We start from the raw sequence: 64564 nt of genomic DNA, 5'->3' as shown, positions 1-64564 counted from the left end.
GTAACCCGATTTTTAAGTAACAGCTCTGTCGTCCCTGTATACAATAAGAAACTCAAACACTTACCAACCAATTGTTGGGAAATCCTTAAAACGAATGTGAGGTTATTTTGAGATTGAAACGTATATTCCCATTTCCTTCCGAGTATAACGGCTGACCACAGACAGTTCTCTGGCAGGATTTCTCAGGTATGAGTTCAGCGCAAACAGGAGAGTTCATCCAATGCACTTTCATTCTTTGCCTTTGTACAACCAGTTTGCCAACCTTTGCCTGCTTGACTGAACATGCAGCAGGACTCCTCAGCATTCAAGACTAACCAGCTTACTTAACATTTCCTCTGAGTCACTTCACTTCCCTTTATGTCCATGTCTAAGTGAGATTACTGCTCAAAATAAAGTACACTTGAGTAATGAATACCAGAGAAACAGATACTGTGGCCCCTTACATTCTTTTCTAAAAGAAAAGCAATGGGCCCTCTTCATTTTAAAAATAGTGCACACAAAATGTCTTTGTGTGGTGAAAATGCTTAAGTTGATACAGATGGGGGTCTTTGGCTTTTAGCTTAATCTAATTCCTTATATCCATCTGATGTACTTGTTGTGCAATTGTGTTGTTTTTTTTTCTTTTCACTTTTCCAAACAAACTATCTTTAACTGTAGTTGGGCTCAATTAAAGTGTGATGACTTTTGTAATGTTCCAACTTTGTTGTTCAGCTTACATTATTCAACGTTTAGTAAGTACTAAAAGACGTTTTGTGTGAAATGCAACTCATACTGAATACCAAAGTAAGCAGTGTATAATTATCTTAATTAATCTTTATGCATATTGCCTTTTGTTGTGATTCTGCGTAATTTGCTCATAACCAAGCCAATGTAAACACTCATCTACGATTAGCTTATTAACCAATATTGCCACTGTATGATATTCCAAATTTCCCAGTGAAATTAAAGCTCACATGTTTTACTCCTTTTAAATACGTCTCAGAGCTCTATTAAAACATGTTCGTTAAGTTTGTTACCAAAAATCCACTCTGATCCTGTATTTGATCATGCCAAAAACCCTTTATTTCAGCCCTGCTCAGAACAGGTTGTTTCTTTGTCTGTAGCTTTAAATACAACCGAGTTGTGTCCGACCATGCCCCTCTGGAATGGCGTTTTTTCTTGCCCCAATCCAATCCAATCCAACTTTATTTAAGCACTTTAAAACAACCACAGCTGACCAAAGTGCTGGACAATAAAACAATAAGTTAAAAAAAGGCATAATACACAACACAGAATAATTTAAAAGATATGAAAACATGGCTCATGGTATGCTGTAAAATAAGTAAAAATACTTCAAATAAATTAAATCATCTTACTCGGTGTCAAAGGCCAGGGAGAAGAGATGGGTTTTAAGACATGATTTAAAAACAGACAGAGATGTTTAAGGGGCTGCGGTAGTTCGTTCCATAGTTTAGGACCCGCTACAAAAAACGCACGATCCCCTCTGAGCTTCCGTTTGGTTTTGGGCACCCTCAGGAGCAGCTGATCAGCTGACCTGAGGGTGCGGGTCGGTGTATAAGAGTGTAGAAGCTCAGAGAGGTAGGGCGGGGCAAGACCATTGAGGGATTTAAAAACAAATAAAATAATTTTAAAATGGATCCTAAGATGCACAGGCAACCAGTGGAGGGAGGCTAAAATGGGGGTAATGTGGTCATATTTACGAGTGCCAGTTAAAAGACGTGCAGCCGCATTTTGTACCATCTGGAGACGGGCAATGGAGGACCCACTAACCCCCACATACAATGCATTACAGTAATCCAGCCGAGTGGTTACAAAGGCGTGGATTACCGTCTCGAAGTGCTGCCTCGGAAGAATTGGCGAGTGTCGTTGGTTCACATACAGTACATTTCAGATCAGTGTACACGTTTATGGCTGTATTCCAGTGCTGAATGAATGAAGCGAACGAAACGGTCAACAAAAACTACGGCAACCCCCGGCCCCCTCTCTCTCCTACAACTTTTTCCCATTCACAAAAAAGGAGGTGAGCCTTATATAAACTCCGCCCGTGAACACGTGATCTCGAACCCTGCATGTTACCACCCAGTCGTGAGTGACAGGCCCCATTACCTCATTTATGGCTCCTACACAACCAGCCCCTTAATTATTACAAAATAATTACCAATAACACTTCGACTAGTAGGAGACATGAATAATTTCCACAAATAATCAATCCTTAAATTTCCATAATAGTCCAATCTTCTTGAGTGATAGATTCAAAAGATATTGAGTCACATCCAAATGACCAAAAAATGGTTTGAAAATGCAGACTGTCAGAGTCACACACACAAAAAAGTAATCCACAAGAAAAATCGAGTAGAACAAAAAAAAATAATCCACAAGAAAAATCGAGTAGAACAAAAAAAAACAAAAAAAAAAGTAATCCACAAAGTGCCCAAAAAAGTGCCCGAGTCCACACTGAGACCTAGCTCTTTCTGCACCTAATCTGCCTCTGCCTCCTGCAGCAGACAGACTTTGGTTATTGGTCGATCCAGGCAGCTCGTCCGTGTTTTGATCTTCACCTGGCGAACAAATCCTCTTCGGTCTGGGAAGGTTTGTATAACTCGTCCAACCAGCCATGAGTTCCGTGGAGCTGTATTATCCATAATGAGGACAAGATCTCCCTCTGTGAGATTCCTCTTTGTTCCTGTCCATCTTTGACGCTCCTGAAGCTGAGGTAAATACTCCTTAACCCATCTCTTCCAAAACAAATCGGACATGTATTGTACCTGTTTCCACCTCCTTTTCACATACATGTCTGTGGGCTGGAACACTCCTGGCGGCAGCGATGGAGAGTTCTTCAGAAGCAGCAGGTGATTAGGAGTTAATGCTTCCAGATCATTAACATCCATCGAGGCTTTAGTGATCGGCCGACTATTTATGATTGCTTCAGCCTCACACAGTAAAGTTTGTAGTCCTTCATCATCCAGGTTTTGAGTTTTCAATGTGGAATTCAGAACTTTGCGCACCGATCTTATGAGCCGCTCCCATGCACCTCCATGATGGGAGCCGGTGGGTGGATTGAAATTCCATTTTATTCTTCTCTGCAGCAAGACATGATTGATCTGCTCCTTATTCCATTGTTCCATAGCACTTCTCAGCTCACGCTCTGCTCCTATAAAATTGGTGCCGTTGTCTGAACGGAGCTCCCGAACTTGGCCTCTTCTTGCCAGAAAGCGCCTGAGTGCGTTTATAAAAGAGTCAGTGTCTAGCGATGGAGCGACTTCAATGTGGATGGCTCTGATGGCCAGGCAGGTAAAAATGACACCATACCTCTTCACCATGCTCCTTCTGCTCTTTACTTCGAAAGGCCCAAAGTAATCTACACCAACACGAGTGAAGGGTGGCTCATCAGGAACAACTCGTTCATGAGGTAAGTCTGCCATCTGCTGGTGAACTGGCCGGGCATTCAGGCGGCAACAGGTGATACATTTTGACAGCACCTTTCTTATTGCAGTACTGGCACCCGTTACCCAGTATCGCTCTCTCAGCTTAGACAGCATGTGGTTACGGCCTGCATGTCCCACTTGACGATGTACATGCTGTAGCAGAAGCTCTGTTATATGGAGACCTTTGGCCAGTATAATTGGATGCTTCACCTCTGCAGGCATAGAAAGTTTGCTAAGACGACCACCAACTCTCAGGACTCCATCGAGGAACTGCGGGCAGAGCTTACGAAGGTGACTAGTTGCTTTCACTGGCTGCCTCTTCTCCAGACTTGCCAGTTCCTCTGGAAACGTTCTTTGCTGGCAGTACCTTATAATAGCCAGTTCAGCCTTCTCCAAATCCTCTACCGACAGTGTGTACCTGCCGGTGGTCCTCTTGAATTTCTCCATTTCCTTATCTTCAGATGATTTCTGCTGCTCTTTCGTGAGGACAGATTGTGACAGTGTCTGATGTAATTGTCTCCTCTTCCTCACGCAGGACAGAAGCCATGTTTTAATTCTCAGTATCCACGCCACTGATGCTTTTAGGCGTGTCCAGGAGGAGAAGTACTGGATCAGATATGAAACAGGATCTTCTTCTGTCTGCACAGCATTCACCACAGCAATTATCTTCAGCTCAGGATCTTCAGGAGGGAGCTGTCCAAGGTCCTGAGGACTGACAGGCCACTCACTCTCTGGACGTAAAAGAAAGTGAGGTCCTGACAGCCACGTAGCGTGTTTGACAAACGCCTCGACCTTTACCCCTCTGGACGCTATGTCTGCTGGGTTGCTAGCCGTATCCACATACCTCCATTGAACAGCTCTGGAAGCTTTCAATATCTGGGAGACCCGGTTAGCCACGAACACTTTGTACCGTGAAGTCTCATTTCGAATGTATTTAAGGACGGATTCACTGTCTGTCCAAAATACTGATTCGACAAGTTCCATCTGTAGCTCCTTCCTCCAGAGTACATCCATTCGGCTTGCCATGGTTGCTGCTATGAGTTCCATCCTGGGAATAGTCACTGTTTTAAGAGGAGCCACACGAGATTTCCCCATCACAAAAGCGGAGTGCAGTTCTGAATCTGGATTTCTTGATACCAGGTAAGTGACTGTTCCGTATCCGTTTTCACTTGCATCACAAAAATGGTGCAACTGTGCTGTACAGACGTCTCCAAAGTGTGGTGGTTTCAGGCACCGGTCCACTTCAAATTTCTCCAGCAGAGGAAGCTGTTGTACTAGCTTTAACCATTGCTTTGCGAGGGATTCAGGAACATGATCATCCCATCCTATTTCTCTCCTGCACAGATCTCTCATTATCCTCTTGGCAGTTAGAATCACAGGACTGAGCATGCCGAGGGGATCGTATATGGAGGCAATGGTCGAGAGCATTCCTCTTCTGGTGAGTGGTCTTTCCTTGATCTGGACTCTGAACTTAAACTTATCTGATTTAATTGACCATTCAACTCCCAGCACTCTCTCCACTTGCACAGAATCGAATTCCATATTCAACATCTCCATACCTTTTGCTCTGTGATTTTCAGGGATGACATCCAAGACTGCTGCTCTATTACTCATCCACTTTGTGAGCGTAAATCCTCCTCTAGAACACAGTGAGACCAACTCCTGGTATAGTAACACAGCTTCCTGCTCTGTGTCCACAGACACGAGGCAATCGTCTACATAAAAACTATGATGGAGCCTTTGTGCAGATTCTTCTCTGTAGAGATGCCCGTAGTCCTCTGCACACCTTCTGAGGGCATAGTTTGCACAGCTGGGCGATGATGTGGCGCCAAACAAATGCACTCTCATCCGGTACTCAGCAGGTGCTTTCTCCATATCGCCATCTTGCCACCAGAGGAACCTGAGCAGATCTCTGTCATTGGGGGTGACCAACACCTGGTGGAACATTGACTCTACATCACCCATTATCACCACTGGTTCCTTCCTGAAACGGGTGACCACGCCAATCAAGGAGCTGGTGAGGTCTGGGCCTTGTAGGAGGTGAGCATTTAACGATGTACCTTGACAGCTCGCTCCGCAATCAAACACCACTCTGAGCTTCTTTTTTGTCGGATGATAAACTCCATGGTGTGGGATATACCATACCTTGCCACTGCCACAGTCCAGCTCCTCCTCGGGTACCTTCTCCGCATAGTCTTTAGCCACAAGCTCATTAATAAAGGTGATATACTCTGTGAAAAAGGTTGGATCCTTCTGCAGCCTCCTCTTTAATTGTAATAAGCGCTGCACAACCATTTTTTGATTATTAGGCATCTTGATGTTTATTTGTTTCAATGGCAAGCTGATCTGATAATGCCCATCCACTTGTTTCACTGTGTTCGTCACCCTTTCCAGGAACTTTTGATCATCTCGTGACAGAGCAGGCATTTCATCCATGGTGCTTTCTGGGAAATCATTTTTGAATTGCTGCTGCCACAGCTCGTCCAGATTAACCACTGAAACTCTGTTAACAGTTAATTCTGGCTGACTGCAGGCAACCGTTTCTCTGCTGCTGGCACCAAGTGGTCCATTGACAGTCCATCCCAGCAGAGTCCTAGTTGCAAATGGTCCTCCATTTACACTGCACACAACTTCTAGTGGCTCCAGGGCCCTTGGCACGTTTGTCCCAATCAGGAGCTCTATACTAGCATTGATTTGTGGTAAGTGCAGGTGTTTCAGGTGAGGCCATTTTTTAATATCCTTTTTTGTAGGAATATTTCCTTTGTACACTGGCATGGATTCCTGTGTGTAAGCCTTTGGCAGCTCCAGAAACTCCTCACCATCCAGCGCAGCAACTTCGAGCCCGCTAACCATATTGCTTTTCACCACCTTCTCCTGCCCCATCGTCCGGAGAAGTATATTTCCTTTTCTTCCTGTCAAGTTGAGCTTGTTCATCAAAGACTCTGTACAAAACACTGCAGTGCTCCCTTGATCAAGAAATGCATATGTTGTGACTGTTTGGCTTCCTTTCTTTGATTTCACTTGAACAGGCACGATTGGCAGCTTGCAATCCTGGTCCCCAGCCCCTGTAAGGCCACTCGATACCAGAGTATTGTCGACAGAGACCTCATCACTCCTTTCAGTCTGCATTGCACTAAACGTAGGTTCTTTGTGGAGGACAGTAGGGTGTTTAAAGCTACACTTGTTACAGGAAATCCTTTTGCGGCAGTGCTTGCTCATGTGTCCTATACACAAACAACCAAAGCAAATGCCCTTTTCCTTTAGAAAACCAATTTTCTTCTCGTGTGCCATCATTCCCAACCGCATACACATGTCCAGTGCATGTCCAGCTCCACAATAGAGACACGTGTTTCGTTCTGGTGCCTTCACGTCCTTCTTTGCATACTGTGCCTTCTGCCCTGTGGGACCCACTGTAGTGGCAAAGCTGGCTCCCTTAGGGCGAGGCTGTGACTTTGGTTTGAAAGCGACTTTACTGGTTATTGTGGGGGGATCTTGAATACTGCCAAAAACTGGATCTGTTAATATTCTTATTTGTTTTTCAATGAAATCCACAATGTCACTGAACTTTGCTCTCCTTCTCTGATGTTCTTGCAGGTCACAAGCTCGGCTCCTCCATTTGTCTCCGAGTTTATAAGGAAGTTTTCTTATAACATTCAGCATATTGCAGGGCATGTCCAAATCATGTAGATATTGCACGTCCTCCATAGCATTGCAACAGCCCCGAAGAAACAGGCTGTAATCCTGTAATGCTCTCACATCTTCGCTCTTAATGTTGGTCCATGAGAGGGCTTTATCCATATAGGCTGCAGCCACTTTTTGTTCATTTCCAAAGTGCTCCTTCAATAAAGCTTTTGCTCTCCTGTATCCATTGTCAGGATTGATGTGTTGACAGCTCCTTGTTAGTTCTCTGGCATGGCCTTTAGTGTGCTGTTCCATGAAATATAGACGATCTGAATTATTCTCCGTATTTCTCTCGACTCCATTTTCAAATGCCTTTATGAAGGTGTGGTACATTAATGGGTCACCATCAAATGCAGGGATCTCTCGCTTTGGCAGAGCAGCGAGGCATTGTTGCTGAATTAAGAGAGTTGTTATTTCATTCTGCTTCTTCATGATTCCCAAAACTTCATTGTTACTTTCCACGTCATCTTCATTTACTTGTGTGTTTGAAATGGGTCCATGCACAAGCTGTATGTTGGCCAGGTCCAGAGAGCGCACTGAACTTTGTCCAGCAGGAGGAGCTGTTGAGTATTTGAGGGAGTATTTTTCGCCATTATTGGTTGCATTTTGTTTAACGTGCATTGCTGGTGTAAATTCTCCTGCATGAACAATTAAAGTTTGCTTTGGCATATTCCTTTCAAAATAAGAATCCATTCCATTTGAGACATGTGATGCTGCTTTTAAACCTTGCGATACCACTTTTGACGTTGCTTTTGTATTTGAAACCTTTGATGACTTTCCACTCATAGAACTTCTTGTTTTGAGAATGGTCAGTGTTGCCATTTTTTCAGCAATTTCCGTTTGTAATTGCAGTTTCTCTTTCCTTTTTCTTAATCTTTCTTCTTCTTCTTCCAGTGAGTGTCTTTCTTCCAATAACTTTTGCCGTGCACCCAAAGCAGCAAGCTCTGCTTCATCCTTTAAACGTGCAGAAGAAGTGGTAGAATATCTGGACTGTGAGACAATATTTGAAGCACTGTCTGAAGGTTTCAATTCTTGCAGTGGTTTCCTTTGTGTTCAAACAATGTTCATTTACTCCATTTGTTTCATTTGTTTGCTCCAAGGGTGGGTTTCCGTTTGTTTCAAATAAACCTTGTTCATTTGCATCAGGTTCACATTCATCGAGCCACTTTTGAACATCATTTTTAAATGTTTCACTGTATGTCATTATGCTCGAGAACCATTCCGTTTGTTGCGCAGTTTGATCCTTTGGAAATGAGGGCAACACTTCCTCGTGAGCAGTGATGGCCTTTTCACTCAATTCATTCAATGTTCCAAGAGATTCCTTTACTTTAGACATTTTCCTTTCCATGCATGAGCCTTTTCATTTCCGGTATTAAGGCTTTCATTTTATTCACAAACCCTTTGCGTTCATGTTGCAATTTTTCCACCTTTAGGAGAAACGCTTTTTCCGTGAGTTTAATTTGCCTTTTAGGCTCTGCATCAGGACACGAGGTTGCACTATTTGTTTCACTCATTTTCTTTGTTTCTTTCAGTGAACCATTTCGTTTATACATCCAGTGTGCAACGAATACATCATTTTCATTTCAACAAGGCAGCGCAATCAATTCCCATGAAATTCCATCTGAACATCGCATTATTTAATCCACATTGCATTGCATAAGCGTTGACAGCAGCGAACATCCTCCTTTACGCACGGGCATCCAACATAAATGCTTTCATCCACATGATTATTGCAACAAGTATTCCGCATCCACATACAAACTGCCACAGGTATGCTTACCTGGCCTCCACGCGTTTGATGTGGTGCTTTGCCCGAGCGTAACTCACTGCTGCACTTACTTTTCGTGTTCCCAGTGGGTTGATATTGCGAGCGATGGCTTTCGGCAGATGCCCTTTTTTGTTGACTAAATGTAGCGAGTCCAAGCCCTATTGTCGCTGGAGAGGAAAACCCTGGGTTCGGTTTATTTGTATGACGCGCTGCTCGGCTATCACAGAAGCACAGACTTCAACCAAATGCGTTTTTGTGGCATTTAATTAAAAGAGTGTCGTTGGTTCACATACAGTACATTTCAGATCAGTGTACACGCTTATGGCTGTATTCCAGTGCTGAATGAATGAAGCGAACGAAACGGTCAACAAAAACTACGGCAACCCCCGGCCCCCTCTCTCTCCTACAACTTTTTCCCATTCACAAAAAAGGAGGTGAGCCTTATATAAACTCCGCCCGTGAACACATGATCTCGAACCCTGCATGTCACCACCCAGTCGTGAGTGACAGGCCCCATTACCTCATTTATGGCTCCTACACCTAGGTTTGTGATGGACTGCTTGTTATACTGGGCCAAGGAACCCAGATCCACAGGAGGGGCCCCAGAGGTACCACCAAAAACCATCACTTCTGTTTTATTATCATTAAAATTTAAAAAATTAAGAGCCATCCATGCTTTTATGTCCTCAAGACACTCGAATAATACTCGAAGAGAGTATTCACTGTTCTTTTTAAGTGGAACATAAATCTGACTGTCATCTGCATAACAATGGAAAAAAATGCCATGTTTCCTGAGTATTGAACCAAGTGGGAGCAGATAGAGAGAGAAAAGGAGAGGGCCAAGAACTGAGCCCTGTGGGACTCCACATGTGAGAGGAGCAGAGGAGGAAGAAGAGTCACCAAGGCTGACACAGAAGGTTCGATCAGACAAGTATGACCTGAACCAATCCAGTGCTGTGCCCCTGATGCCCACCCAATTCTCCAAACGAGAGATCAGGATCTCATGATCCACAGTGTCAAAAGCAGCAGTCAAGTCTTAAAGAACAAGGATAACACAGTCACCGGAGTCTGTAGCTAAGAAGACATCATTAAAAACTCTGATAAGAGCTGATTCAGTGCTGTGCAGGGATTTAAAACCGGATTGGAAAACCTCTAAAATATTATTATGCTCCTCCAGAAATGCCATCAATTGAACGTGAACTACCTTTTCTAGGGTTTTAGAAAGAAAAGGCAGTTTGGAGATCGGCCTAAAGTTAACAAGAACTGCAGGATCCAGACCAGGTTTTTTAATCAGAGGTTGTACTACTGCATGTTTAAACGGTTCAGGGACAACACCTGAGGACAGACTGCTATTAATGACTGCGGTAACAGATGGTCCTACAGTGGGGAAAACTTCTTTAAGTAGCCGAGGAGGAAGAGCATCATTTGGGGAACCTGAGGGTTTCAACTGACCAACAATCTCCTGTAAGGAAGTCAAAGTCACAGGCTCAAACTGGTCAAAGACAGCAGAGCAAGGAACGGAGATTGAAGGGTCATAAGCAGGGACTGAGATTTGAGACCTAGTACAAGCGACCTTATCAATGAAAAAGTGAAGAAAGTTTTCACAGACAGCAGGAGAGGCTTCCATGCAAACAGTCTGTGGGGCATTAAGAATCCTGTCAATAGTGCTAAACAAAACACGAGGCTTGTGACAGTTTGACAGAATAATATCTGAGAAATGTTTTCTTTTTACATCTTTTACAGTTTTCTGATAGCGACACAAGCAGTCTTTTAATATTTGAAAAGACACCTGCAGTTTGTCTTTTTTCCATTTGCGCTCTGCTCTATGGCACTCACGTCTGACAGCATGAGTGGTGTCGTTCAGCCAGGGCTCAGATTTAATTCTGGGCTGCCTAGTTTTTAAAGGGGCCACAGTGTCTAAAACAGTTTGGCAGGTGGAGTGAAACCAAGAGCTAAGCTCTTCCGTATTACACAGAGACTCTGGCATGACACAGTTCTGATTAAATGCGGCCCAACTGTTTAGGCTGAGCATGCAAACAGAATAAACAGCTGTGGGAGTGTCACCCACCTATAGTCAGGGCAGACTGGGATCACTGGTCTGCCTGTTTGAGTACACATTTTCTAAAAAGTGGAGCAGGCAACAGACAAAGAAGATTGACTTATTTCATATTAGAGGGGTTTGTAGACAGGCTCGGTCTGAGGAACATTGGTCTAAAAACCAGTAAAATGCATTTTGCACAATATGCCCCTTTAAAATGTAAGTAGAGGCAGAGAAAAAAAAGGGAAATACAGTGAAAAGTAAATCCCACATGGTCTTTAGCAAACAGCGCTTTGTTGTGTGCAGTGGATCGTCTTCATGATGCCACTTACTTATTGTCCACTAGGGGGCAATGTTTTGTGGCAAATACTGATGGAAACGCTGCAGCGGCAACAATATAGGCTTCTTTTATTCATAAAGCACACTTCAGCAACACTGCAATTCAGCAATGCTTCAATTCAACGTGCTTTCCACAAAACATCGAAAGAATCATGTCAAAGACAAAAAGAAAGCTTAAATTTGAGAATTTAAAAAGATAGATAGATAGATAGATAGATAGATAGATAGATAGATAGATAGATAGATAGATAGATAGATAGATAGATAGATAGATAGATAGATAGATAGATAGATGGAAACAGGTTCTAGATGTGGTTTGTTCCTTCGGAAGTCCACCACCATCTCCTTGGTCTTGGAGGTGTTTAGCTGCAGATGGTTGGCACTGCACCACGTCACAAAGTCCTCGCTCAGGCTCCTGTACTCCTCCTCCTGTCCATCCCTGACACAACCAACTATCGCAGTGTCGTCCGAGTATTTCTGCATGTGGCAGAGCTCAGAGTTATACTGGAAGTCAGAGGTGTACAGGGTGAACAGGACGGGGGAGAACACAGTCCCCTGTGGTGCTCCGGTGCTGCTGACCACAGTGTCAGATGTGCAGTCCTTCAGTCTGATGTACTGTGGTCTCTCTGTGAGGTAGTCCGTGATCCACCTCACCAGATGCGAGTCCACCCTCATCTCGGTCAGCTTGTCTCTCAGTTGGAGGGGATGGATGGTGTCGAAAGCGCTTGAGAAATCAAAGAACATGATTCTCATCACGCTGCTCCCTTTGTCCAGATGAGAGTAAGCCCTGTGGAGAAGATAGAGGATGGCATCGTCCACGCCCACCTTTGCCTGGTATGCAAACTGCAGGGGATCCTGTGTGTGTTGGACCTGGGGTCTGAGGTGTTGGAGCAGCAGCCGCTCAAAGGTCTTCATAACGTGGGATGTCAGAGCGATAGGTCTGAAGTCGCCTGGCTCACTGGGGTTTTTCTTCTTGGGGACCGGGGTGAGGCACGAGGTCTTCCAGAGCACAGGAACCTTCCCGAGCCGCAGGCTCATGTTGAAGACATGCTGAAGTGGCTCCCCAAGCTCAGCAGAGCAGGCCTTTAGCATCCTGGGACACACCTTGTCCGGGCCTGCTGCCTTCCTGGGGCGGAGTCTCTTCAGCCCCTTGCTCACCTGGTCTCTGGTGATGGTGGGGGGGAGGGGGGATGGATTGTCTCTGGAGATTGTGTTTGTCCTGGTGGAGGTGTTGGGGGGAGTGAGAGGGAGGGAGGGGGTGTGTAGAGGGGTGCTGGGGGGACAGGCACTGGCTGCAGCGACGGGGCTGTCAAACCTGTTAAAAAACAAGTTGAGCTGGTTTGCTCTCTCAGGGTCCCCGTCTTCTGCGTTGTTGTTTTTCTTCTTGCAGCCTGTGATGGTTTTCATGCCCTCCCAGACCTCCCTCATGTTGTTCAGCTGCAGCTTCTGTTCTACCTTCCTTCTGTACTCCTCCTTTGCCTCTCGGAGTCTGACCTTGAGTTCCCCCTGCACACGCTTCAGCTCTGCCTGGTCTCCCTCCTTGAATGCCCTTTTCTTCCTGTTAAGGATCTCCTTGACATCGCTGGTGATCCAGGGCTTGTTGTTCGGGAAGCTGCGCACAGTTTTAGTGGGAACCACAACGTTCATACAGAAGTTCATGTAGTTAGTTGTGCAGTGTGTGACCCCCTCAATGTCATCACCATGAGTCTCTTGCAGGGCACTCCAGTCAGTGGTCTCAAAACAGTCTCTGAGAGCCTCCTCTGCCTCAGGAGACCACTTTCTGAAGGTGCGTGTTGTTACCGGTTGTCTCTGGATCTTAGTCTTGTACTGTGGCTTGAGTAGGACTAGGTTGTGATCGGACTTCCCCAGAGGTGGTAAAGTGGTGGCAGTGTAGGCGTCCTTCACATTTGCATACAGGAGGTCTATCGTCCTGTTCTTCCTGGTGGGACAGCTTACAAACTGGTGAAAGTCCGGTAGTGTGGAGATCAATGTAACATGGTTAAAGTCCCCTGAGATGGCAATGAAAGCATCAGGGTGCAGTGTTTGTAATCTCGAGATGTTCGAGTGGATGACGTCACACGCAGTCTCGACGTGTGCTCGCGGAGGAATGTAAACAACAACAACAATGGCGTGGGAGAACTCCCTGGGCATGTAGTAAGGACGGAGACCTAACGCCAGCAGCTCGATGTCTTTGCTGCACGTTGCCTCCTTCACAGTAACATGTCCATGGTGGCACCATCTGGTGTTAATAAACAGTGCGAGTCCTCCTCCTTTCTGTTTGCCGCTGCGTTTCATGTCTCTGTCCGCTCTCACTGTAGTGAATCCCGGTAGATCCACGTTAGCGTCCGGGGTGTTTTGAGTCAGCCAGGTTTCTGTGAGGCACATTAAACTGCACTCTCTAAATGTCCGGTTGTTCCTCACGAGAGCAGCCAGCTTGTCTGTCTTGTTGGTTAGACAGTTTACGTTCCCCATAACTATCACCGGAACCGAGGGCTTGTACTTCCATCGCTTAGCCGCTAGCCTAGCCTTTAGCCTAGCGCCGGCTCGACAGCCTCTGTACCGCCGCCTCAGCTCCTCAGGTATCGGGTGAACGATGCCGGCTTGTCCCGCTGTCCGGAGTGAGAGCAGCTTCTCCCTTGAATAAGCAAGTTTTCCGCTGCTATTTCCACGAAAACACGAAAAAGTATCCATAGGATACATAAAGTTATACACTGAAAGTGTACTATAAAAACTATAAAAGTAGAAGTTGGCACAGAGCCAAAACAAACGAATAACATATCAAGACGAGTACGACAGGGACAGAGCTACTGAATGTGCGGCCACTCGCGTCGGCGCACAGGCGAGAATTGACTAAATGACTAAAACAAACATTTACAGCTTGTTTGGAACATGGCCTGTATTAATTACATTACAAATTGTCACATGGCTTGGCTCATTATATAATGCTAGTATATATGATGATGCAACTGTGGAGAGTCAGAGCTGAAAGGCTTAGATTCGTATCGTAAGATTATTCAAGTATTCAATAAATTTGTGTGTGCCTAAAGTTAATATTTATGACATAATGGATAGACAAATTTAAAGATGTGTTTTTAAAACGTTTGAAACCTAAAGAATACGGAGTGAGGCTGAATCTTTAACTATCAAATATATTTACATTTTTGTGTGTTGCTAAATTTGAGTCTCTATCTCTGAGTCAGATGGAGGAAATTTCTGTCCAACTCACGAGTGAATAGACAGTGATAAGAAAAAGACTCAGATGTAGCAGCATAACACAAAAATAAATGTGTTTTTTAAATTGCAGGAACACACACCGAAAAATGAGGTAGAATTATGAAGTTAGAGACATGGGTTGTTCTTCTCTTTGTCAAGCCATGTCACTCAGGCAGATCAGCCTGTTTTTATGTTCTGATGACATAAGCCAGCCTCTATTGTTGTGATAAGAGGGTAAAAGCTTTTTATAATGCATAGTGGTTGCAGGTGCCTGTGGTTTCTGCTGTTTCCTCTCAACCAGCCTGATATAAATGCATGACTTTGTCTCATACTGAATGACCATTTAGAAGAGAGTTGCTTCAGGGTTTATGTTATGCATGCATAAGTCCAAAGAAAAGGCATTAAGGGCTGAAAGAAATGTGTCATAAATGCATCGATAGAGGTGGTCAAAGCTGTCCATTTTGCTACTTCAGATTTTGTATAAGCAGACACACTGAGAAAACAAATAATGTAAATATGCAGCATGGTAAAACATAAAAGCTTGATAATGAAGCTATAACAGCAAAAACACTACCATCAGATCAAAAAGGTCAAATGAAATGAATGCAGATTGAGATGTAAATGCTCAGTGTGAGAGTTTATTTGGGGAGAACATGAACCTGTGCAGATTTCCAGGTTCACTAGATCACACGAGTAAAGTTGTCCTGTACCGAGCTCAAGCACGATTGCCAAGTTACCTCTTGTACATAACATCTAAGGCTTTCTGGTATTATGAAGCCGTCCCAGTTTACGAGACAAGCAGACTCGAAGAAAAAAGAAAAAAAAGACAGGGACGCGTACGCACCTCAGGGAACAACAGGGGAGAACATAACAGCTTCTTTACTGACTTTTTTTTAAAAGTCATTTTAGTCAAATAAAGAGGCATTCATATTAATTTTAGTCTATTTGGTAACTAGCAAAAAGCACTAAACAGCTGCTTTTAGAGGCAGTCACCTCAGGGTGAATCATATTCAGTGATGCAAAAATGTAACAATAAATAATCAGAAAGCCTTTTAAAAGGTGCATCATTTAGACCTTATTTGCCTGTATAGTTTATGTCTTTCTTTATACAACCTGCCCTTTGGGTTATGTGGTTTCGATGGCAAATGGTGTGAAACATTAGCCCAGCACTGTTTGTTGTTCGGTTTGAATTAGACAGGTTGTATAATAAAACAAGTGAGTCATTGCTCTTAATGTGCCAACCCTTCTGCTATTTCTCTATCTGAGAAACATCAGGTGAGTTCAAGATATTCAACTTTCATTGTCAAGGAAAATCCTCTATGGCTAAATCAAAGACTAGAAGCTTTTGTTTAATAGAGAGAAGCTCTTTTTAAAATGTGCTACTCTGTTGTGACATGACGAGAGTCAGCCAGATTATATAGACATGTAGATTCATTTTGCACTAGATGTAGAAAAAAAGGGAAAGAAAAAATCAAGTAAAATCATACTTTAATAACCCCCAGAGGGAAAAATCTGGCTTTGCAGTAGCAAGTAGGTCATACAAAATGAAAATCGAAACACAATAGATAAGATAAATACAAATAAAATAGGTATATATAAGTAGAATACAGTGTAAATGGTGAGGTAAAATACACAGGAAAATGTAGACACTAAGATACAAGAGGATGTAATTCTTAACTTCCTGTATGTTATGAAGTCTGTCCATCAGAGTCGGTTGTTTCAAGTCTGTTCCTCATAGCAACAGTGTGCTGACCAATTAGAATTAAGGATTCAACACAGCCTTTTGATTACGTCTAATGTGTTGTCTCTTTGAGTTCAAAGTCAATCTATGTTTTTTCAGAACTTCATTGACAACCACATTCAATTAAAATGTCGAAATACAAACTTTTCACCTCAAACTTCTGGCATCTATCACCGTTCTATATTTTAATTTATTCAAGAACATTGTGTTTACTCATTCACACAGTGTTCTCTTTTCTGCAGTTTAATCATTTACAATTTTACCTTTAAAAAAGATATCAAGGACATATGTTTTCATCTGCAGCACATGGACAAGTGGCCTTTTTGGTCGCTGAATTTTGGATTCAGTTTTCATATAAAGTCACTTTGCATCTCCAAAATATATGGTAGGCTCTGTTTGTAGAGAGGCATTTTTCACGATAAAAGTAATTCATGAAATAAAATACAAATGAAATGCATTATGAAACGATGCACAACATTGGTACACACTGACCTCAAGCTGCTTTGCTATGGTCAAAATACTCTCCCTCGGTTTCCTTTGTTGTGGCTCGGCCTCTGAACAAAAGCGATGCTTTCATTGGCTTTTAGATAAACAATTTTCCATTGAAACCAGAACAAGGTGTGTGGCAGAGGCTCGAGTCAGACCCCTTTTAAGGTGGCATGGTAGCAGGATGAATGTGTGAGGAGACAAGCTTGAAATTTGTCTGCTGTTCAAATTGCACCAGGAAGCTGAAAAGAGTGATGTGAAATTAAGTGTTGTTGTCTTTAAAGTGGAAACTGAAACAATGAGCCTGACTGTTGTGCATCTGCTCGTCCTGATGACCCTCAGCTGCCTGACTTGTGCAGAAGATAAAAAGAAGGTGCATGTTTCTTGCCCAGAACACCAGAAGACCTTTGGAGGCTCCTGCTTTGAGTTTGTTGGTCTCCAGCGTACTTTTTATGGTGCTGAGACCTGGTGTGAGCAGCGTGGTGGACACCTTGCTTTTATTCCAAATGAAGAAACTCAATATTTCATTCAGACTCATCAGGACCCCGAGCAGGACGTGTGGATTGGAGTAGCACATTCTGCCACTTCAAACCTGCAACATTCTTCAACTTCAGAAGGTAGGAGGCTTCTAAATTCAGAAAGAGACAGGGTAAGAGTCTGGGATGACCAGACTCTTATGACTTTTTAAACGAAATGGAAACAATCAGGTCGATTGGGACCAGTAACTTATATTTCTCAAGTCTCTGGAGGAAACTCATTCCATGCTGTCTGATTTTTGCAGTGAAATGAGCATCAGTTTGGATTAGCTTTCAAGGACACATAATTATAAATCCAAGTTTCCACTAAATGGGGACTATTCATTTAAAGCCCCTTATATATTAAATTGATCCTTTAAATACTGCAGTTTATCTTACATCAAAATCCATAGACAAACATTTCTGATAAATAGTATAAAGCAAAATAGGTAAAAAAAATAAATACATGCAGTTGTATGTAATGTATTGTCATTTCAGTCACTTCCATGATTTCAAAAGAAAGTTTCAAACCATATGTTTTTGCAAAGGTTTACGCTTGATCAGATCAGGTTTGTTGGCAATCCCCTGATAATAAATGGATGTGCAACATTTGAGCAAAACTTACAGCAAAAGTTACAGAGGCAGGAATCTTGGACAACCGCACGCACATAACAAACAGCCATCTCCCAAAACTGGGCTGTGCTTCAAAATGGGATGTGGGAGATGGGATAAGAAGGATAGGAAGAAAGGGCCATGATAAAGCCATGTTTTAGCTGAAATGATGATTCTCTTTTAAGAAAGTGTAACTGAATGTGTTTTAAGCTCTTGTATCATTGTATGGTTTGGAAGCCTGAATTTGACCAATAAGAACATATTTGGGAGGCTTAAATAGCAATTAGGCCAGGTTGCTCTTGCATTTTTTTTTACCTTTGCACACCTCCATATTGCACTTTACATAACTAAGTCAGAATGTCCATTTTGTTATAAACTCTTATTCTGTTATCTGATTGTTCCACTCTGTTTTAGTCAAACCTGATTTTACTGTTGATGTTGTCTTTGCACATGATGTTGTCCGTGTGCTTCTGTAGCAAAACAAAAGTCTCCAAATAACATTTCCATCGCAACCTTTGGTGACATCATTGAGACTATGTCCAAATTTCATAAATTCTATGATTTAAATTGATGATCACAATTTAACTTCTTGTGACATCAAGAATTCACACACAGAGTACAATGTATTTGGAAAATAGAAATGATCTACAACACCCATGTTTGAAAGTGTTGAAAATGTTATAATACATTTTACCATTGTGGCTCACATCTGTCTTTTCAAAGACTACAACTGGTAGACGAAACAATTTTGGGGGGTTTGACTTCACACTCAATCAGAAGAAGAAAGTACTTTATTATTGATTTAGTCACTTCCAATTCTATTTTATTTCTCAGATATTTTTAATCCTATAGCCTACTGATGAAAAAACAGCATAATAACACTGTTAACTGTTTGTCAAATCGTATATGTTTTCCCTATACTGTATGTTGAGCACAAGTAATAGAGAAAGTTCAGTCAGAGGAGTATTTGTTCTGCCCTTGAAAATTGTAGTGAACAATGTTAATTCCTCTTAATAAACAGAATATTGATGTATAATAAGAATGAAACATCTTGAATCCTTAAAATTTCATGATTATTGTGGGCATTTAAGCTCTCATAACACACGTGTCTTCAGCAGTATTTCCATTCCCCAGGTCCTTTCTCTTGGCTGGATAATTCACCTGTCACATTTTCTAAATGGGAGGGCAGCCTGCAGCCAGGAGCCGCCTGTGGACACATACTGATGCACTCTGGTTTCCAATGGAAAGCCACAAAAGACTGTGACAGAAAACTGCATTTCATCTGCCAGTTTGGTATGTGTTAGACTCGGACTTTAAAAGCAAACTGGGTCAGTCATGTGTTGTATTAACAACTTTCTATCAATTTTGTGAACCTTTTTCAGAGTCTGGCAGATCCATTGTGTGTGCAGGTGGTAACACCTCTTTACAGTGTGGCTCCGGTCAAGTTTTAATGATAGATGGTGGCTTCTATGGACAAAAGAGCATGCATTACTGTCGATCTACTCTCGTCCCTCTGATGACACACACACAACAACAGTGCACTTGGCTGGATGTTCAGGAAACATTAAAAGGTAAAAGAAGGCCAAACAGTTCTCTTTTGTACAACAAACATTTATTTTGGCTTTATTATTTTGTTGCTCAGCCTCTTTTCATAACTGATGTTAAAGTGTTATTATCCAGAGCTATTTACTGATGTTTTAATCACAAAAGATACTCTTTTAGCCTGTAATATGTAGAACTGAAAAGGAAATAATCAGAATAGAAAAACAAACACTTGTGAAAAGGTTCTGGATGGAAGATCACTGTCATGAAATCCAATCTCTTATAACAATGAGCACAAAAGACGGAACAACAACAATGATAGCTTAATAGCCTTAATGATAAGTCATGTCATTATATATATCTATATATGGTTATATCTAACCATTTAAAGTAAATATTGACTTCTGCATTTAACTGACAACAAAAGCAGAGCATCCATCCATCCTTTTTGTCCTAACTTGCTCATCCTGTTTGGGCTAATATGCAGCCTTTTCCAGGATGCATTATGGAATAAGAGAGTGAATACATGCTGGACTAGTCAGAGAGCCAACAAACACAACATAAAATAAAGTCAAATATTGACCAATATATTCATACAATGTGTGTGCGTATGAAACACACTGTCTTTTTTTGGGTTTGCTTACAGCCATACCACCCTGAACATGCCTGATCATGTCCAATCTCGGAAGCTAATCTGGGTCAGGCCTGGTTAGTACTTAGATGGGGGAGACTGTAAATTTTGATCACCTGTAGCTCGGCCGTCTCTTAACAAGAAGTTCAATGGGTTCGATCCCCAGGTCCTGCAGTCTAAGGTTGAAGTGTCCCTGGGGAAGAGCACTGACCCTCGAGTGGTGTGTTGATGGCTTAGTCAATAATGATACTCACTTCCCCTGGCAGCTCACGTTATCAGTATGTGAACACTTACACCAGAAACCAATTTGTTTGGAATAGCAATAAATTATATCCCCAACAATCTTCCAGTTTTTCCTATCATACTGAGTTTTTTTTTCTTTGTCTGCACTCTTTAAATTCATTTTTCAGCTAAGAAATTACATTCTGCGTACCTATTAGTTTCTTCACACTGTCTGCCATCCAGAAAAACATCAGAGTGCCAGAATAAGAATATTGGAAGATGTTTTTAGAACCCAAACTGACAACAGTTTTAATCAAAACATCTAAACAAAGGAGTGTGCTCCATCATAAAAAAAAGAAAGCCTGAAGCACACAAAAATCCCACCACTGACAAGGCAGAAAACCATTTGACACAATCATATTTTAGAGTTTTAGAGACACAAGGGTTGGCTTATCAGATGTCAGATTTTGTCAGGGCTCTGTCCACCCCCTTTCTTTCCAGATTAAATAAATTAAACTTTTTTGTATTGGTTTATTTTGTAGCTATGATTAAGTGTTCACATGTCTTTGGGTCTTGAACATGAACTGTGAATGTGAAGTGTTCTGTTTTCTGCTTATTTTAAAAGCACATAGTGCTGTCTATGATTATGATGCTAAATGTTTGGTTCATTGTAGTTTTGGTGGTCGAGTAAAATGTTGTTCAAGTTGCAAAACATTTAAACTGAAACAGTTAGAATATTGACAGTATTGTAATACTATATTGTACTTTTTTGTGATTCCCATTAAGTCATTCCTACCTCTGTGTGTTATGAACACCTAAACGTGTTCTCCATGTGTCTCCCAGCTTACTGCCACGGCCATCAGGTATGTCAGGTACCAGAACTTGTGGACTCCTTTGGTGAACCCTGTGCGCAACATGGGAGCTACATGTCTGTGGACTACCACTGCAAAGAGGGTAGGTACCTGTTTCAACATAATATCTCCTGGCAGATGTCTAGTCCAAGGACACATTATTATAAACACCTCATACAGACCATTTAGGCATCAACGTGCCTTTTATCAAGTTAATGTTTTGCCACATGCTACATTGAAATGCCCCTGTTGTAGAATGGAAAAAGCATCACCTTAACTGATCTTGTTTTCTATAGTCCTCGCACTGTCTGTGAGCTCAGTGGCGTCTGTCTATGATGATGTCACCATTAGAGTGAAGTGGCTCTTAGACTTTCCCCAAGGAGACTTTAACTGCAAGCTGAGTACTGGAGATGGGCACCTTTTAGATCTGCGTGTTTCAGATGGGTGAGTAGAAATAGATTTTTTAAAAGTCTCAAATATTTGAAGTAACTTTCCACTGAAGTCTCACATGAAGGTTCACTCTTCTTGAAAAGCCCTAGCCTTGACAATGCAGAAGAAAAATGTCTGTTTCTCTAAAGGGCATATTACAGTTACTGGATTTACATTTTAGATTAAATTCAAATCATGTATTTTATTGTTTGTTGGTGATTATGTTGATAGTGTTTGTTGTGCCGATTCATTGAAAACCGCTTTAGCTACATTTAGCTACAGTATATCTCAGGAAACGCAGTCATATTTTATGGTCCAGCTGATTATTTTTTCATTTTAAACAACAGCAGAGGGGGGAGAGATCAGTATTAGGTTAGCTCGATTGATTTCATTAGAGAGAGAGCGACACAATGTGCTTTTAGTTTCTAAATCTGCCTCATTAAATAAGTCAGTAGCCAATCTTTCACACCAAAATAAAGTGCTGGTTATAGAAGAACATCTTTTCCAGTAAAACTTTAGTATGTCCTTGCTCCATACCAGGTGATGGTGCTTTTATGTCATGTTAAAAGACACAAAACATGTAATGGTAATAAAAGATGTGATTTGTTTTAATCTTGTGACTGAGGGAGGAAGGGAGTGTCTTTTGGTGAAGCCTTTAACATCCCTGGATTGTTACATTGCTTACCATCACATCTCCACGTTACATTGACATTCTTTCCAAAGTTCATGTCAACAGCAAGTTCACAAAAAAAATGGCGTATAATCAAATGCTTAATCTAAAACACATTACCAACACAACAGTATCCTGGTTCACATTTTGTTTTCACTTTGGAGGAATGGCTGGTGTTTGTGTGTGTGTCACATTTGTAATCTTGTGCTTTTTTCCAGGTTGGAGGACAGTGTGGTGTACAAATATAAACATCCAAATGCATTTGTTGTGGTAGCTGAATGCACCCACACTGACATACACATTACAGCTCAGAAAAGGATTACCATTCAAGAGTCCATCACAGAGTTGGGCGTCATCAGGTGCTTTTCTGGGAAATTGTCTTTTCATGCTACAGACTGCAAAGGACTTGACGGAGAGCCATTTCAAATTGAAATGGAAGTTAAAGCAGGTAGGTGCCCCGATGATCCCATGATTCATCCTGCCCAATTGCTTGAAAGCTTGAGGTCTTTTTTGTGTTGTAGCCTAATATTCTCTTTGTTTCATTCGTTAGCAGAGCAATTTAGATGTTGTGTTTTTCATACCTTTTCTTTCAGGTACAAATGTGATGTACCGAATCCAGAAAGATGAAATGTTGTTGTCCAGTTTATCTGTGATCAGAGAAAACCTTCCCCAGAACGTCACAGTGACTTCAGACATGATGCAGCAGCTCGGGCCTGGCTGCCATCAGCTGACTATTTATGCATCAAACATGGCCATGTTCCCAGAAACCTCCGCAGATCTGCAGGTAATTCTACACCTATTAAGTGGACGCATAATGTTCATCAATAAAGGAGTTTTAGCAGACATAATGCAACTTTATAATTTTTACATAATGAAATATAAAATATAAAAGTTTAAGAGTGACATTTAAATTATTTGAGAAGGAAGTTGATGAAGGAGTAAAATCCTCTCTCAATTACATTTAACCTTTAATTAGTGTATTATAATTAGTGTGACTATTAAAGCACAGTGGTTCCATCACCATCCTGTGATGTCAAGTCTGTGTTTAAAACTTTTATCTCACTTTCACTCTGATAAAATTATAATTACTAATCAACAAAGAACAGAGTTAGATTTCAGGTTTTTGAAATGTTGCAGTAATCACATTAAAACATCCTGTTTTCATTTTTACAAGGCTGTTCAGAAATGTTTTCAAATCAAAGCTTCTTTTGTCACTGCAACTTTCATCGTAGCTTTTGGTGTTAAGAAAGGTTAAGTAATTTCAATAACATAGACAGTTATGTGTCTCAAGTGAAAAAGGTTTAAAAAGATCTCTTCCTATGACTGTGTAAGATCCACTCTGAGGTATGTGTATATTTGAAAGCACTGTCACTTTCTCTTTGTCGCCCTCGCCTTCTGCCTCTTTGTCTTTTTGCTTTCTATTTTTTTGTATGAGGTATTTTTTCATACCAGAGTTTTTGGTTTTGAATTGTTAACTTTATCTTTCTATCATTTTTGTATTGGATTTATTTTGTGTCAGTGTGATAGCGGTACGTAATGTTGTCTTTAAATGTCTCTGAATAATCTCATAAGGAATGGGCAATGTTAGGCCAGAAACAAAAATACAAATGTATTCATTCAGTCGTTCATTCATTCATCACATAAATACTTGAGGTGTGTGTCTTACACCAATGCCTGAAGTTAACAAATGTACTATAGACCCATGCTGACCAAAAACTATGCTTTAAAAAGTCATTTAACAGTCCAGTATTTTAAGTTACCCATTTTAATATTTATTAAATCAAAAACTCTCTGCACATGTTTATACTTTTTTGATTTGACCTTTATTTTGACACTTAAAAAAAACAAGTATATCTTTTTTAAGAATTATTGAGTCATTCATTCATATCTAACCATAAATTAAATTGTTACATATGGACACATCTATTTCCCCACACCACAGTGCAAGATTTTTAAAAAAAAAAGTATTTTGTATTATTACATTTTGTCTTGAAGACCTTGACAGCTTATTACAAAATAAAAAACAGGATGGACAATTAAAAACTGCAAACCTGAGTGTATGAAAAACAAGCTATGTGTATGCAAAAGGAGCTTAACGTCAGCAGCTTTTACAGAGTTCATGTAGCTTTGATCCCGGAGTATCAATGCAAGATGCTTTCAGGCGCAGTACAAGAAGTTTAGGTCACATATGTTTGGAGTGCTGATCCCGTAACACAGTCAAAGCTGGTTGAGGCAGCATGAAGGAGCTGTTAGCACCTTTAAAAAGAGCCATTACACAGCAAGTTTTTGACAACTGGATGAAAATAAAAGTGTTTATCTATCAATCAGTGTATAATCTGTTTGACATGTAGTCGTTCCTACATGCATTACTGAGAAGATGTATTTCTCGTTTGTAATTCAGATGTGTGTGTTGGAGAAAGTAGCCGGGCTGAAGGCGACTGTGTTGACTAAGCAATCAAACTGTGGAGACACATCAAAAATAACCATGAATGTTTCACTTGGAAAAGGAGTGCCTGTGAAGCTCCTCTTCTTCCTGACTGGAGACAGCAATTCATTCACTGCCATCAGAGAAATGAATAAAACGAAGGACATGTTTCATATTGAGAACCCCCTTAAAGGTAAGAAAGACAAGTTCTAAAACAGGGACTGTTCATGAGGTCAAATACAACCCAAACAGAAGAAAACCAGACCAATACAACAGTTTCGGTATGGCACACATTATGTGGCATTTCTACTGACCAAAGCTGGGAAAGATTCCCAAATTACCGACCCATACCGTGTTGCTTTTTGGTACCCTTCTCTTGGGGTGCCAAGTATATTGATTCAACCCTCAAAGAGCCAAATGCTAATGACAAAGTAGATTGCTGGATGTCTTCCATCTTTGGTTTTGTTTTCTGTGTCGCGTTTTTCTCTTTTGTTAAATTTATAAGCGGGTTAGTTATTAGCTGCTATGATGTGACGCTATTACGTAGCTGACAAGGCTATCAGCATCCGGCTTACGCACCGCCTACCAAATAGGGCACGGTTGGCTGTGGAAAAGCAAACAGAATCAGACTTAACTAAACTAAACCGACCAATCTGTACTGATCCATACCGGACCGCTTGGTGGAAACGGGGCTTTTGGCTTACTCTGTCAGGACTTGGGTTGGGAACCGGAGGGTTCAAGTCCCTGTGCAGACCATGATTTGGAAGTTAGTCTGTTGCTGGAGAGGTGACAGGCCACTTTCCGTGTACTGCCGATGTGCCCTTGAATAAGGCACTGAACCCCCCACTGCTCTGGCGTGCTGCGTGTGTAGCAGTGCCACTCTGACATCTCTCCATTACTTTATATCCACAGATCCTGTGTGTGCATGTGCGTTATTTAGGTCTAAGTGTGTGAGAAGCATGTCTCTCAATGAGTGTAAACCAGAATTTCCCTCAGGGATTAAAAAAGAAGGTACAATTAAAACATATACATATAAGTATTGTAACATCCGTGGGGACATTGTAAGGACGAGAAGATAGTTTGTTTATCAGCTGTATTAACTGGTCATCGTCGGCCGTGACTATGCCACAAACAAAGCAGAGAGCAAACAACAACTTGCTGTAAAAGACCTCAACTAACTCTCTCTCGCGGTTGCTCTCACAGCAGCTTCACACATTTACCGTTCTGCCCCTCCAGCTCCACTCAACACTCTCCCTGATGCATTCACTGACTCCCCACAGAGTGGGAACTAGGAACACTTCTGATCAAACATGAACTATTACATTTCAAACATGAACCTTATATAATATATTCTATGACTGTGTTTCACAACAGGATCTGTGCAGGTCAAACTCAGAGCCTGGAATGTCTTCTCCTCTTTGGAAGTGGATGTGGATATGTTCACTCCCTGTGGAAATAAACTAAATGAAGATCTGTTTGGATTTTACAAGGTACTGGTCAACCCATTATCTGATAATGCGTAACAGTAATGATAATTAATATTCACTTTTCTATCTGTCTAACTTTTGTTTGTGGTTATGAATGATCTGGCTCATTCTTCTGCATTGTCTGTCCATTGCATCATTGTAAATCCTGTTTTTCATTTTCAGAGAAAGAAACACATTCGAGTTGTCAGAAGTCAACATAAAAAACTCTGTGCAACAACAACAGGAACCAAGCCTAACGTAGATCTAAAGATCAAACTCACAGTCAAAAGTGGCTTCAATCTAAACGCAGCGAACAGGCGTTACGAGTGGACATGCAGTGAGGATTGTGTTTTCTTACTCTTTTTTTTTTTCTTTTTCGTATAAAACATTTATTTTCTATATTTTCCATAAAGTACATAACTATGAGACCCTTTTTGGATTGTCTTAGCTAAATGTGGGGCTAGAGCAAGCAAATGGGTTCACTAAAGCCCAACATGCACAGCTTTCAAGTCTCACAAAAGACAAAGGAAAAAAATCTGATTTATGTGTTTAATTAGCTTTAATTTCAGACCAAGGTAAATAAAACATCACTTCATTTCGAGACACTTTGCCAGTTGAGAAGACATCTGTCAGATTTATCAGCTATAGCTAACTAGTAAAAGCATCTCATGTTTCTGTTGACTGATTAAAGGACCTGTATGTAACTGACACCGAGCGTTTTAAATGGGTATACTGCAGTTCACATTTTACAGTTTACATAGGAGAGAGCTGCCTCTCCAACGTACAGTACCATAAGGATTAATAATTAATGTTTTGTGTTTATTTACAGCAAATCCTTGTCAATGTCAAGGGAGTAGCCCTGGAGTAGAGCGCATCGTTCAAGGAAATTGTCTACCAGATCCATTTCAGTTTAATAAGTATCACTTTAATGTGATTGACAATCAAAATAAGGTGAAGGATACTGGCTCCATATGCATCACCTTTACCCCTCAGAAAGAAGCTCCAAGTTGGTTAAGGTACTTTATAGTTCTTAATAACATAAACTAAAACTTACACTGTCATTTGTGTCCTTCACACTTGATCGTCTAATTTATCTGTAACTGATATTTTCTTACATCATAAATCTACCAACTTAAATCAACATTACATTGTCATTGGTTTAAGAAAATAACTGAAACAAATGACAGAAGGACTGATGTTTGATTAAGTAGCTAGAAAAATATGATGAACAGTTGTTCATGTCATTGTAATGCTGACATTGAAAGATTCCCAGATCAAGCAGATAAATGAAATTCAATGATTGATTAGTCATTTGATACACTTTATCCTGATAAGATTGTCTTATTTTAAACCACTATAATGGTAGGGGTTGCATGACTAACACATTTTTTGTAAGTTTAAGTTTGTTTATGATAAAAGTTGAGATGATATCTGATGACATTGTGAAATCACAGAAGAATGAAATGCTTTGCCATAAGTATCCATAACGATTTGTAATAATGCATACACTGAAAGCGGACAATTTACACAAACTATTGAGAGGCAAGTAGAAACTACAAAAGGTGGCAACTCTGCTGATATAATGTATTTGCAACAACATTGCATGTGCTACAAAATAGGGGGAAAAAAGGACACTCGCGAAACAAAAACAAAAGGGAAACAAATTTAGTTGTTTACTCTCACAGTCTGAGATTAAAAATGTGGATGGGAAAAATGGGATTGCATATAACAAATAGGAATCAATATGAGCTGGATGAAAGCTTGGCTGCTATTGAGGTATTCCCAGTCAGAGAAAGAAAATCTCCCACTGGCAGGGATAGCAAAGTTAGCTTTGAATAGCAAGACAGGGAACTCTATCCTAGTTATGGGTCACCATTGAACCAGGTTCTACATGGTGGAAATATGAGGTGTGAGTGGATTACTTCCCCATTTATCTCCAACTTTTAAAGTGTTGACAAACAGCTGCAGAAATTCTTTCTTAAACCTTCATTTTCTTTCTAATGTTTGGGTTACCCCAATAATCATTTATGTGGTGGACACAAGGATCATTGAAAGCGATTGAGCTGGCTGTAAATACTTTGAAACGTTAATGTCAGTGTTTGGTCAACAAAGTGACTGCCATGAACAAACAACTGAAAGAATAGCTTATTTGTCAGTTAAAGGTTAAGATGATGTAAATTATGACAAATATATTTCTTCATGGCAATCATTTTTGTTGTTTTTGTTTCCATTTAATGCTGACATTGACATGTTACAGTGTAGTCAGCTGTCTGCATTGCAATGAGAAGTCAACTAATCTCTTCAACCCCTTCTTAATAGTTGCAATACATAGCTTTTCAAAACCAACATGCTGCAGTAATGTGTTAACTTTTTTTTGGACCACAGGCTCTCTTGCGAAATCGGCTGTGACCCCATACAGATGAACAAAAATACAAAAATTGAAATGACTTGTGGAGACGAAGTGTGTCCAACTGTTGTGTGGCACATTGAGGACCCAGCTGAAGACAAGGACTGGACAGTAAGTCTCCATACTGTTTAATATTGTGAAACTACTTTATATATAAACCACTGACCGAATTAACTTGCATGAGAATTTGCAGTATTTACAGGGAGAGACCAACAGCTGTTACAAAGATGCAAAACAAAGGCCCCTCACAAGAAGACAAGATGGTGGGACTCAATATCATGTGAGCAATGCCATACTTGAACTGGCAGAGAGGAACGGTGTCTCAGTGGTGATAACATATCAAAGTGTGTTTAACTTTTTTTTTTTTTTTTTTTTTAAATGGTCAGAGCTCTGTGGATTTATTTTGTTGGAGTACTTAAAAAATGTATTGCTTTCAGATCAGTTAATAATGTTGAAATGTAGATGTTGACAATGTTCTTTTGCCATGCCCCTCATTCACTGAAGGATAAGGTTTTTATCATGTCGATTGTGGAACATTTTTGCATGTATGTAAATATAACACTTTTTTATTGTGCCTTTCTTGTCATACCACAGAGGATTACGAATATTTTTACCAAACGTACTTCATAGGGACACCATTGTCAAACGCGAGGTCATCTCACAGAGTTCATCAAAATGAATGTGGTGATGATCAAACAACTAACACTCCTGATCCTGACACTGTATCAGCAGACAGTGGGAACTCAGAAAGCACTGTTCCCCCTGATGGAACAGCTACTACTACAACGATAGCGACCAACAGCGGGAACTCAGAAAGCACTGTTCTCCCTGATGGAACAGCTACTACTACAACGATAGCGACCAACAGCGGGAACTCAGAAAGCACTGCTCCCCCTGATGGAACAGCTACTACTACAACGATAGCGACCAACAGCGGGAACTCAGAAAGCACTGTTCTCCCTGATGGAACAGCTACTACTACAACGATAGCGACCAACAGCGGGAACTCAGAAAGCACTGTTCTCCCTGATGGAACAGCTACTACTACAACAATAGCGACCAACAGCGGGAACTCAGAAAGCACTGTTCTCCCTGATGGAACAGCTACTACTACAACGATAGCGACCAACAGCGGGAACTCAGAAAGCACTGTTCTCCCTGATGGAACAGCTACTACTACAACGATAGCGACCAACAGCGGGAACTCAGAAAGCACTGTTCTCCCTGATGGAACAGCTACTACTACAACGATAGCGACCAACAGCGGGAAGTCAGAAAGCACTGTTCTCCCTGATGGAACAGCTACTACTACAACGATAGCGACCAACAGCGGGAACTCAGAAAGCACTGTTCTCCCTGATGGAACAGCTACTACTACAACGATAGCGACCAACAGTGGGAACTCAGAAAGCACTGCTCCCCCTGATGGAACAGCTACTACTACAACGATAGCGACCAACAGCGGGAACTCAGAAAGCACTGCTAACACTGCTATTACAACAAACATTGCCACCACCGCATTTTCCTCAGCATCCTCTAACACAGCTTCAAATACTATCAACACGATGACCAGTAACACAGCTACCACTGATTATACATCATCTCCGGCGACCAGCAGTTACAATGGCCTTAATTGTAGCATCTCGCCAGATAGTGGAACCACCCTTGATGCATTCACGATAAATTGCAATACTGAAACGCCTTGCCCGAACTGTCAGTATTGTTTCAAGACCCAAGATGGTAAGTAATCCTGTTGGGGAAATGTGCTTTACCCACATAGAACATTTTCCAATATAATTATCAAGTTAATTATTTGATGGATTTAATTTTGTCAGGGAAGCATCTGCAATGCACAAAGAACAAAGAGGTCAAATCTGTCTTTCTTCCTCGGGGAGACAGAAAATCCAACTACACTCTTATCATCAAAGCTACTGCAAAAAAAGGCAGCTTTGTTGTCAGTACCACCATAACTACAAAGGTAAGTACTCTGTAGAAACATGATGAGTAATGCTGCTGAATTCAGGCAGGCATAAGAAGGCACCCTCTGAATGGCATGAAGAAAAACTCAAGGAATCAGTCACCATTGCGATGCATTGTTAAATAATCCCATCTCTATCAATATTCTATTGCAAACTGAAAAGAAATGTTTAAACTCTCCAAATCACTTATTCATTTGAAATAACAGATAAGCAGAAAAAGGTGTTTGAAAAAGGCTTGCTCTTCTTATGCCTATGAGATAGGACAGTAGATAGAGTAGGAAATTAGGAGTGAGAGGGCGAGGAATGAAATGCTGAAAAGAAGCTCAGGTCAGATTTGAACCAGCTTGCTTATAGGACTATAGCCTGTACAAGCAAAAACTGTAGGCTACCTTGCTCTTTTCTTTAAGAATTTTGAAATGGTTTCTTATATTACAGAAAAAGAGAGTGGAGTCAAAGCCCCTTTGGATTTGTTGTTCTTAGCTCTGTGTTCACCTAGGGACATGGAGTTCGGACAGCGCCATCTTCAGCTTGTTGGTTTTTTGCTCAGAGTTGTTTCATACATGTTTTTTTTTAATCCTCCCTCTCAGACCATTAGCCTAGGTGCCTCATAGGGGAACAGAGAAGGTGCCAACCACTCAGAGAAACTGTCTAATGTCATAATAATGCAGAGTTGTCGCAAAATACAACTGAAAGAGAACAGATATGATTTAATATAACTACTGTGGCATAAATAGAGAAAAACATAATAACCAAATCAAGTTTGTTTATATGTATATATATATATATATATATATATATATATATATATTATTACTGGTAAATGATCGTAGAAACTTGCTTTAGATTTATTCTGTTGGCCTCTGCTGCAGTCTCTGCTCTACAGAACCCTGCTGGTCAAACAGGAAATAAAGGTCAGGGGAACAACAGGACAGAGAGTAGCTGAGGGATGAAGGCGGTGTGTCTGAAGGGAGCATCAGTTTGAGTCTTAAAATCTGTTCTCAAGGTTTCATAGCCGTTAATATCCAACTTTTAATTGAGCTGCAAAGGATAAAAAACAAGATTAAATATTGATCAATATTAAATATTGCTGTACACAATAGTTTAATTCTTTGTCAGTGTCTGCTGATTTGTCTGCTTCTGTCTATAAAAATGATTTCCTCTTTACCATCGACTATCTTCCTGAATCCATGTGAAATACAGCTTAAAAAACGTGTCTTTGAATGGAAACCACAGTAAGTATATTTCTTCTTCTCCTCAGGTGAAGGATTACAAACCACCCTCTGGCTCTTCAGGAGGCAGTCTTTCAGCTACAGTGAAGAATGTTGTTGATAAGCTGAAGAAACAGGGTCAACTAACTGGAAAGACTGTGGGACAGATCTTTCATTCTGTATCCAACCAACTGAACAGTCAATCGGATGCATCGAACAAAGCTGAGAAGCAAAAGGTAAAAACAATATACGATGTAAATGTATGCATATAGCGATTATTAAAAAAAAATCTGTAAATTGGTTTGGAGTGTTAAAAGACAATTAAAAATTTAGCAAAATTAGTTTCTAAAATTTGAGTTGGTGACTAAAGAACAGTTACTAGTTACCATCTGCAGCCAAATGTGATCCAGGGTTTAATTAGAGTTATCAACCCTTACACCTTCAAACAAAGAGAAAGAACTGACATACTTCTTTTATATAGATTATACTGCAATTACTCACCTCATACGGGGGTAGAACAGTGAAAATGTTAAAGGGTAAACATGTACAATTTTGGATTATTCTGTTGATAATGTCTTTTACAAAAAGAGGTGTTGAAAGAGCCAATGATCTAAGCATTCTAAGAACAGAATAGGAAAAATAAGCCTTTAATGAACTCAAAAGTTGTTAAAGATCAACTAATGTCATCCACGAAAGATAAATGTTAGCAAAGATAATTCAACTAGATGATGTCACTTCTAGATACCAAACTGAGTTAAGTTGTTTCTTCCTGTTAATCATTTTTGCTGTCGTTTGCAGTCAAACAAATGGTTCTGCTTCCCACTCACACCAGCCTCCCCCCGGTGTCATTAATCACCTTAAAATACCCAGCTGATACGGAGCAGCTCTTCTTTAAAGAAGGGGAAATGAGGCACACATAACCCAAATCAATTCACAAAAGCAAAAACCAAGATTAGCCCAAATAGATAATAATATCAACAAATAATTCAGATTCATTAAATGTTTGGCTCTTTAGTATTACTTCACCATAAATATGTCATACTCCCAACTGGTGCCATCACATGAAGAAGACCTAAACAACAGTCATCAGTGTGAACATAACAATTCCTTTATGAAGTTGAGAAACAGTGTACTACTACTACTATACTTAGTTAAATAATGTACAATGGTATCATTATGAATAACACGTGTGAATTGTCTCCGTAAGCTCCGTGAACAGATGCTGGACATAATGACCGACACAGTAAAAGAAGCTCCATCCAAACAGCCAGAAGAGGTTCAGGTGCTGGCCAGAGGACTTATTGCTGTCAGCCAGAAAAGCTCTGAACTCACCTCCTCTGCTATGGTATCACACAGTGAGAGCCTCACACATAGATATAGATGGAAGAGGTCAATGATTTATAGTTGTGGTAAACTTGTAAGAGCTTTCATTATCAAGGACAAAAAGCACAACAGCTGAGACTTGAAATTTAGCGTGTCATAAGTCCTTGACAACAGAAGTTGCTCACTGCTAGTAAAGCTTTCTCATGACCTTACACACTTGATTAAACACCCACCTGGCAGACACAAAAGGCTTTTTACTGCTGCATGCTACAGTAAAAAAAATAAATTAAAAAAAACCTGAGCGGACATTGTGGATGAATTCTGATAGATGCTCTACTGACCCTTTATGAAACAAAATGACTTTGTACGTTTGTTTTAGTTTTAGTTTTGTGTCTAGCTGTATGCAAACTGATGTTCTTTTACACAAATGAAATTCCTAGCAGATAAATACATGTATTTTAATTTGATTTGAATTGAATTGAACAAACTTCTCATATTCCTGCCAAAAAAATGGTGTCAATGCCACTATCGTTAACAAGTGTTAACAATTAAGTTTCAGCATTATTCTCTGAGACATATCAACATTTGGTAGACTTTGATCTTACAGTGGTTTAAGGATTCTCCCTTTTTTTTTAATAAACAAACACTACTGAAGTGATGATCTGATGTTATAATTTAAGCGGTGACCATGTTAGCTAGCAACTTTCAGACAAATAGGACTGAAAGTGTGCTAAAGAATGCCCTTTTGTTCAGATATGTTGATGTTGTTTATGTTTTCAAAAGGTGGCTGCTACTTTCAGATATGTCTGTGATTGTGAGACTTAATTTACACCTCCAGGTAAAGGCTTCGTTATTGTTGGTTGAGCTCAGCTCATCTCTTCTCCACATGGACTTGGAAAAAACTGAAGAAAACAAAAAGGAAATGCACGATGCAGCAAGCACTATTGTGGAAGGTGCTGGAAATATCTTGCACTGTTCTTCCGATGTGAGTATTTCACCAAAAAGTCCATTCTAATGGGATTAACTTCTTTGGATAAGCATTGGTAAATGGTTAATTGATTTGTACTTGTAAGGCACATTTTTAGTCGACACTTTCCATTTACTCATTCATTCAGTTACATGCACACACTGATGGAAGAGGCTGCAAATAAGGGCATTTGAACTGGTCTGAAACGCTGATGAAGGCCTAGTGCTGAAACGTGTCTGTTGTTGTATAAAAGGAAACTTGAAGGACATTGTGTGATCTGACTTTTCTGTCTCTTTTTAACTGTGCAAAGTACCCAAGAGTATTAACCTATCCCATTCATTTGCATTCACACAAGGCTGACTTGAGCAATTTAGTGCGCCGTGTCTTGCCCATGCAGGGTTATGGGCTGTAGGGAGCGAAACTCCATTGAGCCACAGCCACCACAATCACCCATTAGGAATTAAATATTTCACTTGCTGATACAGTAAATGACTTTGAGCTGCAATTTTGCTCATCTAAGGACTGTTAACAGTCCTCAAACTCTGTGGTTCAGAATACCTAATTGGCCCCTTTATTTGGTCACATTATAATTTAAACCAGGGTCTCCAACAGGTAGCTTGCAGGAAGATTTTCAGTAACCTGACTATCTGTTGAGTTTGCAATTTTTGTCATGGTTTAAAATGGTGCATACTCTGTTCGACTCCGGGAGGATCGTTGTGAGTTGCCGGACTTGGCTCCAGGCAAACCGAGGTTACACTTACTGAATCCCAGCTTATTTCTCAACAGATGGATGCCCACAGATGTGGGAGGACAAGGAAGTGGATTTATTATCAAACAACATAGCCTACCAATAAACACCACCAGAGCACCGTTTCTCCGGGGCTATGCCCGACTGTCTTTTGTGCACAAATACGGCTCTACAACCTACTAAAAAAACACACACAACTTTTAGAAGTGAGGTCTGCTAGACAGGTAGCTTGATTAAGTTGGCTGTCGGCTAAGTCGGCTACTGGCACTGTTGCCCGACTTAAGTACTGGACTTCAGTCCGCGAGGATTCTCAGGGCAGGAGGCTGGGTGAAGTGTCATTGTTTGATGACAGGGAGTTATGGTAAACTGTAAACAAGAGATGAGCAACGAGTTCAACCCAGTTGGACTCTGTCCGTGTTTATTGATGTTATTCTGTATCTTTAAACAATACAACTTCCTTATCTGAATCTCGGGCGGCAGTAGCTCCATCCGTAGGGACTTGGGTTGGGAAATGGAGGGTCGCTGGTTCAATTCAAGTCCCAGTGTGGACCAAAATACGGAACTTGTTCTGGTCGCTGGAGAGGTGCCAGAGCACTTCCCCAGCACTGTCGAGTTGCCCTTGAGTAAGGCACCTACTCCTCAAAAAAACTCCTCTGGTGTGCTCCCTGCGAAGCAGTATGTACCGGCCCACTGTGAAATCTCTCCTTCAATTTATGTCCACAGGTCCTGTTTGTGCATGTGTGTAATTCAGGCCTCTGCGCGTAAGAAGCATGTTCCTAAAATAACAGTGTAAACCCGAATTGTCCCCAGGTATTAATCGAAGTCTATCAAAGTCAAATAAGAAAACCTAAACTTTATGTAGCACCTTCTATGGGCCTGGGGCACTTCCCTTGTGGCCAAACCTGGAGCACGTTTCTGTACGTGCTGTTGTTTTTGACTTAAAATTATTTTGTCTTCTTGCAGCGCGTTTGATGCTTATGTAGTTGTTTTGCCTTTTTGCAGCACGTTTGTTTCCTTTTGCAGCGTGTTTGTTTCCTTTTGCAGCGTGTTTGTTTCTTTGCATTTGTTTCAGGAGTTTGCATTTGCTTCTGAATGTTAGGCAATTCTGAATATGCTGCACATTTTTCTAAATGTTTTATCGTTTCATCAGTTGCTGAGCGTTTGACCCCTACTGGCCACCGTAAAATGCACCAATTCCCACTATTTATATATTTAACCCATAAAACCAAGTGTAAAGTAATAATGTTTTCCTGGACATTAAGGTACATTTCAGCAGCATAGCTTTTGTGTCACAACAACAAATGTAAAACAACATGTTTTTTGTTGGACCTTGATGTGAATTATGTAGATTAATGTGATGAAGGTAGCTCTTGGCCACTTTCATTTTGTTAAAAGAGCTCTCACAGGAAAAGAGGTTGGAGATCCCTGTTTTTAAAGATGTATTTTTGGACTTCTTGTGCTTAGAGATAGGACTGTGGACAGAGATGGAAATCAGGGAGAGTGGGGATTGACATGGGAATGGAGCCACAGGCTGGATGCGAACCCGGGCCGTCTGTGTTGAGGATTATAGCCTCCATATATGGAGACACTAACCACTGCGCCACCAGTGCCTCTGAGTCTGTTTTTTTTTTCACTTTAAATATATTTCTTCATTTGAAAAAAAAAACCCAAAAAAACAAACAAACAAGAATTTACCACTGGAATTTACCACCAGTGGCTCAACCAGAAGGTTGGAGGTTTGATACTGAGATCATTTTGCAGATGTTCAAGTGCTACATTGGCCAGATACTGAATCCAAAGTTCCTTCTGCTGCTGCATCCGTGGTGTATGAATGTGTGTGGATGGGACATGTTAACACTGATGGACACTTTACATAGCAGCCTCTGCCAGTATGTGGATGGGTAGGTGTAGCTTTGGTGTATAAAGCACTTTAATCTAGAGACTACAAAAGCTCTATACACTCTCAAGTCCATTTGCTATTAAAATGTTTATTACTTAGTTGTGTTAATGAGTTTAGTGAGCAGAAACATCGTCAGTGATACACTTGTTTTCCCTGTATTATCCATCTTGTGTTGATGGCAATGACATTCTATATTTACTTATCTATACGTATCACATTAACTTGTGACTTGTGTTATCATTTGCAGAAAAACACATCAGATGCCCTTGTACTTGCTTTGGAAAATACACAGAGTGCACTGTTAGCATTGAAAGAGCCGAATGAAGGGCCAACCATTATCCACGATGATCATATTAGTGTGTTTGTTAACAGGTGAGTGTCAGCCACCAGCTTTGACAAACGTAGAGCTGAAAGCTTCATTTCATAATATGGCTAAGAGATGGATGAGATGATTGTGGTTGTTGTGTTTTACAACCAGTTGCTGGTTAGCCTCAGCATAAACAAATAAAACCAAGAAATTATAATGTTGGGATACAAAAAAACCTGACAATGTTTGTAAAAAAAAAAAGATTCCATTTGTTGGTGAGCTTCAGCAGAGGGCATATTTTGCTACACTTTTTACTTAGATTTGCTATGTTCTGTCTTTTTAGAGTCTACCGGTTAACTATACTAATCTATAGGCGATATTTTACAGTAACTGGACAGATACTGTATTGAGATTCTATGTTATGTATAGCCATTTAGCATTTTAGTTTGTTTGTATATTTAGCCATTTTTGATTTTCTAGTACAAAACCGTCAAACTCATAAGAATTACTTACATACCTTTTTCCTCAGAGTGACCCCAGGAAGTTTGCACAGAGAGCCCATAAATATTCCCAACTGTTCTTGCAGCTCGTTTCATCTCCCACCTCTCCCCTCTGATATGTTACCCTCAGATGAACCAGTGGATGTTCGAGTAAGTCAGTGGGAGAGCTGGTGTGTAATCCAATCAGAGTCAGCACTTTAGAGATGATGCATGATTTGAAGTTAATTTATTTGACATTTAATTGTAGTTTATTGGTTAAATATAGTTTCCTATATATATTTTTAAGCATTTCCATGAACACCAAATCATTGTGATGGCTTTTCTTTCCCATAAATATGAGTAGTGTGCTGCAGAATGAATGTCACAATACCACACTGTCACTGGCAATTATTTGAGTTCAGTGGCACGCCAAAACACAACATGCATTAATTCAAGTCACAAAACAGAAATGAACTCTCAATCTAGGAAACAAATCAGCCGCTTGAAAGTAACTGCTTTGTGCTTCCCCTTTTCCCAATGTATTTTCTATAATTTTGCAAGGTGTCAGATGTGCTAATAAGGTTATCACGCTCCTTTATTTACAGATGCTGAGTTTAGATAAAAACCCGTTTTCCTGGAATGAGAGGGGGAACATCAGTGGCCTAATAGGCACTTTATCCCTCACAACAACAGATGGATCCAACATCCCTGTGGAGAACCTGAGAAATGACATTGAGGTCAGTGCATCTTCTGAGAAATGTTCTTTACTGTGCTCTCCTGTAGAGAGAGCCTTTCCCTTCAGCTTCTCTTTTTTTTTTTCAAAGAAAGACTTCAGGGTTATAAGACATTGAGGGTGCTTGAAGAAACATTCTGTCAAATAGAATATGGCACGTATCTAATGTGAAAACTTAATTTCTGTATGAAGTATAGTAATTGACTTAAGTGCTTGAATTAAGTGCTTGAATTAAGCACTTAAGTGTTCTTTCATGTAAAACGTCATGTTGGTTGAACTCATTTGTTCAAGGCTGTGTCAATGTTTACATAACATTAATGCTATGTAGTGGGTTTAACACATGTGCACAACCTGCTGTCAAGTGGAGTTGTTACGTTGTCAAGTATAAATCATGAGCATTTCTCACAAAGGCCTCCTCATGTGCAAAGACATTATAATGAGAGGGTTAGTACAGGCAGATCCATGAGTATTTGTAGGATGCTATATTATCACAACCTAATTAGGGTACAAGCAATGAGGTTATGAGGAACCCATTTTAATCCGAGGGATTTCTTATTTTGTTCACTAAATGAGCACAAATTTGAAGGCTACCATGCTCAAAAAGTCTTGTCTTTGGCAGGTGCATTAGGCCCAGTGAAAAACTTTTCAAACATTTTATTCGTCTCAGATGTGTTGTTTTTTTGTTCTCAGGAATAGCTGCTGATTTGTTAAAAATATCCACATCAGTAGCGTAGATGGAAAAAGGATTTAGGTCGTTCCCCAATTACCAAGGCTATCGTCCTCCAAGCGGGTAGCCAAGGTTCATGTCCAACCTTTGGCTCCTTTCCCACATGTCGTTCCACACTCTCTCCTGATTTCCCACTTAATTCACTAGTCTATCAAATAGAATGCAAGAGACCTTTTTTTAAGTTATTGGCCAAGTCTAGGGGCGTGGCTGTGGCAGCTCAAACTGATGATAGAACTGTGAATTTTTATCCAACAGTTGTACAGTTAAGAGAAATCACAATAAGAAACCTTGTTTTAAATGTTAAAAAGACTGAGGTTCAGAATCTCTGCTCTAGACTGCAAAAGCATGTGTACTTGTTACGCAGACTAGTCTATGGTATTTAGCAGAAATTCATGTTTCTGTTCTGTTTTTGAAAGCATTGTTTAATATTGAAAAGCAGCCTTCTGGCTTGGCTGAAATTCCAGATAATTTGATTTGCGCAGACTGCTTTGAAAATATGGGGATGAAGGGATTATTTTTGTGTTCCAAAGACTTATGGCCTGAGGGAAGAAGTTGTTACAGAACCTGCAGGTTCTGCTTCAGAGGCTGCAGAACCTCTTTGCAGAGTCTAGCGGCGAGGGAGGTGTCTCTGCTGATTTTCTGAGGCCTGGTTCAAACACTCTCTGAAGGGGCTTCCAGTCGAAGGCACTGCAGGCTCCGGACCAGACAGAGAGGCAGTTGGTCAGTAGGCTCTCCATAGTGCATCTGGAGAAGGTGGTGAGAATAGGGGGGAGGGAGCTGTGTGCTTTTCATCCAATGCAAAAAGTGCATGGGCTGGTGAGGTCTTTTTACAAGGGCTCAGGTGTGAAGGGACCAGGTCAGCGTGTCTGTTATCGGCACCCCCAGGAACTTTGTTCTGCTTACTGCTGTGCCGTTGATGAGGAGTGGAGTGTGGCTGGGCTGGCGCCTCCTGAATTCGATGATGATCTCCTCAGTTTTGTCAACGTTTAGGACCAGGTTGTTGGTTCTGCACCAGTCAACCAGATGTTTCACCACCTTTCTGTAGTCCATGTCGTTGTTGTCACAGATGAGGCCCACTACTGTTGTGTCATCCACGAACTTCACAATGTGGTTAGTGGTGGACCTGGCGCAGCAGTCATGGGTCATCTGTGTGAACAGCAGCGGACTCAGGATGCAGCCCTGAGTGAAGCTGGTGCTCAGGGAGTTGACACTGGATCTGTTGTCGACCACTCTTACAGACGTGGGTCTGTCTGCGCTGAAGTCAAGCAGACAGTTACATAGGTGGTTGTTAAATCCAAGAGGGGCCAGTTTGCTCATGAGATGCTGCGGAATGATTGTATTGAATGCCGAGTCCAGAAACAACATCCCCATGTGTGCCCTTCCAGTTCCATGTCGTAAGCTCAGGTGGAGTGCAGAGGAGATGGTGTCCTCTGTGAAGCGGTTAGGGCGGTAAGCAAACTGTTACGGCTCAAATGTGGGGGGAAGTCTGGAGACAGCGTGTTCCTTTACCAGCCTCTCAGAGCACTTCATCATGATGGGGGTGAGTGCGACTGGGCGGAAATCATTGAGGGAGGAGATTGTGGATTTTTCAGGCACTGGTATGATTGGAGCTGTCTTTAAACATGATGGTACCACATCCTGGATCAGCAAGGTGTTGAAGATGTCTGTGAGAACCCCAGCCAGCTGGTCAGCACATTACTTAAGCACCCATTCCAGTATGTCGTCAGGTGCTGCTGCTTTCCGAGTGTTTACTCACCTCTGGGTTCTCCCACATCAGCTGTATCCAAGCTGAGTGGCTGCTCTTCAGAGCGAGGAATGGATTTCTTCGCTGAAGTGGTGTTGAGTGCCTCAAACCTTGCAAAGTAGTTGTTGAGGTCGTTGAGAAAGTTGATGTTGTTGTCACAGGGGGAAGGAGTAGCTTTTTGTCTGTGATGACATGTATGCCCTGCCACAGTCGTTGGGTGTTCGTGGGGTCCCTGAAAAAGTCCTGCACTTTCTGACTGTGAGAATGCTTTGCATCCGTAATGGCATGGTTAATTTTGGCTCTGACTGTTTTTAGTGCCACCATGTCGCCATATTTAAAAGCGTTGTTTCGAGCTTTTATTATTGCACGTACCTCACTGGTCAACCAAGGGTTTCTCATTGGCCCGTGTAGAGATATTCTTGATCACACTATCATCTTCCATGCACTTCTGAACTTATGTGGACACAGACTCGGCATACTACTCCACACACGTGATTATTGGCCGTAGTAGTCACCTTGAACATGTCCCAGTCCATGAATTCAAAGCAATACTGGAACGCTTCCATTGCTCCCTCAGGCCAGACACTCACCCGCTTCACTGTGGATTTTTTTCCTGATCAGCAGGGGCTTGTATGCAGGAATTAACATCACAGAGAGCTGGTCTGAGGAACCAAGGTGGGGGTGGGGTGCAGCTTTGAACGCCTGTTTGTTGTTACTGTAGGCCAGGTCCAGCGTGCTTCCACCTGTGATTGCAAAATCCATGAAATGAGGAAACACAGCTTGATTGAAGTCCCCTACCACGATGAAAACTCCCACTGGATGTTAAAATTGCATTTCACTGATGGAGCAGTATAAAACATTCAGGGCTTCTCTTGTGTTTGCACTGGGAGGAATGCACACTGCTGTAAAGATCATAACAGTGAATTGCTGGGGTAAATACAACGGCTTGCATTTTATAGTCTACATCAGGACATATGAATATCGCACCATTGTTGCACCAGTTGTGTGTATATGCAAACACGGCCACCTTTAGACTTACCAGTGAGAGAACTGCTCCTATCCAACCGAAACAGTGTTAGGTTCAAGGTTCAAGGTACTTTATTGTACCTAGCCTAGCGGTCTTATACTACTTTAGAGTAACTACACTGCAGGTTCACTGTGAAATTATCAGAACTGGCTGGGGTTATTTCACAACTGACAGTTTTAACTAAACTGTTGTGCTATTTGCCAATACATTTCTGTTGTTATCATGCCTCTGCGGCCACAGCTGGGCAGGGCACCGCCATTTTGCTTAGAAAGCCACAGTGTACAATAGAGTCTAATACACCCTCTTGGACAATTTTCAATTTAATCATGTCAGCTGTGACATTTTTTGAATTATTATTGTTTCACAAAAAGATTTAGAACAAAAGTTGTAATTATTCCTATAGTGTTGTCCATATTGATTAGGGAAGGACAAATTAGCAATTTCAACTGCACTTGTCTGTTTTCATTTCTCAACTTTTATCCTGAATGTGACTCGTCGAATAGAAAAGAATACAATCCTTTCGGGAACACGACGTAGTCTGCACAGAAATTAAATGACGGTGAAATACCTAACACCTTAGTCATGTAAACCTCATCTAATATCTCAAGGATTTACGACAGAAAAAGCTTAATGTATTACTTAAGGAGACTTAATATGAGCACAACATTGAAAGTGAGCTTGAAAAAGAGTTAACATGCTATCTTTCTATTGAAATGTTTTATTAGCTTACAATCTATTGCACTGAATAAGAACATTATATATTTATTCCAAGCACGCTTGCCTTTAGATCAGGCTTGTAATTGACCATGACCTGGCTGACCGAGAACCTACACAGACAGTAAACTTATATTTGCTTGTTTTTTTTCCAGTCTTTGTTACAGATTTTTTTGCCAAGACCTGCTGGAGAGCAGGTGAACACGTCTGTTTTGGATCTTGGGAACTACAGCACAACGGTCATAAATGTTCCTTCAGCCAACAACACGCTGGTGTTAAAGGTCCAGTGAGATGTTTAATCAATTAGCAGCACAAGGCCAAGTTCTGATCACTTACAAAACTTACCTGTACTTTACCTTAACAATAAAGATACTTACAAATAAGAAACACTGACAGTAACTATTACTAATTATGTTTGCCAATTAAGTGGTTTGGTTTTCAGTCTTAGTATTTTTAAGCAGCTATATTAAGAAAGTACAGGGCCAAAACAACTAGAATACAATCAGCATTGTGCTCTTTTTAAACCAGTGATTCCCAAAGGTAAGCACGGGTCTGAGCGGTGACCGGGTAAAGCTTAATAAAAACAATGCATACAATTGTTCACTGTTAGTCAAGCATGACACATGATGTGTGAGGATTTCTAGGCAAATGTTAGGATGAAAAACAAATCATAAACAGACATCACAACTTTGGAAGTGTCATGTTACAGTATCACATTTCATGGCTTCCTCTCTAAAAGTGACTGTTTTGTTTTATGTTTTTTTGTTTTTAGCTGAAATTGCTATTGTAGACTTTTGGCAGCCAATGTTTAAGAGTGTATTCACACCTACTTTGTTATTTCGCTTGAAACACGGTGGATGACGTCGGCCACATTCATCATAACACTGGTTGATTGCCCACACATAAGTCTACATTTTTCACAGAATGAAATATTTTCGTACTTGTACTAAATGGATGAAATTGTTGCTAAAATGTTCAAAACCAGGACAGTGAGTACAGCAAGTTCTCCATGATTGTTTACTTTCATTTTGCCATTACCGCTTTACCCCGCCCCAATCCTTTTTATCCAATGATTGAACGATCTTTGCACACATGTATTTTTTTATGAATTCTGGGCCTCTTGCGAAAAGTGCAATGTGAAAAAAGCCTGCACCAAACCAAAAAAGAAACATTGTATTTGGCCAGAACCAAAGAAAGTGAACTGAAGGACTTTCCAAGTGTGAATACACCCGAAGAGAAAAAATTAGCAATATGTTACCAGTGGATGTGGTATGGACAAAGAAATCGGCTGAAACATCTTTATGTTGTTGCACTTTTTAAAGATGGTGCCTTCAGAAGATCATTTGCCCTTCAAAGTTCTCCTTGGTTATAAAGACTACCCTACTGAAACTAATCATGTCGCAATGACAGAGATGCCTCTACAAGGAACAACACTTGGTAATAAATCTCATAGTTGTGACCATGGTATGTTTATTTTTAAAAAACATTTAAGAGTACTTTTGTGTGTGTTTTCTACAGAGGAGAAATACACTTGGCTTCTTGACCCATTGACTTTAAAAGGAAACACCGGAGAGCATTACCTTATTGTGAGACCCATTGTAGGTCCAGGTATAAAATCAATTGATGCCAGTTTATACATTACACCCATCACTAGCTCATGCAAATTTTGGGACGAGTCAACATTGGATTGGAGCAATTTTGGATGTAGGGTAAGTGCATCAATTAAGTCAATTAGCCAGTCATATGTTGCCAGAGCTAACAGGTTTTGTTGTTGTTTTCAAAGGTAGGTGTTAATAGCACGCATTTAGTCACCCAGTGCCTCTGCAACCACCTCACCTTCTTTGGGAGCTCTTTTTTCGTCACACCGAACCTTGTGGACCCGTCACGCACTGCGGAGCTGTTTGCGACTTTTGCAGAGAATCCTGTGGTTGTCTGTTTCGTTGGGGCGCTCTTTGTGGCATATTTATTGGCTGTTGTATGGGCACGACGAAAAGATGTTAAAGACACGTTGAAGGTGTGCTTGATCTCTTACAATCAAGTTTATTCTGACATTAAACAATTACTCAATATTCTTAAAGTGCTTTATACTGTTTGATTTTCTGCAGGTGACTGTGACAGTTCTGGAGGACAATGATCCGATGGACGAGTACTGCTACCTGCTGAATGTGAGCACTGGGTATCGCAGAGGAGCATCTACTTCCTCTCAGGTAAATGAATTTACATACATGAGTCAACAGTGATGGTCACGTGGTTATTAATGTGTGTTCAACCCATATACAGAGGTCATAGCCCCCTAAGCAGGCTGTCCAAGTCCAAATCCAGCCTGTAGCTCCTTTTTCCGCATGTCATTTCCATCGCTCTCTCTTGATTTATGGCTCTCTCCACTGTGCAATCTCCAAAACAAAAGAAATTGTCAACAGTGTTTGAAATATGTCACGCTGTGATTGAGAGATCTGCAGGAATAACCCTTATATGAATGAGCAAATCAGTTGAAGTGCAATGTCAAGTGTTCTTGGTTTGCCTGAAGTTCCTGAATACCTTTTTTCTTCTTCTTGCCAAATGATATTCTCGGCCTACATTGATAGTGACTGTATTTGTTTAAGTGTCCATCGACTTGTCTGTCTGAGGTGGTATAACAAACATTGTTGATTAACTGTTTAGAAAATTTCAATTATTGGCATTTTAAAAATTGAGTATAACTGCCCCTTTTAAGGACCATCACACAAAGTGCCTTTAATCAGGCATGATTAAAAGACATGACATTTCATGAATGAAATAATTCAGCAATTCTGCCATTTCTGCTTCAGATGTAGGTGAACAGCCAATTGTGACCTTCACAATACTGATTTTCTATTTTTAGTAAAAGTCTAAATCTATGTCTCTCTCTTTGTTGACACACACTACTCATTCCTTACTCACACTCTTGGAGGGGTAGAGGTGGTTGTGGCTCAGTGGTAGTGTTTGTTGTCGCTGAAACAAAAGTTTGGGGGTTGACTCGTCAACTACTGCATTCACATGTCCGATGATCTCTGGGCTAGACACTTACCCTGAAGTTGCTTCTGCTGTTTGATCGGCAGCGTACTTATGTGTATAACTGAATGGAATTAGCTAATACTGATACCACTTTACATCCCAGCCTCTGCCATCAGTGTATGAGTGTGTATGAATGGGTACTATATACAAGCTCAAGTCCATTTACAATCTTACTTTATCCTTCAAGAACAGATTCTTCCTATTTTAATGACAGACGTGAACTGTTCTAGGTGGCAATAACTCTTGTTGGTGCAGAGGGAATCAGTGAACCACATCATTTGACCGACCCAAAGAAATGTGTGTTTGAGAGGGGGGCAGTGGATATGTTTCTGCTCACTACTCCCTTTTCTCTCGGAGACCTGCAAAGCATCAGACTGTGGCACAACAACTCAGGGAGTCATCCTGCTTGGTAGGTTAAAGCTCTTGTTAGGGTATTTTAAACTGGCAATGAAGCAAACAAGAATTAATACTGATGGAACCTTTTCATATCCCTGTTACTCCTACTCCAGGTCGGGTGTCAGAAAAGATTATTTACACCATGCTGCTTAAGCAACCTTTTCTAATTGTGTCCAATGATTTTCATGTTGACTTTTGAAGATAGACAGAGTCAGTAGCTTTTTCCTAATCACGAGCAAAGATACTGAACACCTTTAATATAAAGACGTTTACTTTTTGTTTGTTTTAATATACAGCGAAAAAATCAGCAGAGACACAAAATTGTCCCACAGTGGTCGACAAAATCTCAACACCCAAAGATTCCTTGTTTATTTTGCTATAACAGGACCTACGACACTGTGATCATTTATTACAATATGAGCACAACATGTCGTCACTCATGATTATAGTGAAATTGCAGAAAATAACTTGCTGTTATTTTCAATAGTTATTTTAGGCAAAAGTTAGATTAGTTACTTTCTATGTAATACATTTTGTTTTGATCACGTCATGACTTTGTCTGTCAGGTATGTCGGTAATATCATGGTTCAGGATTTACAGTCTGAACAGAAGTGGCATTTTCTTTGTAACTCCTGGCTTGCCATCGACATGGGAGATTGTTTCCTGGATAAAGTTTTCCCTGTTGCCTCCGAGATGGAACTGAAAACTTTCAGGTAAGGTCATGAAAAATGTATATTGAGGCAACCTGGTAGCAAAAAGACTGTTTCTTTTCATCAGAATTTGCATGATAAAGGCCCAGATTAAATGCAAATGAAATGCAATAGCTGGTTTGGATTTTACCTTAACTTCCTGCTCAATTTTTAAAATAGGTGATGTACCAAAAACTGGCAGGCAGGATGTGTATTTCAATTGATGTTCCACTTTTATTCACAGACGAGCATAGTTAAAAAAGAAGAAAAAAAATCAAAACCAACACATTCAAGTGTGCAGAGGTTAAATTGAAACTTTGAAAAATGAAGGTGTTTTGAAGCGGCATGTACAACCAACAACTCTTGCCTAGGCTACCTTAATATTTTTCTGTGTTTCAACTTCATCTTTAAAACTCATAACTGCTAATGACAAGAAAAACTGCAGTAGTTAAGTAACCTTTCAGGCAGTTTTTGTTTCATCACTATGTGGTGACTGGCTGAGCAATCTTGCACTCAAGAATCAGCCAAAGGTTACATTGAGTTTTAGAAGAAATAAAAATAACTGATAGAATTTAAAAAAAATTGCATATTATTATATAGGTGATTAATGATACTTTTCCCACAGTGCTATTCTGTTGTCCCTTTTTTCTACAGTAATTTGTTCTTCATGAAGACAGCAAAGGACTTCAGTGATGGTCACCTCTGGTACTCTGTGATCAGTCGACCACCAAGCAGCACTTTCACTTGTGTTCAGAGAGTTTCTTGCTGTTTTTCCCTGCTGCTCTGTACCATGCTGACCAGCCTCATGTTTTATGGTGTCCCTACAGATCCCAGCGAGCAGACATTGGACCTGGGTAAAAAATAGTTCCATTTAGAACAAGTAAATTGATCTCAGTTCAGGTCTACAGCACAGTTGTTATCTGTATCCTGAAGATGTAGGAACACAAAAGCTTTACGCCTCACCACACCCCACTATGGAACAGCCCTGGGCGCTAACAAGAAGCACAAGTTCATTTTCTATTTAAACAAACGTAGGCACGAGGCTTTAAAATTATGACTGTGTGAGGTACCATAGGATCCACTTTATTGACCCCTTGGGGATATGTTTCTTGGACTGAAAGGGCTGCAAACATTCAGCTGCCTCCAAAGTAGAATCAATCAATAAGAACAATAAAGACAAACACAATGCACGTGTAAACAGCAAAAAGAGCATATAGCAATGCAAAAAACATGTAAACATACTGCACATTTTCCATATTGCACAATATCTACATAAACATGGCCTAAGAGAAAAGATAAAAAAGGTAAGAACTATAAAAACACGTGAACACTATGACACTATTGCACAACCTATATAGCCTAAACAAACACTATTCAGTTTTGATGGTTGTGGTTATAAGGCTTAATTGTAATCCACAGAATCCCCAATTTACGCTCTCGCTATCTCATGCATGTTATTTCTTTGCTTTCTATCTGTGTGCATTCATGTGTCACAAAAACTAATAAGAAAATCTCTTCATTACATCCAGTTGTTTCCCAGAGTTCAAAAACAAGACAAAGAGAAATAGCTATTCAAATCACAGACCCTTCTTCCTGGAAATGCATTTAAGGACCTGAGAGCTTACTATCAAAGAAAAAAAGTTTGTTCCGGATCTTTGAAAGTTTATGTTCACATCCTGTACAATCTTCTGTCTTTTTCAAGGGCATTTTGAGTTCACTTGGCAACAATTCATGATTGGAGTTCAGAGTTCCCTCATCATGTTTCCAGTGAATATCCTTATTGTCAGTATCTTCAGAAGCACACGTCCTCGGGACACATCTTGCTGCAAGCGTAAAGCTGTAAAACCACAGCTTTCTTTCTCACAGAATGTCCCCACCAATGTGAATGCCACTTTAGACACTGTGATCAAGGTAAGTACTTCACATCTTTTATGAGCTATGTAGCATTTTGAGAGAAATTGTAAAGGCACTATGACACATGTTCAACACAACTCATATTCAGAATGTCTGTTCATCTGAGAAATGTATTTTTCAAATAATCTTTTTTTATTAAGCTTTAACATGGATGTGGCACACAAGAGAGAAAAAAAACATTAAAGAACATAACAAGCAGGACATAATGATTATATTGTAAAAAATCTAATCTAATTTTAGAAATAAATGTGACGGTGAAGCCATAGAAACGCAGAGGGGCTTGTCAAGTGGCTCTCCTAATATTCAACGTTTAAAAAAACACTTAAAGTAGTGCAAGGAAAAACAACACCGCTTAACAGAAGTTTCAGAGCTCCCTGAAACATGTCTGTGAAGTCTCTTGTTATGAATCCACTCTGATCCTGTATTTGAGCATGCCTATAAATCTGTCAATTTCAGCCCCGCTCAGAACAGGCTGTTTCTGTATCTGTGGCTTTAAATGCAAATTAGCTGTGTCTGACCACACTCCTTTATAAGAGGGTATGTGGCTTGAGCTTTCTTGCACTATCCCTGATTATTTTCTGTGAGAATGAGGGGAGTGAGAGGGCAGAACAAAAACCTAGCTGTTGGAGGGTCATCTGGGGGACAGGTTACTTCCCTTTGTGATGTCATGAAGGGAAAATCTTTAAATGGCTTGTTTGAGCACACATTTTCTGAAAATTGGAGCAGGCAGAAGATGGAGAGGATGGACTTTTTTCAAAATTAAGGGGTTTGTAGACTGTCTAGGGACATACAACAGTGTTAGAAATCCAAGGTGTAGTAGATTTTACACAATATTTAACCTTTAAATGTATAGTTGTTTTGAATGAATTGAAGCTAGTCCTGTTTTTTAATTCATAATTTGTTCCAAAATTAACAGGATGAAAGGTTTCCTGTGTATGTGGTTTCCATCAACATATTTTTCATCATTTAAATTCACTTTTGCCAACTAAAGTCAGCTGACCTTATAGTCTGCTTGTGGTCAAGTATTTGAAAACAAGTTTCTATTACTGGGAGGTTTTTGCCACAGACACTTGTGTTATAAAGTATTTTCTGAGTCATTGGCTTTGAACCAACTACCATTAATTTAAATGGTCAAAGGAGTTAAATGTTTTAATTCACTCTAACCTCTGTTGCTTATCTTAAATGTAAACACTTTGTGAGAATGTCCGCTCAATATTGTACATGTTATGTTGCAAAAAGAAAAAAAAAGATATTTCATATTTAACCCTTTTCTTCTCAGGACGTTACAAGCATTGCACTTTCACTGTCTAAGACGGTAAAAAGCAATATGCCATGCAACAAGCTCGAGTTTGGGCCTGGGCAAGAAGTTGATTTAAATGCTGTGCTTTCTGTGGTGGACGACTTCATCAAACAGAACAATAAAACCAGTGACAACATCCAGTCCAAAAATCTGAACATGAACAACCTCGTCCAGCCTCAGTCAAAAGGTATGTAAGCTCTGTCAAGAATAGGAATAAGAGGAATATAATAATATATTACTATGTCTTGATAAGGTTAATTGCTCTGAAAGTGTGGGGTGAGGTTGATGTTTTAGACAGCTGATGTTACGCTTCAGATAATCTTTGGAACCAAGCGCACGACTCAGAGACAAAAAGACGTTTAACAAGTAACAATTTATTAAGACGTGACACGGGGTGAAATAAATGTGCAATACAATAATCAAAGTGACTCTAGTGCAACCTAACAACCCTAGACCTAAAACACGCGTGATGATGAGCCAGATCAGACACACGAGACGAACAGGGGTAGACGGAGGCGCAGGAAGGACGGGAACGGGAACTATGGGAAATGAGAAAACACGAGAGGTTAACAAACACGAGTAAATACAAATATCCAGAATGTACGAGGAGCAAGAGCAAACGCTAGAGAACAAACCATGGAGATGAGACAATAATCTGGCGCTGGCTTCCTGCAAGGAGCCATCTTAAATAGGCTGAGGATGATGATGATGATTGATGAACACCTGTGACCGCAGCTGAACCTAATTGAGTGATTAGTGAGGGAAAGGGAGACACGAGGGAATGACAGACAGAGAAACACAAACACACACAGCACATGGAAAACACCAAACATGACAGCTGAAGCATTATAACCTTTTAAAGGAAAGAAAAGCTCTTTTCTGTCAGAATTCCTTCTATAGTGTGAAAGAGTTTGAACTTTACACTGAGGGGCTTTTGTCCACATTTCTGATAAATCCACTCATCTTATGATTTCACCTGTATTGCTTAAATGAAGTAACATATTTGTACAGAAAATGTGTCCAAGAAAAAACTCTTTTCCTTTTACATGTAATTATGAATTACAACCAAGATAGGTTTTTATTCCAATAAATGGTCAAAAGCAGGGCTGTCAAAAAGTATGTCAAAAAAATATCTGAAAGCTGAGAGTACGTTTACTTGCTCTTTGAAATCAACCCTTTTATTTTGAAATAAAGAAAGGACCATCTGGTAGATCGGGGGGTTGCGATTACACAAAGGAATTTGTAATCGATCGAAAACTAAATGTAAACGGATCAAAGGATCAGTAAAAAATTGAAGCGCTTGATGTCATGAGATGGATATGTCTAGGAGTGAAACAAACCGATCACTGCGCCTATAGGGAGATATTGAAGAGGCATATCCACAGTGCATCTAAAGTGACAAAAAAGTGTGTTATTAACTGTATTTAAAAAAAATGAACCCTTTAATGTCAGAGCTTAGCAAATCATTATTAATCAGTAAATAATGACCACACTATACTTAAAACTGAACCAAGCTGTCACTTCCAATGTAATGTATATTTAATTACTCAGCACGTTACCTTCAACCTGTGTATATTTAGCTGCTACTGTCTATTTAGACTGACCCATATTTATACTCTAACACATTTGTAAATTTGTTTATAGTGTACTTTTGGTTATTTGTAAATTTGGTTAGTGTTTGTATATTTGTACATTATTTTTTGATACTTTGACATGGCATCTGTTGCACTGGACTGCGCTAACAGCATTTTGTTGTAATTGTACAATGGCCATGAAGATAATCTTATCTTATAATACCAAGCTAATTTTAGAGGTTTCGTGTTGACAAAGTCAATGGGAAAGGCTGATACACATGGGGTTGCTAAAATACAATGATGCAAATACAAGTTTGCTTGAGTAAAAAAATGCTCCAAAACATTGGGACAAAAAAATCAAGCAGTCAAACTTTTGTGAATAAACCACGATAAATATTTGTTTTGCTTGTTTCCTTAACTAAGTGTAGAATTATGGATTCAGTGGATCAACCCTCCTAAAAACTGCCAAATACATTTTGTTTTTCTCTCAGAGGGCAATGCTATTATGCATCCTGTGTCAACCGAGGAGGGGATTCAGAAGAAGAGCAACAAAAGCCAGTATCTCTACAGGCAGCTGTGTCACATTGACAGAGAGTTGACTCTGCTGGGACCATCTGCCTTCCCGAACCCTAACAGCTACAACCAGGCTCTCCAGCAAGTCATGGGCATGAAGGGCTCTCTTGAAGATCAGCTCTTTAAATTCAGCGGTGTCGAGCTATATGAACCCACCCAGAAGAGGTACAAAAGTCCCTCATTAGTAATGGCTTTATCTTGCTGTGATGATAGAAGAAGAAAACATGAAGGGAGACAAAAAGGATGGACATCATGGTGTTTGTTTCAAGAGAATGTGAAGTCGCTTGAAAGAAGCTGGCATACTCTTGAAAGTACAAATAAATAAATAGTCTGCAGATAACGGGCTAGTACATGCAGATCAACCAGTGTCTTATTAACTTTGGAAACTTTGTCAAGGTTGGAAAATAAATGCTGAAAGACACTGGGTGCGTTCAAATGGTCCCCCCTATCTACTTTCATTAGCATTTTTTCCTTAACCCCGGAAGCAGTTAAGTGGCGGCCATGATAAGAGCTGTTCGAATTCTCTAAAAGCTAAGGAAAGGTGGCTCAACTTCTTTTAGCATAGGAAGTGCTAAAAGAAGAAGTGGTTAGTGAAAGTAGATAGGAGGGACAATCCGAATGCACCCACTGTGTTCACAATGGTCCCGGCCCACAAATGGCAACCTTGTGTCATCAAGTTTTTGAGGTAACATTCCCCAATAAATTGCTTTCTTGGGGAATTGCTTTTGAGTCACTTGAAGGCAGATATATCTATAGACTGAATGTTTGTCATTGCTTGCCATCTGTTTGACATTGTCGGAAGTTGGTGAGCTATCCATAGCTTAGTTAAACCGCTGCTGGTTGCAGCCTCAAATCTGTAGCACTTGTTCGCTGACCAGAATAGCGCTGCATGTCTGTCCTGTCCCTTATGACAGCAGTCTGTTGACAACAGCTGCTGTATGAACATTGCTTTATACTGTATGTTTTCTAGTTGACTTTGTTTTTACCCCAGCAGACATGGTCACGATCTGTAGGAGTCAAAAATACTGGGAATATCATACATCTGAAAAAGAGCGCTGGTGACGAGAGCACCGAAAGTTGAACGTTTTCAACTCAAGCGCGTTCGCACAAAACTGGTGAACAGAAATAAACGCTGGGCACTGCACTTTTTCTCCGGGCGGCCAACTACTTCTTCAAATGCTTTCTACTCAATGAAAACAATTGAAAATAGACGTTGGCGCTCAGAAAAAGCGCTCGCTGGACACAGGGCCTTAGTCAAACATTTTTCCTTTATTTGTCTCCTGTTCAGGTTGAACCCTGCAGACAGCAGCACTACTAGTGAGCAGAGTCAGAAAAAGAAAAAGGTTTGCTGTCATGGAGGACTACCCTGGTGGTTTATTTTCATCGGCTGGCTGCTTGTGATTGGAACCAGTGTTGTAGCGGGATATTTCACCATGCTGTATGGATTAAAATTTGGAAAGGAACGTTCAGTGAGCTGGCTGGTGTCCCAGACTGTCTCCTTTTTTCAGAGTGTCCTGGTCATTCAGCCACTAAAGGTCAGAGCATATTGTATCAATATTTTCAACACTGTAAAGAAGGCATTTATAGTTTTTAGATGGTTAAAACTTCTTTTCAGTGATCCTACTACTTTATGAGTATATGCAAAGTATATATCTTGTACTCTTATGGGTTTGTTTGGGGGTTTTTTACCCATAGGTGGTATGTCTTGCGATCTTCTTTGCACTTCTCATAAAGAAAATAGATGAAGAAGATTTTCAAAATGTGGCATATGAAATAAATGACAGAAATCACGGTAAGAACAATTCTTTCAAAATACTGCATGTCTCTGTCTTTTTTTTTAATTTATGAACTATCTCTTTGCTCAGGTAATGATAAGAATCAACAAACAGTCCAACGGGATGAGAGTCTCTATGAGCCTCCTCCTCCTGCAGACATTGAGAAGATGAAAAGAAACAGGATTATGGAACAAAAAGCCTTTGCCCTCATCAAGGAGATTTTGAGTAAGCACTAATGCAGGTTTTCAAAAGGTTTTAAGTTGAAAGATTATTGTCTCCCTGATCAAACACAATTCTTTGATTTACTCTAGTTTTGTTTTTTGTTCTTCATTATTGCTTAGTTGTTTTATCTTTTCAGTTGCATCTTTGTGATTCTTGTTTATTATTCTGTCACGTTTTGGCAAGAATATAGTTGTGGACAGCATTGCTTATAAAAACAAATTTATTTTAACAAAACTCAACATGCTGCCATAAACTTGAGGGGAAACAATGAGCCACAAGTAAAACACTGGAAACAGGTATAGGACGTAAGTGAACTGACACAGACGGGACGAAACAAAGGCCTTGTTCACATCAATCAGATTTGAAACCACCTCCCTATGTTGTTTGAATCAGGATTGGAAAAAATCAGATCTCATGTGGCTTTTTGTGTTCAGACTGGCAAAAAAATCAAACCAAATACAATCTGGATGTGCTAAAAATCAGCTTTGAAGGTGTAATGTGATCAAGGCCTTAGATAAGATTCTGATCAGATGTTGGGAAAAATCAGATTTGGGTGCAGTCTGAACAAAGCCAAACAGAATGAATGGACAAGGGTCATCAAACACAGGTGAGCCTAATAGGACACAGGTCAGGACATTGAGGGTAATCAAAACACACAGAGTCAAGAAAAAACACTATGGGTGCGTTTGGATTGTCCCTCTTCCGACTGTTCATGAAAACTAACAATCTGTTGGAGGAGAAATGTAAAGAAAATCTGCATTTGGTTCATAGATTGATTTGACTTATAATTTGTCACTGCCTTTGTAGGCTATTCCTTTTCTATCTTCATTTTTATTTTGTGTGTGTGAAGAAGGTAAACATTACACATTCTTGTATCATGTTTAGAGGAGATGCTTTGCTGTCATTATGTTGATTATTACGAAAAATTGTAATAGGCCTAGAAAACCTTGATGATGAAAAAGGAAAAGGGACTTTTCAAATGGGAGCTTTTTGTAGTCCATTTTCTGAAAATTGTACTGTAGCTTCACAACTGCAGACACACATCACTAACCTCTGCCGTTGTTGCATTATTACGTTGCCAAATTGAAAAGCAGTAGGATTGTCAAAACAACGCAATAGCCTTTCCCTAGTTCCTTTATGATTTCTCCTAACACCTTTGTTTAACCCCACGACGTGTTCCTCAGGGTTAATGTAAAGTCGATAGTGAGAGTAGATAGGAGGCACAATCTGAACGCACCCTATAGACAAAAAGGGGCGGGAAACTACAAAATAAAACAGAAAATCACAACTAAGCAACAACAAGGATCGAAATTCACAAAAAAAGATCATGAAAAGTTGAAGGAAAAGTGTGCCTGGGAATAGGTTTATCAGAAAGTTTGCTCTGCTCTATATACCTGAAACCTGAGTTCTATTTCTTAAGCTATTTTCTCAGGTATTTTACTCCTGGTCCTGAGCCAAAATTCTGCTTTGCTTTAACTTTTTAAGAACTATTGTGTGCCCATTTCATTCAGTCTACATGGGGTATATGTGGATGTTGCTGCTGGTGGCGCATGGACAGAGGGATTCCAATGCTTTTTTCCTGAACCGACACATCCGGCATAGCTTCAGCAGAGGGATCACAGACAGTATGAACCTTGGAGAAGTCTTCACTTGGGCCAACACATCTCTACTAGAGAACCTTTTTGGAGTATATCCAGGTGAAATGTAACCCAAATGAGAGCAAAGTATTGGTTTGTCCTTGTGGTTAGAATCTTTTTAACCAATGTTTTTTGTTTCCAAGCTGCAAATAAATGATGTTATGTTTCCTGTATTTGTTGTACGCTTGTTCTGGGGACATATCTTAGTTGCGGGGGATATATTAGTTCATAAGCTTCACTCAAAAGGTGAAAAACAGACCTCAACCCCAAGCAATCAGCACTACTAGAGAGGGAAAAAAACACTGTAAAATGCTTCGTTTCAGGATTTGTCACAGATGGAAACTCAAAATTGGTGGGGAACGCTCGCCTCCGTCAATTAAGAGTCCAGAAGAACTCCTGTCAGATACCAGACTCTGTGGTTGGGATTGTTCGAGACTGCAATGCTCCATATTCATGGGAGGTGGAGGACATGAGCTCATATGACCCTGGCTGGAACCACTCGGTTAGGGATAATATCTCTAACAGCCCACTCAGTCCATGGCAATACCAAAACCAGGGTCAGCTAAGGTCTTATCCATTCTGGGGGAAAATAGAGCTCTACAGGGGAGGAGGCTTTGTAGCAGAGCTCGGCCCCGATTTTCAAAATGCCAGCAGGTCTGTATCTTAACGAATGAATGTATTAATGAATGTATTTACACTTACAAAGATTAATTTTGATAGTTATTTTTGAGTCAAACAAATATTGGTCAAAAAATCGATACTGATATAATAGGGAAAACATGTAACTTGTATGTGTATTTCCTCTACAGCACCCTTGAAGGTCTGTTCAGACAAAAATGGCTGGATATGTACACAAGGGCAGTTTTTGTGGAGTTCACCATCTATAACGCCAATGTGAACCTCTTCTGTATTGTCACACTCTTATTTGAGACCACAGCCGTAGGTGAGCGTTCCCTCTTAAATTAACATTCAAGTAAAGTTTTGTCATAGAGTAAATGTAGCTCTGTACATCGAGTACATTATGGCACTTTACAAAAATACACAACACCGTGTCTATTACGTCTTTATCAATGTGTCTATGTTGTTTTTTTCAGGAGCATTTCAGTTCCACACTGAGCTTCAGAGTGTGCGCCTTTACCAATCAACCGGTGCCCTGCACATCTTTGTAATGGCTGCTGAGATCTTGTACTTGGTTTTTATCCTCTATTATATGTTTCTCCAGGTAATGTGATTCAAACTGAAATTGGTTAAAGTGCCAAAAAAATTCATTGCATATGTGGCCATATCTTAACTCAGATAAGAGACAAGCAGTGTTCAGTGTACTGGGAGTTTGCTAATTGAAACTTAAAATCATAATACAGCAATGCCGATGTGCCCTTGAGCAAGGCAGTGAACCTCCCCACCAGCTCAGAAGGCAGTCCCCTTATTCTGATATCTCTCCATTTGTGCATGGATCCTGTTTGTGCATGTGTGCATATTTCAGCCTTTGTGTGTAACATGCTCAATAACAGGGTGTAAAACTGAATTTCCCCTCTTGAAAATAATAGTATATTGCAATGATTCTTTTTCTTCAACGAGATAGGGCTCATGAATCAGTATACTTATTAAAAGTACTGTTTTACACCAAAAACAACTAAAAGCTGTTTCAGGGCGCAATCACATGGGGAATCCATACTGTGCCTAAGCTCGCTTAACCCCTAAAGGCAAGTTTGTCCAATGTGATTGCTCCATGTCGTGCCCAGGCATGGTACACCTTGGCTTTGGCACACTTCTGAGAGGTGAGCTTCGGCATGGTACACTTCATGCACAAGCAAGCAGGTGCACAAGGCTAACAGCCTTTAATATGGAAAAATAGAGGGTTTTATGGCAGTACCTGACTAACTGTAAACTCAACATAAGCCTATAAGGAGCGTCATGTTCTCCAATGTGCGGATGCATACTCAACCACGTGTCTTTTTTAAAAACGTTTTTTAGTTTATTTATGGCTGTATCTGATTAATGTAACTCAAAATAAGCTGCAAAGTCAGTAAAGTCGCTGTCATGCTCTCTGTGTTTTCTCGAGTGGTTTATAAACTGAGCACGCTCCATCGTAACATAAAGCCATGCATGGATTGAATTACAACGCTATGTAAAAGAGGTCATTAATTGTGCTCAGGCATGGTTAGTCCAGGCTCAGTGTGATCGCCAGCTGTGCTGGCAGGGGGGAAGGTGGGGCATTTATGCTAAAGTACAGCACGGTACGGATGCCCGTGTGATCACGCCCTTAGAACTACAGTATAAAGCTGCTGTAAGGTACTATATGATTGTGTTGATTTTGGCGCCTCCTTTTGACAGAGTGGTTCATCTTGTGTCTTTGCTGTATTTGTCCCAGGAAGTAATGTTTTCCAATAAAAAAATCCATAACTTAATTTAAATGGCTAACATGCTACTCACAATTAACCCATGGCATGAAAAAATTCAAGAGGGCTTGTTTTGTCATTGTGCTGTTATTTGCCTCTTATGAAACCTATGGCAATGTTGGCATACATATAACATAACTAGTTATATGAAAGTATTTTCTGTGATGGTGTTATTAGCTTTTTTAGGTTATTTAGAAGCATCAGTGATAATTTCAGTCAGTTTCATAACCAGTTAAACTCTTCATAGGAGATTTAAGGTTTGTTCATTTATAAAGTGACTAATATACAAACATAGATACACACTTATTTTCAATGGCACTTGTCAGTTGGTGATATTTTGTCCTGCAATTTCATGTGTTGGAAGCAGTTAAAAAATATGAGCGACTTTATCAAGGACCAAATTGTGTTTTCTATATGGGTGAAAGGATTTGGGCTGAATGGCCACAGAATAGTCAGGGTACCTATGCTTTCTCCAATCCACCACCCAAAGCACCTAAAATTAACCAATCAGCACCAGAACTCTTTAGGGCATTGGAAGAAGCAAACTCTATATACTCAGCTTCCTGTTGAGGCTTATTTCAACAGTCCAGTATACTTTACAGACCCTTCCAGCCACACAAAGTCACTTTTGTTCTGAGGAAACTGGCGAAATTACTGCTGTTCACTCTCATCCACTGTGATCTGTTATATTACAGATACCACATTTATCTGTAATTTGGATGCTTGAATAACAATATCTTAATTCTGCAATATTTTCTGATGATGTAACAGAATCTTTTATGCCATTTGTGCTTTTCTTCCATTAACAAACCATGATCCAACACTTTTCCTCAAGACCTCAATCAATGATTTTCACCTTTTTGTTTTTTTAGACTTTTTAGTTCATGTCCATTAACTGTTATTATTGAGACTGTAAGGTTTTATTGCGTGTCCTTCCTTACAACCCATTTAGACTATTTTTGTGGTTCAGTGATACAAATTGTCATGTATACCTTTAGGTTGTATGTTAACTGAAATGACTGCTTCTCGATACATGATGCACTTCATTATCTCACAGTAACAGAGGATATTTTACAAAATATATGTGTACTGGTTAAATTCATCTGGAAGCTACAAACCCTCAGTCTCATGAGGTCCAGTGATGCAAATTAAACCACATCTGATGCATAATAATCCAAGTGTGGAACAAAAATACTTAGCTTGAACTGACTTGTAATACACAATGTAAATTGTGTTCTCTAGGATAATGTTCATTACCTTTTCAAACATAAGTCTTGTACTTTGCATATATGCTTCCATGAATTTGTTGATGGTACATGTAGTTTTTGTTAAACGTAAAAGGCTTTTGCTTGTATAAAAAGAGATCTTATTTTGAAAGCTGTAAAGGTTAGGTAGATTTACCTTGTACTTATACTATTCCCTTTTAGAATTTATGTTACGATGCTATAGTTATGCACAGTTATCATAGACTATATGACATAGTCAGTGGCATGACCCATTTTCTGAAACGTAGTTGGTGTCTTTGTAGCCAAACAATGGCATTTGCCCCATTAGAAATGCAAACTCTTACTTTCAAACAAAAAGCAAAGATGTGTAGGGAAGGCAGACCTTAAGCCTCCTGGTAAACAGCAACAACACACCCATCTGTCAGTCAAATAAGCTGTCCCCCAGTTTATGCCAACGTATGAATAACTGTCAGGATTAATTAGAACAGTGACTTACAGAATAATTCATCCACTGTTTAGTGTATACGAATAAATAAGAGAGCTATTAAGACCAAAATAATGTTTGCCATTAGACATGTTCATTCAACTGCTAAAATGGACATTTCATCTTGGGAGTTACAGTCACGTTACAGTCAGTATCTAGGCTTTTTGAGCCTGCCTATAATGCACCCATAACGAATTGCAGTTTGTTTTTTTACATTTGCATGGCCATAGTTTTGTGGCTTGATATTAAATGGCTCTTTAGTAACACACGGAAATTACTCTAATTTAATTTTTCTGCACAGGGAAAATTACTGAAGCAGCAGAAATGGGCCTACTTCAGGAGCAAGTGGAACATAGTTGAGTTGACTATCATATTACTGAGCTGGAGCGCCCTCGGAGTTTATATCAAGAGGACCCTGCTTGGAAACCGTGATGTGGCATACTACCAAAACCACAAAGACCAGTGAGACTAACTCATAGTATACTAAGCTTCCTGTGTGTTCTTACGCCTATAGTGCATTTCCTCTGTGTTGCTTTCCATATGCCATTATACCCCATGGCTTTGAGGATGTCAGCTTCAGTCGTTCTCCTTCCAGATGGAAATATCTATCAGATATATTACATTAAAATTTCACAGAGACAGTCATGGTCCCTGGAAGTTTATCTTTAATCAATCGTGGATTGCTCTCCTGGCTTTTCATTTCCCTACTTATTAATTTTTCAGGTTAATTGAATTAAGATTGAAATATGATTGCCATGAAACTTGTTACACACTTTCAAAATCCTTTGAGTATGAATGATGGTTCCCTTGACTTGTCTTATTTGGCTTATTCTCACATCAACTGTTCTATTTTCATGCTCATGACTAGGCTTGCAAAAGTTAATGGTATTCCCATAAGATCTAGCTGTCCTTTCTGTTAAGTGTTAGCATGAAAATGTCAGAATGCACTCAAGCACTCGCGGCACACTCGCATCATGTTAGCCTTAAGCCCAAAGCTTGTTTTATGTCTTGTTTATACTAAACTTGCATTGTGAAGTCATTAGAATTATTTGAGTTTACGTTTCCTTGTGGTAGTCTTTTCTCTTTATCTCTGATATCTGCCTGTGTCTATAGATTCGCCAGTTTTTATGAGACCGCCACAGCAGACTCAGTGCTCCAGTATCTGATTGCCTTTCTGGTCCTGCTCTCCACCATTAAACTGTGGCATCTGCTCAGACTGAATCCGAAGATGAACCTGATCTCTGCCACACTGGAGAGGGCCTGGGGTGACATTTCTAGTTTCCTGATAATCATTCTGATCATGCTCTTGGCGTATTCAATTGCTGTGAGTATCTTGCCCCTTTACCTTGCCCTTTGACATTCTCGTTTTTCAAAAGAAAACAGTGTTTTACAGTTCTTTACATAAGCGTAAATACAACTCACTGCCAAATGAGATAAGAATATTTTAAATGAAACCAGGGCTTTATAAAATATCAACATACTTCTGAAAAATGTCAGCGAACTGCTCATTTCAATTAAAATCAAAACCTTCCTCTATGCTAGGTTTATGTTTACTTTCTTATCGATACATTAAGCTAAAACCAATGAGTATCAAGCCACATGATTTCAGAAAAAAAAACTTATGGCGATGGGAGTGTGTCTCATCATTCAATTTAAAATTGTATAATTTGCTGTACATAATCCATTGCGGCCTAAATGGGGCAGCTGCGGCTTAGTTGGTACAGTTGGTCGTCTCTCAACTGGCAGGTCGAGGTTTCAACCCCCAGTACAGTTTAATGTCCGATGTGTCCGAGGCAAGTCACTTAACCCAAGGTTGCTCCAACTGCTTTGGTATGTGAATATGTATGACTGGGATTAGTTACTTCTGATGGTCACTTTACTTCTCAATCTCTTATTGGGTTGTAAATTGGTGTGAATGTGTAGGTGTGACCTTGTCTTCTGACTTCTCAAAAGCCCCGTTTCGTGTTCAGCTCCACCTTTTAGGGCCGGATTGATATTTTTGGCACCCCAACGAAAAGGTCCCAAAAATGAGGACGTTACGGATCGGTTATTTGGGAATCTTTCCAGGCTTTAGTCATGGAAACATTGCAAAATGCGCTGTACAGAGACAAACCGAACTGACCCACTCGGTGGAAACGGGTGCTATACATGCTCAAGTCTATTAACAAGCTTACCATTGAAATGGTGATGTAAGAATAAAGTATATTAACATTTTTTTTTCCAATAGTAACTATTTCACTGTCTCTTTCTAGTGCAATGTGATATATGGCTGGAAGTTGTGCCATTACATAACTTTAAGAGATTCTCTCCTGACCATCATCAGTTTGCAGATTGGTATCTTCAACTATAATGAGGTGAGATCTTCAACCTCACAGATTTCCTAAAATGCTTGAATATGAGGTATTCATTGATGCAGAATCTCTCAACAATATCATAGTGCCTGAAAAGGGCTTTTTCTTTTCCCCATAGATGTATTTTTGTCTTACCCTAATTTGCACGTCTCGCTGATTCACCTCTACAGGTCTTGAGCAGCAGCCCCTGGCTTGGTGGATTACTCATTGGTTCCTGTGTTGTGTTCATGTCCTATATCGTGCTCAATCTTTTCATCTCAGTCATCCTGGTGGCATTCAACCACGAGCAAATGTATCACAAGGTAATTCTTCATCACAAATCATTACTTTAGGCACCTTTTCAAGGTGTATAATGTACTGTATACTCAGATTCTGAACAATCTTCACAAAGAGCCACATCTGTAACCCTTTTCCTGTAAGGATCCAAACTTTTTAAAACTCTCTACTGCAACAGCAAAATATTTAGTACAGAGAAACTAATGGGAGGGTCACTTCAAAAAAGTTTTTCCAGAGTCTAACCTGATTATTCCATATCATTCTGTTTTGTCCAAATCAAATTATGTCACAACACTATCGAAAAATATTTTAAGAGTCCGAAAGCCGCTTTTAATCGTTTTTAAAGCATTAATTGCATCATCCATAACCAGAACGTATTTTAGTATGGAGTAGTTTTTCCAAAAAGCCACGGTACACTTGTCACAGTAGTGAAGGAAATAGTTGTGTATTTTTATTATTATGATTATTATCTCTGTGGGCTTCCTGGGTCCCCTTCACTGTGCAGGAACCAATATGAGATGTACTTTTCACTCTTTGAATCAATAACATCTTCTGAGAATCTTCTAATGATTTTGCAACATTTCCTTTCTTACCCAGCCCTCAGACGAGGAGGAGATTGTCGACCTGATGCTAAAGAAAATCTGCGGTCTTTTTGGGATCAGATACAAAAGTACAACAGACTCAACGGAGCCTGATGAGAAAGGAGACACGGACTTGCCTCTCAACAACAGTCCAAGCATCCCTGACAAGTCTGAAGTTGATGTAAACATTTTTCAGACACCCAACCACCCAGAGAAACTTCTAAGCTCATAGCTTTATTTTCTTGCTTTTTTGGGTGCCTCTATGCACCACTATTGATATGCTTATACACTTTGATTATTATTTAGACCTTTTAACTAAGCACAATGTTCATGCATGCTGAACGGCGTTGTGAATATAATGTGATCAAAAATGTTCAGCAACAATCACACTGCTTATTGTTTGCTTAAGGATGTAGCTGTAATTATTCAGAATGCATGAAGAGGATGATGCAGCCTTAATATGGTGTTATTTTGTTGGTTCTTTAAAGTTACTCAAATACATTTAAATATAAAAATAGTGAGCATTAAGGCATTATAGACATTTTGATCAAAGTTCTCTGAAGGTGATATACTCAACAGTTCATAAGGAAAGAAGGTTGTCAACATATCCGTCTGTGTGTTTAGTCCTGTGTAACAGATCATGGAGCTGGAGGTGATTTGAAATCAAACCTTCTTTGTTTGACTAATTTGACTAACATGCACCTTTGTCTCTGGTGTTTGAAGTACCGGGCCTTCAAGCAACTATTCTAGCTTGTTGTTTTGTTCAGTGCTTTCAGAGATTAAAATGACTATTCTTGGCTGAGGACCAAGTTTTCTTTTCTGCAGATAGACTACAACTAATGTTGGTTTATAAGACAGAACGTTCACACATGAATGACCTTCAACCTGTTCATAATATTCTTTCTTCCAGGATTACACTTTGTTAACGTTCACTTTCTTGGGGAATTTATGCCAATAAACCATAATCTTAAACCATAATAATTTAAAGTTACAAGCTTTCAAATGTCTGATTGTAAGGAAATTGTTCAAGGAATGCAATAAAATAAAATCCAACACAATGTAATCCTGATCAAAATATCATCAAAAGAACAACAAAATCTTATAAGGTATAGTAACCTGCTGTTTACATGTTCACTTTATTCTTGTGTGATCTTGTAGTTCTCCACTTTATGAGTCCAACTGCTCATGGTTGGGCTCCACTGCACTTACATTTTAGAAAATGACCCAATGGGGTATAGGATGTGTGCTGATGTAAGGAGCACAGCCACATCAACGATAGAACTCAATACGCTCGGTGCTTGTGGAAACTAACAGTTATTGTGTAATTCAACTCATATGCAGGTTACTTACATTGCATCCTATATCATCAAGAATGTCCTGAAAAAAGGGTGGGGAGAAAGCTAAAAGAGTGGATGACACATCATAACCATGATATGGAATATACTGTAGTTATTATTATTGAAATTTGGTTCAGTTTAAGCTGCATCCTCTACACCAAACATTCAACACCCTGAAAATGAAAAGGCTTTCATCAGCCCAAACAGAATCATTCGATCCCACCAGCAGCTCTGTGCTCATTGTGTTTTTGAAGTCTGTCAAATATTGTTGGTAAATGTTGAAACCAACTGAAGATTAAGCATTTTCCCATACAACATATATCAAGCAACAAAGGAGGTTTGTGACCCTGTATGAACCTGATCTCTCAGAACACTCTGTTTTGGTGTGTGTGTCTCAGATATGTCCCGCTCCTTTTACCGTACTGGGAATGCTACAGTAGGTCCAAGGGGAGCTTGTGCTTGCTACAACAAGCCAATGGG

General features: G+C 40.1%; 1 protein-coding gene across 1 annotated transcript; it reads left to right on the top strand.

Annotated features, from left to right (window-relative positions):
- Positions 1 to 17022: 17022 nt before the first annotated feature.
- Positions 17023 to 63750, top strand: LOC306832957 (polycystin-1-like protein 2; the record flags this gene model as incomplete). The annotated part of the gene is made up of 41 exons (XM_079357979.1): positions 17023 to 17308; positions 18953 to 19111; positions 19201 to 19389; positions 21057 to 21167; positions 21361 to 21508; positions 22382 to 22611; positions 22757 to 22947; positions 24565 to 24781; positions 25963 to 26078; positions 26238 to 26391; positions 29191 to 30201; positions 30297 to 30439; positions 31699 to 31884; positions 32856 to 32993; positions 33810 to 33956; positions 36834 to 36958; positions 37423 to 37543; positions 37978 to 38109; positions 42485 to 42598; positions 43640 to 43754; positions 43836 to 44030; positions 44105 to 44331; positions 44423 to 44524; positions 45581 to 45759; positions 46313 to 46459; positions 47090 to 47289; positions 48138 to 48346; positions 49629 to 49836; positions 51715 to 51961; positions 53085 to 53331; positions 53492 to 53588; positions 53662 to 53796; positions 55305 to 55490; positions 55754 to 56084; positions 56240 to 56373; positions 56525 to 56652; positions 59841 to 60001; positions 60653 to 60863; positions 61792 to 61893; positions 62061 to 62192; positions 62764 to 63750. 41 exons carry the CDS (start codon positions 17023 to 17025, stop codon positions 62977 to 62979), a joined length of 7827 nt encoding a protein of 2608 aa, XP_079214105.1. The 3' UTR covers positions 62980 to 63750.
- Positions 63751 to 64564: the final 814 nt, after the last annotated feature.

The sequence above is a fragment of the Symphodus melops genome (genome assembly GCF_947650265.1).
Source record: "Symphodus melops genome assembly, chromosome: 12".
NCBI classification, from domain to species: Eukaryota; Metazoa; Chordata; class Actinopteri; order Labriformes; family Labridae; genus Symphodus; species Symphodus melops.
The sequence above is the reverse complement of the archived record's forward strand: the minus strand, read 5'-3'. Positions and strand labels throughout refer to the sequence as shown.